Source organism: Ambystoma mexicanum, chromosome 10 (genome assembly GCF_040938575.1).
Source record: "Ambystoma mexicanum isolate Mex_15411 chromosome 10, UKY_AmexF1_1, whole genome shotgun sequence".
NCBI lineage: Eukaryota > Metazoa > Chordata > Amphibia > Caudata > Ambystomatidae > Ambystoma > Ambystoma mexicanum.
The window spans coordinates 1,420,650,902-1,420,722,990 of NC_090932.1; positions in this window are offsets into that span (position 1 = coordinate 1,420,650,902).

A 72,089-nucleotide genomic window follows, 5' to 3' on the forward strand; every position below is an offset into this window, starting at 1 on the left:
CTGGTTGAACGTCATCAATAGGGTGTAGCTGTGCCTCTCTAAGAATAGTGAGCAAGGGGTCCACGTCTGAATTCCCCTAGTAACTTAGGGTGAGACCCAAAGTTACTTGAGATATGCAAATAACAAGGGGGGTCCTGGGAGACTCTCTGCCAGACATGAGTCCTGTTTACAAGAGCCTTACCCAGAGTCTTTAGCTCACTATCTTTCCCAGAGAAGAAATATCCCAAACATATCAGTCTTTGTCCTGCCCTGGGGCAGTCCAGCACCGAAAAGCTAGGCAATTCTCCTGTAAACAAGAGTACCAACAGCAACCCCAGACACGTGTTTTGGTCTGGTTGAACCTCATCAGTAGGGTGTAGCTTTGCCTCTCTAAGAATAGTGAGCAAGGGGTCCACGTCTGGATTCCCCTAGTTACTTAGGGTGAGACCCAAAGTTACTTGAGATATGCAAATAACAAGGGGGGTCCTGGCAGACTCTCTGCCATACATTAGTCCTGGTTACGAGAGACTTACCCAGAGTCTTTAGTTCACTATTTTTCACAGAGAAGAAATATCCCAAACATATCAGTCTTTCCCCTGCCCTGGGGCAGTCCAGCACCGAAATGCTAGGCAATTCTCCTCTGAACAAGAGTACCAACAGCAACCCCAGACACGTGTTTCGGTCTGGTTGAACCTCATCAGTAGGGTGTAGCTGTGCCTCTCTAAGAATAGTGAGCAAGGGGTCCACGTCTGGATTCCCCTAGTAACTTAGGGTAAGACCCAAAGATCCTTAAATATGCAAATTAACAAGGGGGGTCCTGGGAGTCCCTCTGCCAGACATTAGTCCTGGTTACGAGAGACTTACCCAGAGTCTTTAGCTCACTATTTTTCACAGAGAAGAAATATCCTAAACATATCAGTCTTTGTCTTGCCCTGGGGCAGTCCAGCACCGAAAAGCTAGGCAATTCTCCTCTGAAAAAGAGTACCAACAAAAACCCCAGACACGTGTTTCAGTCTGGTTGGACCTCATCAGTAGGGTGGGTCTGTGCCTCTCTAAGAATAGTGAGCAAGGGGTCCACGTCTGGATTCCCCTAATAACTTAGGGTGAGACCCAAAGTTACTTAAATATGCAAATTAACAAGGGGTGTCCTGGGAGTCCCTCTGCCAGACATTAGTCCTGGTTACGAGACACTTACCCAGAGTCTTTAGCTCACTATTTTTCACAGAGAAGAAATATCCTAAACATATCAGTCTTTGTCTTGCCCTGGGGCAGTCCAGCACCGAAAAGCTAGGCAATTCTCCTCTGAAAAAGAGTACCAACAAAAACCCCAGACAAGTGTTTCAGTCTGGTTGGACCTCATCAGTAGGGTGGGTCTGTGCCTCTCTAAGAATAGTGAGCAAGGGGTCCACGTCTGGATTCCCCTAGTAATTTAGGGAGATACCCAAAGTTACTTGAGATATGCAAATAACAAGGGGGGTCCTGGTAGACTCTCTGCCAGACACGAGTCCTGGTTACAAGAGCCTTACCCAGAGTATTTAGCTCACTATCTTTCACAGAGAAGAAATATCCCAAACATATCAGTCTTTGTCCGGCCCTGGGGCAGTCCAGCACCGAAAAGCTAGGCAATTCTCCTGTAAACAAGAGTACCAACAGCAACCCCAGACACGTGTTTCGGTCTGGTTGAACCTCATCAGTAGGGTGTAGCTTTGCCTCTCTAAGAATAGTGAGCAAGAGGCCCACGTCTGGATTCCCCTAGTTACTTAGGGTGAGACCCAAAGTTACTTGAGATATGCAAATAACAAGGGGGGTCCTGGCAGACTCTCTGCCATACATTAGTCCTGGTTATGAGAGACTTACCCAGAGTCTTTAGTTCACTATTTTTCACAGAGAAGAAATATCCCAAACATATCAGTCTTTTCCCTGCCCTGGGGCAGTCCAGCACCGAAATGCTAGGCAATTCTCCTGTAAACAGGAGTACCAACAGCAAACCCAGACACGTGTTTCGGTCTGGTTGAACCTCATCAGTAGGGTGTAGCTGTGCCTCTCGAAGAATAGTGAGCAAGGGGTCCACGTCTGGATTCCCCTAGTTACTTAGGGTGAGACCCAAAGTTACTTGAGATATGCAAATAACAAGGGGGGTCCTGGGAGACTCTCTGCCAGACATGAGTCCTGGTTACAAGAGCCTTACCCAGAGTATTTAGCTCACTATCTTTCACAGAGAAGAAATATCCCAAACATATCAGTCTTTGTCCTGCCCTGGGGCAGTCCAGCACCGAAATGCTAGGCAATTCTCCTCTGAACAAGAGTACCAACAGCAACCCCCAGACACGTGTTTCGGTCTGGTTGGACCTCATCAGTAGGGTGGGTCTGTGCCTCTCTAAGAATAGTGAGCAAGGGGTCCACGTCTGGATTCCCCTAATAACTTAGGGTGAGACCCAAAGTTACTTAAATATGCAAATTAACAAGGGGTGTCCTGGGAGTCCCTCTGCCAGACATTAGTCCTGGTTACGAGAGACTTACCCAGAGTCTTTAGCTCACTATCTTTCACAGAGAAGAAATATCCCAAACATATCAGTCTTTGTCCTGCCCTGGGGCAGTCCAGCACCAAAATGCTAGGCAATTCTCCTCTGAACAAGAGTACCAACAGCAACCCCAGACACGTGTTTCGGTCTGGTTAAACCTCATCAGTAGGGTGTAGCTGTGCCTCTCTAAGAAGGGTGAGCAAGGGGTCCATGTCTGGATTCCACTAGTAATTTAGGGTGAGACCCAAAGTTACTTGAGATATGCAAATAACAAGGGGGGTCCTGGGAGGCTCTCTGCCAGACATGAGTCCTGGTTACAAGAGCCTTACCCAGAGTCTTTAGCTCACTATCTTTCACAGAGAAGAAATATCCCAAACATATCAGTCTTTGTCCTGCCCTGGGGCAGTCCGGCACCGAAATGCTAGGCAATTCTCCTCTGAACAAGAGTACCAACAGCAACCCCAGACACGTATTTCGGTCTGGTTGAACCTCATCATAGGGTATATCTGTGCCTCTCTAAGAATAGTGAGCAAAGGGTCCACGTCTGGATTTGCCTAGTAACTTAGGGTGAGACCCAAAGTTACTTGAGATATGCAAATAACAAGGGGGATCCTGGGAGACTCTCTGCCAGATATGAGTCCTGGTTACAAGAGCCTTACCCAGAGTCTTTAGCTCACTATCTTTCACAGAGAAGAAATATCCTAAACATATCAGTCTTTGTCCTGCCCTGGGGCAGTCCAGCACCGAAACGCTAGGCAATTCTCCTCTGAACAAGAGTACCAACAGCAATCCCAGACACGTGTTTCAGTCTGGTTGAACCTCATCAGTAGGGTGTAGCTGAGCTTCTCTAAGAATAGTGAGCAAGGGGTCCACGTCTGCATTCCCCTAGTAACTTAGGGTGAGACCCAAAGTTACTTGAGATATGCAAATAACAAGGGGGGTCCTGGGAGACTCTCTGCCAGACATGAGTCCTGGTTACGAGAGCCTTACCCAGAGTCTTTAGCTCACTATCTTTCACAGAGAAGACATATCACAAACATATCAGTCTTTATCCTGCCCTGGGGCAGTCCAGCACCGAAATGCTAGGCAATTCTCCTCTGAACAAGAGTACCAACAGCAACCCCAGACACGTGTTTTGGTCTGGTTGAACGTCATCAATAGGGTGTAGCTGTGCCTCTCTAAGAATAGTGAGCAAGTGGTCCACGTCTGAATTCCCCTAGTAACTTAGGGTGAGACCCAAAGTTACTTGAGATATGCAAATAACAAGGGGGGTCCTGGGAGACTCTCTGCCAGACATGAGTCCTGGTTACAAGAGCCTTACCCAGAGTCTTTAGCTCACTATCTTTCCCATAGAAGAAATATCCCAAACATATCAGTCTTTGTCCTGCCCTGGGGCAGTCCAGCACCGAAATGCTAGGCAATTCTCCTCTGAACAAAAGTACCAACAGCAACCCCAGACACGTGTTTCAGTCTGGTTGAACCTCATCAGTAGGGTGTAGATATGCCTCTCTAAGAATAGTGAGCAAGGGGTCCACGTCTGAATTCCCCTAGTAACTTAGGGAGAGACCCAAAGTTACTTGAGATATGCAAATAACAAGGGGGGTCCTGGGAGACTCTCTGCCAGACACGAGTCCTGGTTACAAGAGCCTTACCCAGAGTATTTAGCTAACTATCTTTCACAGAGAAGAAATATCCCAAACATATCAGTCTTTGTCCGGCCCTGGGGCAGTCCAGCACCGAAAAGCTAGGCAATTCTCCTGTAAACAAGAGTACCAACAGCAACCCCAGACACGTGTTTTGGTCTGGTTGAACCTCATCAGTAGGGTGTAGCTTTGCCTCTCTAAGAATAGTGAGCAAGGGGTCCACGTCTGGATTCCCCTAGTTACTTAGGGTGAGACCCAAAGTTACTTGAGATATGCAAATAACAAGGGGGGTCCTGGCAGACTCTCTGCCATACATTAGTCCTGGTTACGAGAGACTTACCCAGAGTCTTTAGTTCACTATTTTTCACAGAGAAGAAATATCCCAAACATATCAGTCTTTCCCCTGCCCTGGGGCAGTCCAGCACCGAAATGCTAGGCAATTCTCCTGTAAACAGGAGTACCAACAGCAACCCCAGACACGTGTTTCGGTCTGGTTGAACCTCATCAGTAGGGTGTAGCTGTGCCTCTCTAAGAATCGTGAGCAAGGGGTCAACGTCTGGATTCCCCTAGTTACTTAGGGTGAGACCCAAAGTTACTTGAGATATGCAACTAACAAGGGGGGTCCTGGGAGACTCTCTGCCAGACATGAGTCCTGGTTACGAGAACCTTACCCAGAGTCTTTAGCTCACTATCTTTCACAGAGAAGACATATCACAAACATATCAGTCTTTATCCTGCCCTGGGGCAGTCCAGCACCGAAATGCTAGGCAATTCTCCTCTGAACAAGAGTACCAACAGCAACCCCAGACACGTGTTTTGGTCTGGTTGAACGTCATCAATAGGGTGTAGCTGTGCCTCTCTAAGAATAGTGAGCAAGGGGTCCACGTCTGAATTCCCCTAGTAACTTAGGGTGAGACCCAAAGTTACTTGAGATATGCAAATAACAAGGGGGGTCCTGGGAGACTCTCTGCCAGACATGAGTCCTGTTTACAAGAGCCTTACCCAGAGTCTTTAGCTCACTATCTTTCCCAGAGAAGAAATATCCCAAACATATCAGTCTTTGTCCTGCCCTGGGGCAGTCCAGCACCGAAAAGCTAGGCAATTCTCCTGTAAACAAGAGTACCAACAGCAACCCCAGACACGTGTTTTGGTCTGGTTGAACCTCATCAGTAGGGTGTAGCTTTGCCTCTCTAAGAATAGTGAGCAAGGGGTCCACGTCTGGATTCCCCTAGTTACTTAGGGTGAGACCCAAAGTTACTTGAGATATGCAAATAACAAGGGGGGTCCTGGCAGACTCTCTGCCATACATTAGTCCTGGTTACGAGAGACTTACCCAGAGTCTTTAGTTCACTATTTTTCACAGAGAAGAAATATCCCAAACATATCAGTCTTTCCCCTGCCCTGGGGCAGTCCAGCACCGAAATGCTAGGCAATTCTCCTGTAAACAGGAGTACCAACAGCAACCCCAGACACGTGTTTCGGTCTGGTTGAACCTCATCAGTAGGGTGTAGCTGTGCCTCTCTAAGAATCGTGAGCAAGGGGTCCACGTCTGGATTCCCCTAGTTACTTAGGGTGAGACCCAAAGTTACTTGAGATATGCAAATAACAAGGGGGGTCCTGGGAGACTCTCTGCCAGACATGAGTCCTGGTTACAAGAGCCTTACCCAGAGTATTTAGCTCACTATCTTTCACAGAGAAGAAATATCCCAAACATATCAGTCTTTGTCCTGCCCTGGGGCAGTCCAGCACCGAAATGCTAGGCAATTCTCCTCTGAACAAGAGTACCAACAGCAACCCCAGACACGTGTTTCGGTCTGGTTGAACCTCATCAGTAGGGTGTAGCTGTGCCTCTCTAAGAATAGTGAGCAAGGGGTCCACGTCTGGATTCCCCTAGTAACTTAGGGTAAGACCCAAAGTTCCTTAAATATGCAAATTAACAAGGGGGGTCCTGGGAGTCCCTCTGCCAGACATTAGTCCTGGTTACGAGAGACTTACCCAGAGTCTTTAGCTCACTATTTTTCACAGAGAAGAAATATCCTAAACATATCAGTCTTTGTCTTGCCCTGGGGCAGTCCAGCACCGAAAAGCTAGGCAATTCTCCTCTGAAAAAGAGTACCAACAAAAACCCCAGACACGTGTTTCAGTCTGGTTGGACCTCATCAGTAGGGTGGGTCTGTGCCTCTCTAAGAATAGTGAGCAAGGGGTCCACGTCTGGATTCCCCTAATAACTTAGGGTGAGACCCAAAGTTACTTAAATATGCAAATTAACAAGGGGTGTCCTGGGAGTCCCTCTGCCTGACATTAGTCCTGGTTACGAGAGACTTACCCAGAGTCTTTAGCTCACTATCTTTCACAGAGAAGAAATATCCCAAACATATCAGTCTTTGTCCTGCCCTGGGGCAGTCCAGCACCGAAATGCTAGGCAATTCTCCTCTGAACAAGAGTACCAACAGCAACCCCAGACACGTGTTTCGGTCTGGTTGAACCTCATCAGTAGGGTGTAGCTGTGCCTCTCTTAGAAGGGTGAGCAAGGGGTCCACGTCTGGATTACACTAGTAATTTAGGGTGAGACCCAAAGTTACTTGAGATATGCAAATAACAAGGGGGGTCCTGGGAGACTCTCTGCCAGACATGAGTCCTGGTTACGAGAGCCTTACCCAGAGTCTTTAGCTCACTATCTTTCACAGAGAAGACATATCACAAACATATCAGTCTTTATCCTGCCCTGGGGCAGTCCAGCACCGAAATGCTAGGCAATTCTCCTCTGAACAAGAGTACCAACAGCAACCCCAGACACGTGTTTCGGTCTGGTTGAACGTCATCAATAGGGTGTAGCTGTGCCTCTCTAAGAATAGTGAGCAAGGGGTCCACGTCTGAATTCCCCTAGTAACTTAGGGTGAGACCCAAAGTTACTTGAGATATGCAAATAACAAGGGGGGTCCTGGGAGACTCTCTGCCAGACATGAGTCCTGGTTACAAGAGCCTTACCCAGAGTCTTTAGCTCACTATCTTTCCCAGCGAAGAAATATCCCAAACATATCAGTCTTTGTCCTGCCCTGGGGCAGTCCAGCACCGAAATGCTAGGCAATTCTCCTCTGAACAAAAGTACCAACAGCAACCCCAGACACGTGTTTCAGTCTGGTTGAACCTCATCAGTAGGGTGTAGATATGCCTCTCTAAGAATAGTGAACAAGGGGTCCACGTCTGGATTCCCCTAGTAACTTAGGGTGAGACCCAAAGTTACTTGAGATATGCAAATAACAAGGGGGGTCCTGGGAGACTCTCTGCCAGTCATGAGTCCTGGTTACAAGAGCCTTACCCAGAGTCTTTAGCTCATTATCTTTCACAGAGAAGAAATATCCCAAACATATCAGTCTTTGTCCTGCCCTGGGGCAGTCCAGCACCGAAATGCTAGGCAATTCTCCTCTGAACAAGAGTACCAAACGCAACCCCAGACACGTGTTTCGGTCTGGTTGAACCTCATCAGTAGGGTGTAGCTGTGCCTCTCTAAGAATAGTGAGCAAGGGGTCCACGTCTGGATTCCCCTAGTAACTTAGGGTAAGACCCAAAGTTACTTAAATATGCAAATTAACAAGGGGGGTCCTGGGAGGCCCTCTGCCAGACATTAGTCCTGGTTACGAGAGACTTACCCAGAGTCTTTAGCTCACTATCTTTCACAGAGAAGAAATATCCTAAACATATCAGTATTTGTCTTGCCCTGGGGCAGTCCAGCACCAAAAAGCTAGGCAATTCTCCTCTGAACAAGAGTACCAACAAAAACCCTAGACACGTGTTTCAGTCTGGTTGGACCTCATCAGTAGGGTGGGTCTGTGCCTCTCTAAGAATAGTGAGCAACGGGTCCACGTCTGGATTCCCCTAATAACTTAGGGTGAGACCCAAAGTTACTTAAATATGCAAATTAACAAGGGGGGTCCTGGGAGTCCCTCTGCCAGACATTAGTCCTGGTTACGAGAAACTTACCCAGAGTCTTTAGCTCAATATCTTTCACAGAGAAGAAATATCCCAAACATATCAGTCTTTGTCCTGCCCTGGGGCATTCCAGCACCGAAATGCTAGGCAACTCTCCTCTGAACAAGAGTACCAACAGCAACCCCAGACACGTGTTTCGGTCTGGTTGAACCTCATCAGTAGGGTGTAGCTGTGCCTCTCTAAGAATATTGAGCAAGGGGTTCACGTCTTGATTCCCCTAGTTACTTAGGGTGAGACCCAAAGTTACTTGAGATATGCAAATAACAAGGGGGGTCCTGGAAAACTCTCTGCCAGACATGAGTCCTGGTTACAAGAGCCTTACCCAGAGTCTTTAGCTCACAATCTTTCACAGAGAAGAAATATCCCAAACATATCAGTCTTTGTCCTGCCCTGGGGCAGTCCAGCACCAAAATGCTAGGCAATTCTCCTCTGAACAAGAGCACCAACAGCAACCCCAGACACGTGTTTCGGTCTGGTTGAACCTCATCAGTAGGGCGTAGCTGTGCCTCTCTAAGAAGAGTGAGCAAGGGGTCCACGTCTGGATTCTCCTAGTAACTTAGGGTGAGACCCAAAGTTACTTGAGATATGCAAATAATAAGGGGGGTCCTGGGAGACTCTCTGCCAGACATGAGTCCTGGTTACAAGAGCCTTACCCAGAGTCTTTAGCTCACTATCTTTCACAGAGAAGAAATATCCCAAACATATCAGTCTTTGTCCGCTCTGGGGCAGTCCAGCACCGAAATGCTAGGCAATTCTCCTCTGAACAAGAGTACCAACAGAAACCCCAGACACGTGTTTCGGTCTGGTTGAACCTCATCAGTAGGGTGTAGCTGTGCCTCTCTAAGAATAGTGAGCAAGGGGTCCATGTCTGGATTCCCCTAGTAACTTAGGGTAAGACCCAAAGTTACTTAAATATGCATATTAACAAGGGGGTTCTTGGGAGTCCCTCTGAAAGACATTAGTCCTGGTTACGAGAGACTTACCCAGAGTCTTTAGCTCAATATCTTTCACAGAGAAGAAATATCCTAAACATATCAGTCTTTGTCTTGTCCTGGGGCAGTCCAGCACTGAAAAGCTAGGCAATTCTCCTCTGAACAAGAGTACCAACAAAAACCCCAGACAAGTGTTTCAGTCTGGTTGGACCTCATCAGTAGGGTGGGTCTTTGCCTCTCTAAGAATAGTGAGCAAGGGGTCCACGTCTGGATTCCCCTAATAACTTAGGGTGATACCCAAAGTTACTTAAATATGCAAATTAACAAGGGGGGTCCTGGGAGTCCCTCTGCCAGACATTAGTTCTGGTTACGAGAGACTTACCCAGAGTCTTTAGCTCACTATCTTTCACAGAGAAGAAATATCCCAAACATATCAGTCTTTGTCCTGCCCTGGGGCAGTCCAGCACCGAAATGCTAGGCAATTCTTCTCTAAACAAGAGTACCAACAGCAACCCCAGACACATGTTTTGGTTGGTTGAACCTCATCAGTAGGGTGTAGCTGTGCCTCTCTAAGAATAGTGAGCAAGGGGTCCACGTCTGGATTCCCCTAGTTACTTAGGGTGAGACCCAAAGTTACTTGAGATATGCAAATAACAAGGGGGGTCCTGGGAGACTCTCTGCCAGACATGAGTCCTGGTTACAAGAGCCTTACCCAGAGTCTTTAGCTCACTATCTTTCACAGAGAAGAAATATCCCAAACATATCAGTCTTTGTCCTGCCCTGGGGCAGTCCAGCACCGAAATGCTAGGCAATTCTCCTCTGAACAAGAGTACCAAACGCAACCCCAGACACGTGTTTCGGTCGGTTGAACCTCATCGGTAGGGTGTAGCTGTGCCTCTCTAAGAATAGTGAGCAAGGGGTCCACATCTGGATTCCCCTAGTTACTTAGGGTGAGACCCAAAGTTACTTGAGATATGCAAATAACAAGGGGGGTCCTGGGAGACTCTCTGCCAGACATGAGTCCTGGTTACAAGAGCCTTACCCAGAGTCTTTAGCTCACTATCTTTCACAGAGAAGAAATATCCCAAACATATCAGTCTTTGTCCTGCCCTGGGGCAGTCCAGCACCAAAATGCTAGGCAATTCTCCTCTGAGCAAGAGTACCAACAGCAACCCCAGACACGTGTTTCGGTCTGGTTGAACCTCGTCAGTAGGGTGTAGCTGTGCCTCTCTAAGAAGAGTGAGCGAGGGGTCCACTTCTGGATTCCCCTAGTAATTTAGGGTGAGAGCCAAAGTTACTTGAGATATGAAAATAACAAGGGGGGGGGGTCCTGGGAGACTCTTTGCCAGACATGAGTCCTGGTTACAAGAGCCTTACCCAGAGTCTTTAGCTCACTATCTTTCACAGAGAAGAAATATCCCAAACATATCAGTCTTTGTCCTGCCCTGGGGCAGTCCAGCACCGAAATGCTAGGCAATTCTCCTCTGAACAAGAGTACCAAACGCAACCCCAGACACGTGTTTCGGTCTGGTTGAACCTCATCAGTAGGGTGTAGCTGTGCCTCTCTAAGAATAGTGAGCAAGGGGTCCACGTCTGGATTCCCCTAGTAACTTAGGGTAAGACCCAAAGTTACTTAAATATGCAAATTAACAAGGGGGGTCCTGGGAGGCCCTCTGCCAGACATTAGTCCTGGTTACGAGAGACTTACCCAGAGTCTTTAGCTCACTATCTTTCACAGAGAAGAAATATCCTAAACATATCAGTATTTGTCTTGCCCTGGGGCAGTCCAGCACCAAAAAGCTAGGCAATTCTCCTCTGAACAAGAGCACCAACAGCAACCCCAGACACGTGTTTCGGTCTGGTTGAACCTCATCAGTAGGGTGTAGCTGTGCCTCTCTAAGAAGAGTGAGCAAGGGGTCCACGTCTGGATTCTCCTAGTAACTTAGGGTGAGACCCAAAGTTACTTGAGATATGCAAATAATAAGGGGGGTCCTGGGAGACTCTCTGCCAGACATGAGTCCTGGTTACAAGAGCCTTACCCAGAGTCTTTAGCTCACTATCTTTCACAGAGAAGAAATATCCCAAACATATCAGTCTTTGTCCGCTCTGGGGCAGTCCAGCACCGAAATGCTAGGCAATTCTCCTCTGAACAAGAGTACCAACAGAAACCCCAGACACGTGTTTCGGTCTGGTTGAACCTCATCAGTAGGGTGTAGCTGTGCCTCTCTAAGAATAGTGAGCAAGGGGTCCATGTCTGGATTCCCCTAGTAACTTAGGGTAAGACCCAAAGTTACTTAAATATGCATATTAACAAGGGGGTTCTTGGGAGTCCCTCTGAAAGACATTAGTCCTGGTTACGAGAGACTTACCCAGAGTCTTTAGCTCAATATCTTTCACAGAGAAGAAATATCCTAAACATATCAGTCTTTGTCTTGTCCTGGGGCAGTCCAGCACTGAAAAGCTAGGCAATTCTCCTCTGAACAAGAGTACCAACAAAAACCCCAGACAAGTGTTTCAGTCTGGTTGGACCTCATCAGTAGGGTGGGTCTTTGCCTCTCTAAGAATAGTGAGCAAGGGGTCCACGTCTGGATTCCCCTAATAACTTAGGGTGATACCCAAAGTTACTTAAATATGCAAATTAACAAGGGGGGTCCTGGGAGTCCCTCTGCCAGACATTAGTTCTGGTTACGAGAGACTTACCCAGAGTCTTTAGCTCACTATCTTTCACAGAGAAGAAATATCCCAAACATATCAGTCTTTGTCCTGCCCTGGGGCAGTCCAGCACCGAAATGCTAGGCAATTCTTCTCTAAACAAGAGTACCAACAGCAACCCCAGACACATGTTTCGGTTGGTTGAACCTCATCAGTAGGGTGTAGCTGTGCCTCTCTAAGAATAGTGAGCAAGGGGTCCACGTCTGGATTCCCCTAGTTACTTAGGGTGAGACCCAAAGTTACTTGAGATATGCAAATAACAAGGGGGGTCCTGGGAGACTCTCTGCCAGACATGAGTCCTGGTTACAAGAGCCTTACCCAGAGTCTTTAGCTCACTATCTTTCACAGAGAAGAAATATCCCAAACATATCAGTCTTTGTCCTGCCCTGGGGCAGTCCAGCACCGAAATGCTAGGCAATTCTCCTCTGAACAAGAGTACCAAACGCAACCCCAGACACGTGTTTCGGTCGGTTGAACCTCATCGGTAGGGTGTAGCTGTGCCTCTCTAAGAATAGTGAGCAAGGGGTCCACATCTGGATTCCCCTAGTTACTTAGGGTGAGACCCAAAGTTACTTGAGATATGCAAATAACAAGGGGGGTCCTGGGAGACTCTCTGCCAGACATGAGTCCTGGTTACAAGAGCCTTACCCAGAGTCTTTAGCTCACTATCTTTCACAGAGAAGAAATATCCCAAACATATCAGTCTTTGTCCTGCCCTGGGGCAGTCCAGCACCAAAATGCTAGGCAATTCTCCTCTGAGCAAGAGTACCAACAGCAACCCCAGACACGTGTTTCGGTCTGGTTGAACCTCGTCAGTAGGGTGTAGCTGTGCCTCTCTAAGAAGAGTGAGCGAGGGGTCCACTTCTGGATTCCCCTAGTAATTTAGGGTGAGAGCCAAAGTTACTTGAGATATGAAAATAACAAGGGGGGGGGTCCTGGGAGACTCTTTGCCAGACATGAGTCCTGGTTACAAGAGCCTTACCCAGAGTCTTTAGCTCACTATCTTTCACAGAGAAGAAATATCCCAAACATATCAGTCTTTGTCCTGCCCTGGGGCAGTCCAGCACCGAAATGCTAGGCAATTCTCCTCTGAACAAGAGTACCAAACGCAACCCCAGACACGTGTTTCGGTCTGGTTGAACCTCATCAGTAGGGTGTAGCTGTGCCTCTCTAAGAATAGTGAGCAAGGGGTCCACGTCTGGATTCCCCTAGTAACTTAGGGTAAGACCCAAAGTTACTTAAATATGCAAATTAACAAGGGGGGTCCTGGGAGGCCCTCTGCCAGACATTAGTCCTGGTTACGAGAGACTTACCCAGAGTCTTTAGCTCACTATCTTTCACAGAGAAGAAATATCCTAAACATATCAGTATTTGTCTTGCCCTGGGGCAGTCCAGCACCAAAAAGCTAGGCAATTCTCCTCTGAACAAGAGTACCAACAAAAACCCTAGACACGTGTTTCAGTCTGGTTGGACCTCATCAGTAGGGTGGGTCTGTGCCTCTCTAAGAATAGTGAGCAACGGGTCCACGTCTGGATTCCCCTAATAACTTAGGGTGAGACCCAAAGTTACTTAAATATGCAAATTAACAAGGGGGGTCCTGGGAGTCCCTCTGCCAGACATTAGTCCTGGTTACGAGAAACTTACCCAGAGTCTTTAGCTCACTATCTTTCACAGAGAAGAAATATCCCAAACATATCAGTCTTTGTCCTGCCCTGGGGCAGTCCAGCACCGAAATGCTAGGCAACTCTCCTCTGAACAAGAGTACCAACAGCAACCCCAGACACGTGTTTCGGTCTGGTTGAACCTCATCAGTAGGGTGTAGCTGTGCCTCTCTAAGAATATTGAGCAAGGGGTTCACGTCTTGATTCCCCTAGTTACTTAGGGTGAGACCCAAAGTTACTTGAGATATGCAAATATCAAGGGGGGTCCTGGAAAACTCTCTGCCAGACATGAGTCCTGGTTACAAGAGCCTTACCCAGAGTCTTTAGCTCACAATCTTTCACAGAGAAGAAATATCCCAAACATATCAGTCTTTGTCCTGCCCTGGGGCAGTCCAGCACCAAAATGCTAGGCAATTCTCCTCTGAACAAGAGCACCAACAGCAACCCCAGACACGTGTTTCGGTCTGGTTGAACCTCATCAGTAGGGTGTAGCTGTGCCTCTCTAAGAAGAGTGAGCAAGGGGTCCACGTCTGGATTCTCCTAGTAATTTAGGGTGAGACCCAAAGTTACTTGAGATATGCAAATAACAAGGGGGGGGTCCTGGGAGACTCTTTGCCAGACATGAGTCCTGGTTACAAGAGCCTTACCCAGAGTCTTTAGCTCACTATCTTTCACAGAGAAGAAATATCCCAAACATATCAGTCTTTGTCCTGCCCGGGGGCAGTCCGGCACCAAAATGCTAGGCAATTCTCCTCTGAACAAGAGTACCAACAGCAACCCCAGACACGTGTTTCGGTCTGATTGAACCTCATCAGTAGGGTGTAGCTGTGCCTCTCTAAGAATAGTGACCAAGGGGTCCACGTCCGGATTCCCCAAGTAATTTATGGTGAGACCCAAAGTTACTTGAGATATGCAAATAACAAGGGGGGTCCTGGGAGACTCTCTGCCAGACATGAGTCCTGGTTACAAGACCTTACCCAGAGTCTTCAGCTCACTATCTTTCACAGAGAAGAAATATCCCAAACATATCAGTCTTTGTCCTGCCCTGGGGCAGTCCAGCACCGAAATGCTAGGCAATTCTCCTCTGAACAAGAGTACCAACAGCAACCCCAGACACGTGTTTCGGTCTGGTTGAACCTCATCAGTAGGGTGTAGCTGTGCCTCTCTAAGAATAGTGAGCAAGGGGTCCACGTCTGGATTCCCCTAGTAACTTAGGGAGAGACCCAAAGTTACTTGAGATATGCAAATAACAAGGGAGGTTCTGGGAGACTCTCTGCCAGAAATGAGTCCTGGTTACAAGAGCCTTACCCAGAGTCTTTAGCTCACTATCTTTCACAGAGAAGAAATATCCCAAACATATCAGTCTTTGTCCTGCCCTGGGGCAGTCCAGCACCAAAATGCTAGGCAATTCTCCTCTGAACAAGAGTACCAAACGCAACCCCAGACACATGTTTCGTTCTGGTTGAACCTCATCAGTAGGGTGTAGCTGTGCCTCTCTAAGAATAGTGAGCAAGGGGTCCACGTCTGGATTCCCCTAGTTACTTAGGGTGAGACCCAAAGTTACTTGAGTATGCAAATAACAAGGGGGTCCTGGGAGACTCTCTGCCAGACATGAGTCCTGGTTACAAGAGCCTTACCCAGAATCTTTCGCTCACTATCTTTCACAGAGAAGAAATATCCCAAACATATCAGTCTTTGTCCTGCCCTGGGGCAGTCCAGCACCGAAATGCTAGGCAATTCTCCTCTGAACAAGAGTACCAACAGCAACCCCAGACACGTGTTTCGGTCTGGTTGAACCTCATCAGTAGGGTGTAGCTGTGCCTCTCTAAGAATAGTGAGCAAGGGGTCCACGTCTGGATTCCCCTAGTAACTTAGGATAAGACCCAAAGTTACTTAAATATGCAAATTAACAAGGGGGTCCTGGGAGTCCCTCGGCCAGACATTAGTCCTGGTTACTATAGACTTACCCAGAGTCTTTAGCTCACTATCTTTCACAGAGAAGAAATATCCCAAACATATCAGTCTTTGTCCTGCCCTGGGGCAGTCCAGCACCGAAATGCTAGGCAATTCTCTTCTAAACAAGAGTACCAACAGCAACCCCATACACGTGTTTTGGTCTGGTTGAACCTCATCAGTAGGGTGTAGCTGTGCCTCTCTAAGAATAGTGAGCAAGGGGTCCACATCTGGATTCCCCTAGTTACTTAGGGTGAGACCCAAAGTTACTTGACATATGCAAATAACAAGGGGGGTCCTGGGAGACTCTTTGTCAGACATGAGTTCTGGTTACAAGAGCCTTACCCAGAGTCTTTAGCTCACTATCTCTCACAGAGAAGAAATATCCCAAACATATCAGTCTTTGTCCTGCCCTGGGGCAGTCCAGCACCAAAATGCTAGGCAATTCTCCTCTGAACAAGAATACCAACAGCAACCCCAGACACGTGTTTCGGTCTGGTTGAACCTCGTCAGTAGGGTGTAGCTGTGCCTCTCTAAGAAGAGTGAGCAAGGGGTCCACGTCTGGATTCCCCTAGTAACTTAGGGTGAGACCCAAAGTTACTTGAGATATGCAAATAACAAGGGGGGTCCTGGGAGACTCTCTGCCAGACATGAGTCCTGGTTACAAGAGCCTTACCCAGAGTCTTTAGCTCACTATCTTTCACAGAGAAGAAATATCCCAAACATATCAGTCTTTGTCCTGCCCGGGGGCAGTCCAGCACCGAAATGCTAGGCAATTCTCCTCTGAAAAAGAGTACCAAACGCAACCCCAGACACGTGTTTCGGTCGGTTGAACCTCATCGGTAGGGTGTAGCTGTGCCTCTCTAAGAATAGTGAGCAAGGGGTCCACGTCTGGATTCCCCTAGTTACTTAGGGTGAGACCCAAAGTTACTTGAGATATGCAAATAACAAGGGGGGTCCTGGGAGACTCTCTGCCAGACATGAGTCCTGGTTACAAGAGCCATACTCAGAGACTTTAGCTCACTATCTTTCACAGAGAAGAAATATCCCAAACATATCAGTCTTTGTCCTGCCCTGGGGCAGTCCAGCACCGAAATGCTAGGCAATTCTCCTCTGAACAAGAGTACCAACAGCAACCCCAGACACGTGTTTCGGTCTAGTTGAACCTCATCAGTAGGGTGTAGCTGTGCCTCTCTAAGAATAGTGAGCAAGGGGTCCTCGTCTGGATTCCCCTAGTAACTTAGGGTAAGACCAAAAGTTACTTAAATATGCAAATTAACATGGGGTGTCCTGGGAGTCCCTCTGCCAGACATTAGTCCTGGTTACGATAGACTTACCCAGAGTCTTTAGCTCACTACCTTTCACAGAGAAGAAATATCCTAAACATATCAGTATTTGTCTTGCCCTGGGGCAGTCCAGCACCGAAAAGCTAGGCAATTCTCCTCTGAACAAGAGTGCCAACAAAAACCCCAGACACGTGTTTCAGTCTGGTTGGACCTCATCAGTAGGTTGGGTCTGTGCCTCTCTAAGAATAGTGAGCAAGTGGTCCACGTCTGGATTCCCCTAATAACTTAGGGTGAGACCCAAAGTTACTTAAATATGCAAATTAACAAGGGGGGTCCTGGGAGTCCCTCTGCCAGACATTAGTCCTGGTTATGAGAGACTTACCCCAAGTCTTTACCTCACTATCTTTCACAGAGAACAAATATCCCAAACATATCAGTCTTTGTCCTGCCCTGGGGCAGTCCAGCACCGAAATGCTAGGCAATTCTCCTCTAAACAAGAGTACCAACAGCAACCCCAGACACGTGTTTCGGTCTGGTTGAACCTCATCAGTAGGGTGTAGCTGTGCCTCTAAGAATAGAGAGCAAGGGGTCCAAGTCTGGATTCCCCTACTAACGTAGGGTGAGACCCAAAGTTACTTGATATATGCAAATAACAAGGGGGGTCCTGGGAGACTCTCTGCCAGACATGAGTCCTGGTTACAAGAGCCTTACCCAGAGTCTTTAGCTCACTATCTTCAACAGAGAAGAAATATCCCAAACATATCAGTCTTTGTCCTGCCCTGGGGCGGTCCAGCACCAAAATGCTAGGCAATTCTCCTCTGAACAAGAGTACCAAACGCAACCCCAGACACATGTTTCGTTCTGGTTGAACCTCATCAGTAGGGTGTAGCTGTGCCTCTCTAAGAATAGTGAGCAAGGGGTCCACGTCTGGATTCCCCTAGTTACTTAGGGTGAGACCTAAAGTTACTTGAGATATGCAAATAACACGGGGGTCCTGGGAGACTCTCTGCCAGTCATGAGTCCTGGTTACAAGAGCCTTACCCAGCGTCTTTAGCTCACTATCTTTCACAGAGAAGAAATATCCCAAACATATCAGTCTTTGTCCTGCCCTGGGGCAGTCCAGCACTGAAATGCTAGGCAATTCTCCTCTGAACAAGAGTACAAACAGCAACCCCAGACACGTGTTTCGGTCTGGTTGAACCTCATCAGTAGGGTGTAGCTGTGTCTCTCTAAGAATAGTGAGCAAGGGGTCCATGTCTGGATTCCCCTAATAACTTAGGGTGAGACCCAAAGTTACTTAAATATGCAAATTAACAAGGGGGGTCCTGGGAGTCCCTCTGCCAGACATTAGTCCTGGTTACGAGAGACTTACCCCCAGTCTTTACCTCACTATCTTTCACAGAGAAGAAATATCCCAAACATATCAGTCTTTGTCCTGCCCTGGGGCAGTCCAGCACCGAAATGCTAGGCAATTCTCCTCTAAACAAGAGTACCAACAGCAACCCCAGACACGTGTTTCGGTCTGGTTGAACCTCATCAGTAAGGTGTAGCTGTGCCTCTCTAAGAATAGTGAGCAAGGGGTCCACATCTGGATTCCCCTAGTTACTTAGGGTGAGACCCAAAGTTACTTGAGATATGCAAATAACAAGGGGGGTCCTGGGAGACTCTCTGCCAGACATGAGTCCTGGTAACAAGAGCCTTACCCAGAGTATTTAGCTCACTATCTTTCACAGAGAAGAAATATCCCAAACATATCAGTCTTTGTCCTGCCCTGGGGCAGTCCAGCACCAAAATGCTAGGCAATTCTCCTCTGAACAAGAGTACCAACAGCAACCCCAGACACGAGTTTCGGTCTGGTTGAACCTCATCAGTAGGGTGTAGCTGTGCCTCTCTAAGAATAGTGAGCAAGGGGTCCACGTCTGGATTCCCCTAATAACTTAGGGTGAGACCCAAAGTTACTTAAATATGCAAATTAACAAGGGGGGTCCTGGGAGTCCCTCTGCCAGACATTAGTCATGGTTATGAGAGACTTACCCCCAGTCTTTACCTCACTATCTTTCACAGAGAAGAAATATCCCAAACATATCAGTCTTTGTCCTGCCCTGGGGCAGTCCAGCACCGAAATGCTAGGCAATTCTCCTCTGAACAAGAGTACCAAACGCAACCCCAGACACGTGTTTCGGTCGGTTGAACCTCATTGGTAGGGTGTAGCTGTGCCTCTCTAAAAATAGTGAGCAAGGGGTCCACGTCTGGATTCCCCTAGTTACTTAGGGTGAGACCCAAAGTTACTTGAGATATGCAAATAACAAGGGGGGTCCTGGCAGACTCTCTGCCATACATTAGTCCTGGTTACGAGAGACTTACCCAGAGTCTTTAGTTCACTATTTTTCACAGAGAAGAAATATCCCAAACATATCAGTCTTTCGCCTGCCCTGGGGCAGTCCAGCACCGAAATGCTAGGCAATTCTCCTGTAAACAGGAGTACCAACAGCAACCCCAGACACGTGTTTCGGTCTGGTTGAACCTCATCAGTAGGGTGTAGCTGTGCCTCTCTAAGAATAGTGAGCAAGGGGTCCACGTCTGGATTCCCCTAGTTACTTAGGGTGAGACCCAAAGTTACTTGAGATATGCAAATAACAAGGGGGGTCCTGGAAGACTCTCTGCCAGACATGAGTCCTGGTTACAAGAGCCTTACCCAGAGTCTTTAGCTCACTATCTTTCACAGAGAAGAAATATCCCAAACATATCAGTCTTTGTCCTGCCCTGGGGCAGTCCAGCACCGAAATGCTAGGCAATTCTCCTCTGAACAAGAGTACCAACAGCAACCCCAGACACGTGTTTCAGTCTGGTTGAACCTCATCAGTAGGGTGTAGCTGTGCCTCTCTAAGAATAGTGAGCAAGGGGTCCACGTCTGGATTCCCCTAGTAACTTAGGGTAAGACCCAAAGTTACTTAAATATGCAAATTAACAAGGGGGGTCCTCGGAGTCCCTCTGCCAGACATTAGTCCTGGTTACGAGAGACTTACCCAGAGTCTTTAGCTCACTATCTTTCACAGAGAAGAAATATCCTAAACATATCAGTCTTTGTCTTGCCCTGGGGCAGTCCAGCACCGAAAAGCTAGGCAATTCTCCTCTGAACAAGAGTACCAACAAAAACCCCAGACACGTGTTTCAGTCTGGTTGGAGCTCATCAGTAGGGTGGGTCTGTGCCTCTCTAAGAATAGTGAGCAAGGGGTCCACGTCTGGATTCCCCTAATAACTTAGGGTGAGACCCAAAGTTACTTAAATATGCAAATTAACAAGGGGTGTCCTGGGAGTCCCTCTGCCAGAAAATAGTCCTGGTTACGAGAGACTTACCCAGAGTCTTTAGCTCACTATCTTTCACAGAGAAGAAATATCCCAAACATATCAGTCTTTGTCCTGCCCTGGGGCAGTCCAGCACCAAAATGCTAGGCAATTCTCCTCTGAACAAGAGTACCAACAGCAACCCCAGACAGGTGTTTCGGTCTGGTTGAACCTCATCAGTAGGGTGTAGCTGTGCCTCTCTAAGAAGGGTGAGCAAGGGGTCCACGTCTGGATTCCACTAGTAATTTAGGGTGAGACCCAAAGTTACTTGAGATATGCAAATAACAAGGAGGGTCCTGGGAGACTCTCTGCCAGACATGAGTCCTGGTTACAAGAGCCTAACCCAGAGTCTTTAGCTCACTATCTTTCACAGAGAAGAAATATCCCAAACATATCAGTCTGTGTCCTGCCCTGGGGCAGTCCAGCACCAAAATGCTAGGCAATTCTCCTCTGAACAAGAGTACCAACAGCAACCCCAGACAGTTGTTTCGGTCTGGTTGAACCTCATCAGTAGGGTGTAGCTGTGCCTCTCTAAGAATAGTGAGCAAGGGGTCCACGTCTGGATTCCCCTAGTTACTTAGGGTGAGACCCAAAGTTACTTGAGATATGCAAATAACAAGGGGGGTCCTGGGAGACTCTCTGCCAGACATGAGTCCTGGTTACAAGAGCCTTACCCAGAGTATTTAGCTCACTATCTTTCACAGAGAAGAAATATCCCAAACATATCAGTCTTTGTCCTGCCCTGGGGCAGTCCAGCACCGAAATGCTAGGCAATTCTCCTCTGAACAAGAGTACCAACAGCAACCCCAGACACGTGTTTCGGTCTGGTTGAACCTCATCAGTAGGGTGTAGCTGTGCCTCTCTAAGAATAGTGAGCAAGGGGTCCATGTCTGGATTCCCCTAGTAACTTAGGGTAAGACCCAAAGTTACTTAAATATGCAAATTAACAAGGGGGGTCCTGGGAGTCCCTCTGCCAGACATTAGTCCTGGTTACGAGAGACTTACCCAGAGTCTTTAGCTCACTATCTTTCACAGAGAAGAAATATCCTAAACATATCAGTCTTTGTCTTGCCCAGGGGCAGTCCAGCACCGAAAAGCTAGGCAATTCTCCTCTGAACAAGAGTACCAACAAAAACCCCAGACACGTGTTTCAGTCTGGTTGGAGCTCATCAGTAGGGTGGGTCTGTGCCTCTCTAAGAATAGTGAGCAAGGGGTCCACGTCTGGATTCCCCTAATAACTTAGGGTGAGACCCAAAGTTACTTAAATATGCAAATTAACAAGGGGTGTACTGGGAGTCCCTCTGCCAGACATTAGTCCTGGTTACGAGAGACTTACCCAGAGTCTTTAGCTCACTATCTTTCACAGAGAAGAAATATCCCAAACATATCAGTCTTTGTCCTGCCCGGGGGCAGTCCGGCACCGAAATGCTAGGCAATTCTCCTCTGAACAAGAGTACCAACAGCATCCCCAGACACGTATTTCGGTCTGGTTGAACCTCATCAGTAGGGTATATCTGTGCCTCTCTAAGAATAGTGAGCAAGGGGTCCACGTCTGGATTCCCCTAGTAACTTAGGGTGAGACCCAAAGTTACTTAAATATGCAAATAACAAGGGGGGTCCTGGGAGACTCTCTGCCAGACATGAGTCCTGGTTACAAGAGCCTTACCCAGAGTCTTTAGCTCACTATCTTTCACAGAGAAGAAATATCCTGAACATATCAGTCTTTGTCCTGCCCTGGGGCAGTCCAGCACCGAAACGCTAAGCAATTCTCCTCTGAACAAGAGTACCAACAGCAACCCCAGACACGTGTTTCGGTCTGGTTGAACCTCATCAGTAGGGTGTAGCTGAGCTTCTTTAAGAATAGTGAGCAAGGGGTCCACGTCTGCATTCCCCTAGTAACTTAGGGTGAGACCCAAAGTTACTTGAGATATGCAAATAACAAGGGGGGTCCTGGGAGACTCTCTGCCATACATGAGTCCTGGTTACGAGAGCCTTACCCAGAGTCTTTAGCTCACTATCTTTCACAGAGAAGACATATCACAAACATATCAGTCTTTATCCTGCCCTGGGGCAGTCCAGCACCGAAATGCTAGTCAATTCTCCTCTGAACAAGAGTACCAACAGCAACCCCAGACACGTGTTTCGGTCTGGTTGAAAGTCATCAATAGGGTGTAGCTGTGCCTCTCTAAGAATACTGAGCAAGGGGTCCACGTCTGAATTCCCCTAGTAACTTAGGGTGAGACCCAAAGTTACTTGAGATATGCAAATAACAAGGGGGGTCCTGGGAGACTCTATGCCAGACATGAGTCCTGGTTACAAGAGCCTTACCCAGAGTCTTTAGCTCACTATCTTTCCCAGAGAAGAAATATCCCAAACATATCAGTCTTTGTCCTGCCCTGGGGCAGTCCAGCACCGAAATGCTAGGCAATTCTCCTCTGAACAAAAGTACCAACAGCAACCCCAGACACGTGTTTCAGTCTGGTTGAACCTCATCAGTAGGGTGTAGATATGCCTCTCCAAGAATAGTGAGCAAGGGGTCCACATCTGGATTCCCCTAGTAACTTAGGGTGAGACCCAAAGTTACTTGAGATATGCAAATAACAAGGGGGGTCCTGGGAGACTCTATGCCAGACATGAGTCCTGGTTACAAGAGCCTTACCCAGAGTCTTTAGCTCACTATCTTTCCCAGAGAAGAAATATCCCAAACATATCAGTCTTTGTCCTGCCCGGGGGCAGTCCGGCACCGAAATGCTAGGCAATTCTCCTCTGAACAAGAGTACCAACAGCAACCCCAGACACGTATTTCGGTCTGGTTGAACCTCATCAGTAGGGTATATCTGTGCCTCTCTAAGAATAGTGAGCAAGGGGTCCACGTCTGGATTCCCCTAGTAACTTAGGGTGAGACCCAAAGTTACTTAAATATGCAAATAACAAGGGGGGTCCTGGGAGACTCTCTGCCAGACATGAGTCCTGGTTACAAGAGCCTTACCCAGAGTCTTTAGCTCATTATCTTTCACAGAGAAGAAATATCCCAAACATATCAGTCTTTGTCCTGCCCTGGGGCAGTCCAGCACCGAAATGCTAGGCAATTCTCCTCTGAACAAGAGTACCAAACGCAACTCCAGACACGTGTTTTGGTCTGGTTGAACCTCATCAGTAGGGTGTAGCTGTGCCTCTCTAAGAATAGTGAGCAAGGGGTCCACGTCTGGATTCCCCTAGTAACTTAGGGTAAGACCCAAAGTTACTTAAATATGCAAATTAACAAGGGGGGTCCTGGGAGACCCTCTGCCAGACATTAGTCCTGGTTACGAGAAACTTACCCAGAGTCTTTAGCTCACTATCTTTCACAGAGAAGAAATATCAGAAACATATCAGTCTTTATCCTGCCCTGGGGCAGTCCAGCACCGAAATGCTAGGCAATTCTCCTCTGAACAAGAGTACCAACAGCAACCCCAGACACGTGTTTCGGTCTGGTTGAACGTCATCAATAGGGTGTAGCTGTGCCTCTCTAAGAATACTGAGCAAGGGGTCCACGTCTGAATTCCCCTAGTAACTTAGGGTGAGACCCAAAGTTACTTGAGATATGCAAATAACAAGGGGGGTCCTGGGAGACTCTCTGCCAGACATGAGTCCTGGTTACAAGAGCCTTACCCAGAGTCTTTAGCTCACTATCTTTCCCAGAGAAGAAATATCCCAAACATATCAGTCTTTGTCCTGCCCTGGGGCAGTCCAGCACCGAAATGCTAGGCAATTCTCCTCTGAACAAAAGTACCAACAGCAACCCCAGACACGTGTTTCAGTCTGGTTGAACCTCATCAGTAGGGTGTAGATATGCCTCTATAAGAATAGTGAGCAAGGGGTACACGTCTGGATTCCCCTAGTAACTTAGGGTAAGACCCAAAGTTACTTGAGATATGCAAATAACAAGGGGGGTCCTGGGAGACTCTCTGCCAGTCATGAGTCCTAGTTACAAGAGCCTTACCCAGAGTCTTTAGCTCATTATCTTTCACAGAGAAGAAATATCCCAAACATATCAGTCTTTGTCCTGCCCTGGGGCAGTCCAGCACCGAAATGCTAGGCAACTCTCCTCTGAACAAGAGTACCAACAGCAACCCCAGACACGTGTTTCGGTCTGGTTGAACCTCATCAGTAGGGTGTAGCTGTGCCTCTCTAAGAATAGTGAGCAAGGGGTCCACGTCTTGATTCCCCTAGTTACTTAGGGTGAGACCCAAAGTTACTTGAGATATGCAAATAACAAGGGGGGTCCTGGAAAACTCTCTGCCAGACATGAGTCCTGGTTACAAGAGCCTTACCCAGAGTCTTTAGCTCACAATCTTTCACAGAGAAGAAATATCCCAAACATATCAGTCTTTGTCCTGCCCTGGGGCAGTCCAGCACCAAAATGCTAGGCAATTCTCCTCTGAACAAGAGCACCAACAGCAACCCCAGACACGTGTTTCGGTCTGGTTGAACCTCATCAGTAGGGTGTAGCTGTGCCTCTCTAAGAAGAGTGAGCAAGGGGTCCACGTCTGGATTCTCCTAGTAATTTAGGGTGAGACCCAAAGTTACTTGAGATATGCAAATAATAAGGGGGGTCCTGGGAGACTCTCTGCCAGACATGAGTCCTGGTTACAAGAGCCTTACCCAGAGTCTTTAGCTCACTATCTTTCACAGAGAAGAAATATCCCAAACATATCAGTCTTTGTCCTGCCCTGGGGCAGTCCAGCACCGAAATGCTAGGCAATTCTTCTATAAACAAGAGTACCAACAGAAACCCCAGACACGTGTTTTGGTCTGGTTGAACCTCATCAGTAGGGTGTAGCTGTGCCTCTCTAAGAATAGTGAGCAAGGGGTCCATGTCTGGATTCCCCTAGTAACTTAGGGTAAGACCCAAAGTTACTTTAATATGCAAATTAACAAGGGGGTTCTTGGGAGTCCCTCTGCCAGACATTAGTCCTGGTTACGAGAGACTTACCCAGAGTCTTTAGCTCACTATCTTTCACAGAGAAGAAATATCCTAAACATATCAGTCTTTGTCTTGTCCTGGGGCAGTCCAGCACTGAAAAGCTAGGCAATTCTCCTCTGAACAAGAGTACCAACAAAAACCCCAGACACGTGTTTCAGTCTGGTTGGACCTCATCAGTAGGGTGGGTCTTTGCCTCTCTAAGAATAGTGAGCAAGGGGTCCACGTCTGGATTCCCCTAATAACTTAGGGTGATACCCAAAGTTACTTAAATATGCAAATTAACAAGGGGGGTCCTGGGAGTCCCTCTGCCAGACATTAGTTCTGGTTACGAGAGACTTACCCAGAGTCTTTAGCTCACTATCTTTCACAGAGAAGAAATATCCCAAACATATCAGTCTTTGTCCTGCCCTGGAGCAGTCCAGCACCAAAATGCTAGGCAATTCTCCTCTGAACAAGAGTACCAACAGCAACCCCAGACACGTGTTTCGGTCTGGTTGAACCTCATCAGTAGGGTGTAGCTGTGCCTCTCTAAGAATAGTGAGCAAGGGGTCCACTCTGGATTCCCCTAATAACTTAGGGTGAGACCCAAAGTTACTTAAATATGCAAATTAACAAGGGGGGTCCTGGGAGTCCCTCTGCCAGACATTAGTCCTGGTTATGAGAGACTTACCCCCAGTCTTTACCTCACTATCTTTCACAGAGAAGAAATATCCCAAACATATCAGTCTTTGTCCTGCCCTGGGGCAGTCCAGCACCGAAATGCTAGGCAATTCTCCTCTAAACAAGAGTACCAACAGCAACCCCAGACACGTGTTTCGGTCTGGTTGAACCTCATCAGTAAGGTGTAGCTGTGCCTCTCTAAGAATAGTGAGCAAGGGGTCCACATCTGGATTCCCCTAGTTACTTAGGGTGAGACCCAAAGTTACTTGAGATATGCAAATAACAAGGGGGGTCCTGGGAGACTCTCTGCCAGACATGAGTCCTGGTTACAAGAACCTTACCCAGAGTATTTAGCTCACTATCTTTCACAGAGAAGAAATATCCCAAACATATCAGTCTTTGTCCTGCCCTGGGGCAGTCCAGCACCAAAATGCTAGGCAATTCTCCTCTGAACAAGAGTACCAACAGCAACCCCAGACACGAGTTTCGGTCTGGTTGAACCTCATCAGTAGGGTGTAGCTGTGCCTCTCTAAGAATAGTGAGCAAGGGGTCCACGTCTGGATTCCCCTAATAACTTAGGGTGAGACCCAAAGTTACTTAAATATGCAAATTAACAAGGGGGGTCCTGGGAGTCCCTCTGCCAGACATTAGTCATGGTTATGAGAGACTTACCCCCAGTCTTTACCTCACTATCTTTCACAGAGAAGAAATATCCCAAACATATCAGTCTTTGTCCTGCCCTGGGGCAGTCCAGCACCGAAATGCTAGTCAATTCTCCTCTGAACAAGAGTACCAAACGCAACCCCAGACACGTGTTTCGGTCGGTTGAACCTCATTGGTAGGGTGTAGCTGTGCCTCTCTAAAAATAGTGAGCAAGGGGTCCACGTCTGGATTCCCCTAGTTACTTAGGGTGAGACCCAAAGTTACTTGAGATATGCAAATAACAAGGGGGGTCCTGGCAGACTCTCTGCCATACATTAGTCCTGGTTACGAGAGACTTACCCAGAGTCTTTAGTTCACTATTTTTCACAGAGAAGAAATATCCCAAACATATCAGTCTGTGTCCTGCCCTGGGGCAGTCCAGCACCAAAATGCTAGGCAATTCTCCTCTGAACAAGAGTACCAACAGCAACCCCAGACAGTTGTTTCGGTCTGGTTGAACCTCATCAGTAGGGTGTAGCTGTGCCTCTCTAAGAATAGTGAGCAAGGGGTCCACGTCTGGATTCCCCTAGTTACTTAGGGTGAGACCCAAAGTTACTTGAGATATGCAAATAACAAGGGGGGTCCTGGGAGACTCTCTGCCAGACATGAGTCCTGGTTACAAGAGCCTTACCCAGAGTATTTAGCTCACTATCTTTCACAGAGAAGAAATATCCCAAACATATCAGTCTTTGTCCTGCCCTGGGGCAGTCCAGCACCGAAATGCTAGGCAATTCTCCTCTGAACAAGAGTACCAACAGCAACCCCAGACACGTGTTTCGGTCTGGTTGAACCTCATCAGTAGGGTGTAGCTGTGCCTCTCTAAGAATAGTGAGCAAGGGGTCCATGTCTGGATTCCCCTAGTAACTTAGGGTAAGACCCAAAGTTACTTAAATATGCAAATTAACAAGGGGGGTCCTGGGAGTCCCTCTGCCAGACATTAGTCCTGGTTACGAGAGACTTATCCAGAGTCTTTAGCTCACTATCTTTCACAGAGAAGAAATATCCTAAACATATCAGTCTTTGTCTTGCCCAGGGGCAGTCCAGCACCGAAAAGCTAGGCAATTCTCCTCTGAACAAGAGTACCAACAAAAACCCCAGACACGTGTTTCAGTCTGGTTGGAGCTCATCAGTAGGGTGGGTCTGTGCCTCTCTAAGAATAGTGAGCAAGGGGTCCACGTCTGGATTCCCCTAATAACTTAGGGTGAGACCCAAAGTTACTTAAATATGCAAATTAACAAGGGGTGTACTGGGAGTCCCTCTGCCAGACATTAGTCCTGGTTACGAGAGACTTACCCAGAGTCTTTAGCTCACTATCTTTCACAGAGAAGAAATATCCCAAACATATCAGTCTTTGTCCTGCCCGGGGGCAGTCCGGCACCGAAATGCTAGGCAATTCTCCTCTGAACAAGAGTACCAACAGCAACCCCAGACACGTATTTCGGTCTGGTTGAACCTCATCAGTAGGGTATATCTGTGCCTCTCTAAGAATAGTGAGCAAGGGGTCCACGTCTGGATTCCCCTAGTAACTTAGGGTGAGACCCAAAGTTACTTAAATATGCAAATAACAAGGGGGGTCCTGGGAGACTCTCTGCCAGACATGAGTCCTGGTTACAAGAGCCTTACCCAGAGTCTTTAGCTCACTATCTTTCACAGAGAAGAAATATCCTGAACATATCAGTCTTTGTCCTGCCCTGGGGCAGTCCAGCACCGAAACGCTAAGCAATTCTCCTCTGAACAAGAGTACCAACAGCAACCCCAGACACGTGTTTCGGTCTGGTTGAACCTCATCAGTAGGGTGTAGCTGAGCTTCTTTAAGAATAGTGAGCAAGGGGTCCACGTCTGCATTCCCCTAGTAACTTAGGGTGAGACCCAAAGTTACTTGAGATATGCAAATAACAAGGGGGGTCCTGGGAGACTCTCTGCCAGACATGAGTCCTGGTTACGAGAGCCTTACCCAGAGTCTTTAGCTCACTATCTTTCACAGAGAAGACATATCACAAACATATCAGTCTTTATCCTGCCCTGGGGCAGTCCAGCACCGAAATGCTAGTCAATTCTCCTCTGAACAAGAGTACCAACAGCAACCCCAGACACGTGTTTCGGTCTGGTTGAAAGTCATCAATAGGGTGTAGCTGTGCCTCTCTAAGAATACTGAGCAAGGGGTCCACGTCTGAATTCCCCTAGTAACTTAGGGTGAGACCCAAAGTTACTTGAGATATGCAAATAACAAGGGGGGTCCTGGGAGACTCTATGTCAGACATGAGTCCTGGTTACAAGAGCCTTACCCAGAGTCTTTAGCTCACTATCCTTCCCAGAGAAGAAATATCCCAAACATATCAGTCTTTGTCCTGCCCTGGGGCAGTCCAGCACCGAAATGCTAGGCAATTCTCCTCTGAACAAAAGTACCAACAGCAACCCCAGACACGTGTTTCAGTCTGGTTGAACCTCATCAGTAGGGTGTAGATATGCCTCTCCAAGAATAGTGAGCAAGGGGTCCACATCTGGATTCCCCTAGTAACTTAGGGTGAGACCCAAAGTTACTTGAGATATGCAAATAACAAGGGGGGTCCTGGGAGACTCTCTGCCAGTCATGAGTCCTGGTTACAAGAGCCTTACCCAGAGTCTTTAGCTCATTATCTTTCACAGAGAAGAAATATCCCAAACATATCAGTCTTTGTCCTGCCCTGGGGCAGTCCAGCACCGAAATGCTAGGCAATTCTCCTCTGAACAAGAGTACCAAACGCAACTCCAGACACGTGTTTTGGTCTGGTTGAACCTCATCAGTAGGGTGTAGCTGTGCCTCTCTAAGAATAGTGAGCAAGGGGTCCACGTCTGGATTCCCCTAGTAACTTAGGGTAAGACCCAAAGTTACTTAAATATGCAAATTAACAAGGGGGGTCCTGGGAGACCCTCTGCCAGACATTAGTCCTGGTTACGAGAAACTTACCCAGAGTCTTTAGCTCACTATCTTTCACAGAGAAGAAATATCAGAAACATATCAGTCTTTATCCTGCCCTGGGGCAGTCCAGCACCGAAATGCTAGGCAATTCTCCTCTGAACAAGAGTACCAACAGCAACCCCAGACACGTGTTTCGGTCTGGTTGAACGTCATCAATAGGGTGTAGCTGTGCCTCTCTAAGAATACTGAGCAAGGGGTCCACGTCTGAATTCCCCTAGTAACTTAGGGTGAGACCCAAAGTTACTTGAGATATGCAAATAACAAGGGGGGTCCTGGGAGACTCTCTGCCAGACATGAGTCCTGGTTACAAGAGCCTTACCCAGAGTCTTTAGCTCACTATCTTTCCCAGAGAAGAAATATCCCAAACATATCAGTCTTTGTCCTGCCCTGGGGCAGTCCAGCACCGAAATGCTAGGCAATTCTCCTCTGAACAAAAGTACCAACAGCAACCCCAGACACGTGTTTCAGTCTGGTTGAACCTCATCAGTAGGGTGTAGATATGCCTCTCTAAGAATAGTGAGCAAGGGGTACACGTCTGGATTCCCCTAGTAACTTAGGGTAAGACCCAAAGTTACTTGAGATATGCAAATAACAAGGGGGGTCCTGGGAGACTCTCTGCCAGTCATGAGTCCTAGTTACAAGAGCCTTACCCAGAGTCTTTAGCTCATTATCTTTCACAGAGAAGAAATATCCCAAACATATCAGTCTTTGTCCTGCCCTGGGGCAGTCAAAGCACCGAAATGCTAGGCAACTCTCCTCTGAACAAGAGTACCAACAGCAACCCCAGACACGTGTTTCGGTCTGGTTGAACCTCATCAGTAGGGTGTAGCTGTGCCTCTCTAAGAATAGTGAGCAAGGGGTCCACGTCTTGATTCCCCTAGTTACTTAGGGTGAGACCCAAAGTTACTTGAGATATGCAAATAACAAGGGGGGTCCTGGAAAACTCTCTGCCAGACATGAGTCCTGGTTACAAGAGCCTTACCCAGAGTCTTTAGCTCACAATCTTTCACAGAGAAGAAATATCCCAAACATATCAGTCTTTGTCCTGCCCTGGGGCAGTCCAGCACCAAAATGCTAGGCAATTCTCCTCTGAACAAGAGCACCAACAGCAACCCCAGACACGTGTTTCGGTCTGGTTGAACCTCATCATTAGGGTGTAGCTGTGCCTCTCTAAGAAGAGTGAGCAAGGGGTCCACGTCTGGATTCTCCTAGTAATTTAGGGTGAGACCCAAAGTTACTTGAGATATGCAAATAATAAGGGGGGTCCTGGGAGACTCTCTGCCAGACATGAGTCCTGGTTACAAGAGCCTTACCCAGAGTCTTTAGCTCACTATCTTTCACAGAGAAGAAATATCCCAAACATATCAGTCTTTGTCCTGCCCTGGGGCAGTCCAGCACCGAAATGCTAGGCAATTCTTCTATAAACAAGAGTACCAACAGAAACCCCAGACACGTGTTTTGGTCTGGTTGAACCTCATCAGTAGGGTGTAGCTGTGCCTCTCTAAGAATAGTGAGCAAGGGGTCCATGTCTGGATTCCCCTAGTAACTTAGGGTAAGACCCAAAGTTACTTTAATATGCAAATTAACAAGGGGGTTCTTGGGAGTCCCTCTGCCAGACATTAGTCCTGGTTACGAGAGACTTACCCAGAGTCTTTAGCTCACTATCTTTCACAGAGAAGAAATATCCTAAACATATCAGTCTTTGTCTTGTCCTGGGGCAGTCCAGCACTGAAAAGCTAGGCAATTCTCCTCTGAACAAGAGTACCAACAAAAACCCCAGACACGTGTTTCAGTCTGGTTGGACCTCATCAGTAGGGTGGGTCTTTGCCTCTCTAAGAATAGTGAGCAAGGGGTCCACGTCTGGATTCCCCTAATAACTTAGGGTGATACCCAAAGTTACTTAAATATGCAAATTAACAAGGGGGGTCCTGGGAGTCCCTCTGCCAGACATTAGTTCTGGTTACGAGAGACTTACCCAGAGTCTTTAGCTCACTATCTTTCACAGAGAAGAAATATCCCAAACATATCAGTCTTTGTCCTGCCCTGGAGCAGTCCAGCACCAAAATGCTAGGCAATTCTCCTCTGAACAAGAGTACCAACAGCAACCCCAGACACGTGTTTCGGTCTGGTTGAACCTCATCAGTAGGGTGTAGCTGTGCCTCTCTAAGAATAGTGAGCAAGGGGTCCACTCTGGATTCCCCTAATAACTTAGGGTGAGACCCAAAGTTACTTAAATATGCAAATTAACAAGGGGGGTCCTGGGAGTCCCTCTGCCAGACATTAGTCCTGGTTATGAGAGACTTACCCCCAGTCTTTACCTCACTATCTTTCACAGAGAAGAAATATCCCAAACATATCAGTCTTTGTCCTGCCCTGGGGCAGACCAGCACCGAAATGCTAGGCAATTCTCCTCTGAACAAGAGTACCAAACGCAACCCCAGACACGTGTTTCGGTCGGTTGAACCTCATCGGTAGGGTGTAGCTGTGCCTCTCTAAGAATAGTGAGCAAGGGGTCCACATCTGGATTCCCCTAGTTACTTAGGGTGAGACCCAAAGTTACTTGAGATATGCAAATAACAAGGGGGGTCCTGGGAGACTCTCTGCCAGAAATGAGTCCTGGTTACAAGAGCCTTACCCAGAGTCTTTAGCTCACTATCTTTCACAGAGAAGAAATATCCCAAACATATCAGTCTTTGTCCTGCCCTGGGGCAGTCCAGCTCCAAAATGCTAGGCAATTCTCCTCTGAACAAGAGTACCAACAGCAACCCCAGACACGTGTTTCGGTCTGGTTGAACCTTATCAGTAGGGTGTAGCTGTGCCTCTCTAAGAATAGTGAGCAAGGGGTCCACGTCTGGATTCCCCTAATAACTTAGGGTGAGACCCAAAGTTACTTAAATATGCAAATTAACAAGGGGGGTCCTGGGAGTCCCTCTGCCAGACATTAGTCCTGGTTATGAGAGACTTACCCCCAGTCTTTACCTCACTATCTTTCACAAAGAAATATCCCAAACATATCAGTCTTTGTCCTGCCCTGGGGCAGTCCAGCACCGAAATGCTAGGCAATTCTCCTCTGAACAAGAGTACCAAACGCAACCCCAGACAAGTGTTTTGGTCGGTTGAACCTCATCGGTAGGGTGTAGCTGTGCCTCTCTAAGAATAGTGAGCAAGGGGTCCACATCTGGATTCCCCTAGTAACTTAGGGAGAGACCCAAAGTTACTTGAGATATGCAAATAACAAGGGGGGTCCTGGGAGACTCTCTGCCAGACACGAGTCCTGGTTACAAGAGCCTTACCCAGAGTATTTAGCTCACTATCTTTCACAGAGAAGAAATATCCCAAACATATCAGTCTTTGTCCGGCCCTGGGGCAGTCCAGCACCGAAAAGCTAGGCAATTCTCCTGTAAACAAGAGTACCAACAGCAACCCCAGACACGTGTTTCGGTCTGGTTGAACCTCATCAGTAGGGTGTAGCTTTGCCTCTCTAAGAATAGTGAGCAAGGGGTCCACGTCTGGATTCCCCTAGTTACTTAGGGTGAGACCCAAAGTTATTTGAGATATGCAAATAACAAGGGGGGTCCTGGCAGACTCTCTGCCATACATTAGTCCTGGTTACGAGAGACTTACCCAGAGTCTTTAGTTCACTATTTTTCACAGAGAAGAAATATCCCAAACATATCAGTCTTTCCCCTGCCCTGGGGCAGTCCAGCACCGAAATGCTAGGCAATTCTCCTGTAAACAGGAGTACCAACAGCAACCCCAGACACGTGTTTCGGTCTGGTTGAACCTCATCAGTAGGGTGTAGCTGTGCCTCTCTAAGAATAGTGAGCAAGGGGTCCACGTCTGGATTCCCCTAGTTACTTAGGGTGAGACCCAAAGTTACTTGAGATATGCAAATAACAAGGGGGGTCCTGGGAGACTCTCTGCCAGACATGAGTCCTGGTTACAAGAGCCTTACCCAGAGTATTTAGCTCACTATCTTTCACAGAGAAGAAATATCCCAAACATATCAGTCTTTGTCCTGCCCTGGGGCAGTCCAGCACCGAAATGCTAGGCAATTCTCCTCTGAACAAGAGTACCAACAGCAACCCCAGGCACGTGTTTCGGTCTGGTTGAACCTCATCAGTAGGGTGTAGCTGTGCCTCTCTAAGAATAGTGAGCAAGGGGTCCACGTCTGGATTCCCCTAGTTACTTAGGGTGAGACCCAAAGTTACTTGAGATATGCAAATAACAAGGGGGGTCCTGGGAGTCCCTCTGCCAGACATTAGTCCTGGTTACGAGAGACTTACCCAGAGTCTTTAGCTCACTATCTTTCACAGAGAAGAAATATCCTAAACATATCAGTCTTTGTCTTGCCCTGGGGCAGTCCAGCACCGAAAAGCTAGGCAATTCTCCTCTGAACAAGAGTACCAACAAAAACCCCAGACACGTGTTTCAGTCTGGTTGGACCTCATCAGTAGGGTGGGTCTGTGCCTCTCTAAGAATAGTGAGCAAGGGGTCCACGTCTGGATTACCCTAATAACTTAGGGTGAGACCCAAAGTTACTTAAATATGCAAATTAACAAGGGGTGTCCTGGGAGTCCCTCTGCCAGACATTAGTCCTGGTTACGAGAGACTTACCCAGAGTCTTTAGCTCACTATCTTTCACAGAGAAGAAATATCCCAAACATATCAGTCTTTTTCCAGCCCTGGGGCAGTCCAGCACCAAAATGCTAGGCAATTCTCCTCTGAACAAGAGTACCAGCAGCAACCCCAGACACGTGTTTCGGTCTGGTTGAACCTCATCAGTAGGGTGTAGCTGTGCCTCTCTAAGAAGGGTGAGCAAGGGGTCCACGTCTGGATTCCACTAGTAATTTAGGGTGAGACCCAAAGTTACTTGAGATATGCAAATAACAAGGGGGGTCCTGGGAGACTCTCTGCCAGACATGAGTCCTGGTTACAAGAGCCTTACCCAGAGTCTTTAGCTCACTATCTTTCACAGAGAAGAAATATCCCAAACATATCAGTCTTTGTCCTGCCCGGGGGCAGTCCTTTACCGAAATGCTAGGCAATTCTCCTCTGAACAAGAGTACAACAGCAACCCCAGACACGTATTTCGGTCTGGTTGAACCTCATCAGTAGGGTATATCTGTGCCTCTCTAAGAATAGTGAGCAAGGGGTCCACGTCTGGATTCCCCTAGTAACTTAGGGTGAGACCCAAAGTTACTTGAGATATGCAAATAACAAGGGGGGTCCTGGGAGACTCTCTGCCAGACATGAGTCCTGGTTACAAGAGCCTTACCCTGAGTCTTTAGCTCACTATCTTTCACAGAGAAGAAATATCCTGAACATATCAGTCTTTGTCCTGCCCTGGGGCAGTCCAGCACCGAAACGCTAGGCAATTCTCCTCTGAACAAGAGTACCAACAGCAACCCCAGACACGTGTTTCGGTCTGGTTGAACCTCATCAGTAGGGTGTAGCTGAGCTTCTCTAAGAATAGTGAGCAAGGGGTCCACATCTGCATTCCCCTAGTAACTTAGGGTGAGACCCAAAGTTACTTGAGATATGCAAATAACAAGGGGGGTCCTGGGAGACTCTCTGCCAGACATGAGTCCTGGTTACGAGAGCCTTACCCAGAGTCTTTAGCTCACTATCTTTCACAGAGAAGACATATCACAAACATATCAGTCTTTGTCCTGCCCTGGGGCAGTCCAGCACCGAAATGCTAGGGAATTCTCCTCTGAACAAAAGTACCAACAGCAACCCCAGACACGTGTTTCAGTCTGGTTGAACCTCATCAGTAGGGTGTAGATATGCCTCTCTAAGAATAGTGAGCAAGGGGTCCACGTCTGGATTCCCCTAGTAACTTAGGGTGAGACCCAAAGTTACTTGAGATATGCAAATAACAAGGGGGGTCCTGGGAGACTCTCTGCCAGTCATGAGTCCTGGTTACAAGAGCCTTACCCAGAGTCTTTAGCTCATTATCTTTCACAGAGAAGAAATATCCCAAACATATCAGTCTTTGTCCTGCCCTGGGGAAGTCCAGCACCGAAATGCTAGGCAATTCTCCTCTGAACAAGAGTACCAAACGCAACCCCAGACACGTGTTTCGGTCTGGTTGAACCTCATCAGTAGGGTGTAGCTGTGCCTCTCTAAGAATAGTGAGCAAGGGGTCCACGTCTGGATTCCCCTAGTAACTTAGGGTAAGACCCAAAGTTACTTAAATATGCAAATTAACAAGGGGGGTCCTGGGAGACCCTCTGCCAGACATTAGTCCTGGTTACGAGAGACTTACCCAGAGTCTTTAGTTCACTATCTTTCACAGAGAAGAAATATCCTAAACATATCAGTATTTGTCTTGCCCTGGGGCAGTCCAGCACCGAAAAGCTAGGCAATTCTCCTCTGAACAAGAGTACCAACAAAAACCCTAGACACGTGTTTCAGTCTGGTTGGACCTCATCAGTAGGGTGGGTCTGTGCCTCTCTAAGAATAGTGAGCAAGGGTTCCACGTCTGGATTCCCCTAATAACTTAGGGTGAGACCCAAAGTTACTTAAATATGCAAATTTACAAGGGGGGTCCTGGGAGTCCCTCTGCCAGACATTAGTCCTGGTTACGAGAAACTTACCCAGAGTCTTTAGCTCACTATCTTTCACAGAGAAGAAATATCCCAAACATATCAGTCTTTGTCCTGCCCTGGGGCAGTCCAGCACCGAAATGCTAGGCAACTCTCCTCTGAACAAGAGTACCAACAGCAACCCCAGACACGTGTTTCGGTCTGGTTGAACCTCATCAGTAGGGTGTAGCTGTGCCTCTCTAAGAATAGTGAGCAAGGGGTCCACGTCTTGATTCCCCTAGTTACTTAGGGTGAGACCCAAAGTTACTTGAGATATGCAAATAACAAGGGGGGTCCTGGAAAACTCTCTGCCAGACATGAGTCCTGGTTACAAGAGCCTTACCCAGAGTCTTTAGCTCACAATCTTCCACAGAGAAGAAATATCCCAAACATATCAGTCTTTGTCCTGCCCTGGGGCAGTCCAGCACCAAAATGCTAGGCAATTCTCCTCTGAACAAGAGCACCAACAGCAACCCCAGACACGTGTTTCGGTCTGGTTGAACCTCATCAGTAGGGTGTAGCTGTGCATCTCTAAGAAGAGTGAGCAAGGGGTCCATGTCTGGATTCTCCTAGTAACTTAGGGTGAGACCCAAAGTTACTTGAGATATGCAAATAATAAGGGGGGTCCTGGGAGACTCTCTGCCATACATGAGTCCTGGTTACAAGAGCCTTACCCAGAGTCTTTAGCTCACTATCTTTCACAGAGAAGAAATATCCCAAACATATCAGTCTTTGTCCTGCCCTGGGGCAGTCCAGCACCGAAATGCTAGGCAGTTCTCCTCTGAACAAGAGTACCAACAGAAACCCCAGACACGTGTTTCGGTCTGGTTGAACCTCATCAGTAGGGTGTAGCTGTGCCTCTCTAAGAATAGTGAGCAAGGGGTCCATGTCTGGATTCCCCTAGTAACTTAGGGTAAGACCCAAAGTTACTTAAATATGCAAATTAACAAGGGGGTTCTTGGGAGTCCCTCTGCCAGACATTAGTCCTGGTTATGAGAGACTTACCCAGAGTCTTTAGCTCACTATCTTTCACAGAGAAGAAATATCCTAAACATATCAGTCTTTGTCTTGTCCTGGGGCAGTCCAGCACTGAAAAGCTAGGCAATTCTCCTCTGAACAAGAGTACCAACAAAAACCTCAGACACGTGTTTCAGTCTGGTTGGACCTCATCAGTAGGGTGGGTCTTTGCCTCTCTAAGAATAGTGAGCAAGGGGTCCACGTCTGGATTCCCCTAATAACTTAGGGTGATACCCAAAGTTACTTAAATATGCAAATTAACAAGGGGGGTCCTGGGAGTCCCTCTGCCAGACATTAATTCTGGTTATGAGAGACTTACCCAGAGTCTTTAGCTCACTATCTTTCACAGAGAAGAAATATCCCAAACATATCCGTCTTTGTCCTGCCCTGGGGCAGTCCAGCACCGAAATGCTAGGCAATTCTTCTCTAAACAAGAGTACCAACAGCAACCCCAGACACATGTTTCGGTTGGTTGAACCTCATCAGTAGGGTGTAGCTGTGCCTCTCTAAGAATAGTGAGCAAGGGGTCCACGTCTGGATTCCCCTAGTTACTTAGGGTGAGACCCAAAGTTACTTGAGATATGCAAATAACAATGGGGGTCCTGGGAGACTCTCTGCCAGACATGAGTCCTGGTTACAAGAGCCTTACCCAGAGTCTTTAGCTCACTATCTTTCACAGAGAAGAAATATCCCAAACATATCAGTCTTTGTCCTGCCCTGGGGCAGTCCAGCACCGAAATGCTAGGCAATTCTCCTCTGAACAAGAGTACCAAACGCAACCCCAGACACGTGTTTCGGTCGGTTGAACCTCATCGGTAGGCTGTAGCTGTGCCTCTCTAAGAATAGTGAGCAAGGGGTCCACATCTGGATTCCCCTAGTTACTTAGGGTGAGACCCAAAGTTACTTGAGATATGCAAATAACAAGGGGGGTCCTTAGAGACTCTCTGCCAGACATGAGTCCTGGTTACAAGAGCCTTACCCAGAATCTTTAGCTCACTATCTTTCACAGAGAAGAAATATCCCAAACATATCAGTCTTTGTCCTGCCCGGGGGCAGTCCGGCACCAAAATGCTAGGCAATTCTCCTCTGAACAAGAGTACCAACAGCAACCCCAGACACGTGTTTCGGTCTGATTGAACCTCATCAGTAGGGTGTAGCTGTGCCTCTCTAAGAATAGTGACCAAGGGGTCCACGTCCGGATTCCCCTAGTAATTTATGGTGAGACCCAAAGTTACTTGAGATATGAAAATAACAAGGGGGGTCCTGGGAGACTCTCTGCCAGACATGAGTCCTGGTTACAAGACCTTACCCAGAGTCTTCAGCTCACTATCTTTCACAGAGAAGAAATATCCCAAACATATCAGTCTTTGTCCTGCCCTGGGGCAGTCCAGCACCGAAATGCTAGGCAATTCTCCTCTGAACAAGAGTACCAACAGCAACCCCAGACACCTGTTTCGGTCTGGTTGAACCTCATCAGTAGGGTGTAGCTGTGCCTCTCTAAGAATAGTGAGCAAGGGGTCCACGTCTGGATTCCCCTAGTAACTTAGGGAGAGACCCAAAGTTACTTGAGATATGCAAATAACAAGGGGTTCCTGGGAGACTCTCTGCCAGACATGAGTCCTGGTTACAAGAGCCTTACCCAGAGTCTTTCGCTCACTATCTTTCACAGAGAAGAAATATCCCAAACATATCAGTCTTTGTCCTGCCCTGGGGCAGTCCAGCACCGAAATGCTAGGCAATTCTCCTCTGAACAAGAGTACCAACAAAAACCTCAGACACGTGTTTCAGTCTGGTTGGACCTCATCAGTAGGGTGGGTCTGTGCCTCTCTAAGAATAGTGAGCAAGGGGTCCACGTCTGGATTCCCCTAATAACTTAGGGTGAGACCCAAAGTTACTTAAATATGCAAATTAACAAGGGGGGTCCTGGGAGTCCCTCTGCCAGACATTAGTCCTGGTTACGAGAGACTTACCCCGAGTCTTTACCTCACTATCTTTCACAGAGAAGAAATATCCCAAACATATCAGTCTTTGTCCTGCCCTGGGGCAGTCGAGCACCGAAATGCTAGGCAATTCTCCTCTAAACAAGAGTACCAACAGCAACCCCATACACGTGTTTTGGTCTGGTTGAACCTCATCAGTAGGGTGTAGCTGTGCCTCTCTAAGAATAGTGAGCAAGGGGTCCACGTCTGGATTCCCCTAGTTACTTAGGGTGAGACCCAAAGTTACTTGACATATGCAAATAACAAGGGGGGTCCTGGGAGACTCTTTGTCAGACATGAGTTCTGGTTACAAGAGCCTTACCCAGAGTCTTTAGCTCACTATCTTTCACAGAGAAGAAATATCCCAAACATATCAGTCTTTGTTCTGCCCTGGGGCAGTCCAGCACCAAAATGCTAGGCAATTCTCCTCTGAACAAGAGTACCAACAGCAACCCCAGACACATGTTTCGGTCTGGTTGAACCTCATCAGTAGGGTGTAGCTGTGCCTCTCTAAGAAGAGTGAGCAAGGGGTCCACGTCTGGATTCCCCTAGTAATTTAGGGTGAGACCCAAAGTTACTTGAGATATGCAAATAACAAGGGGGGTCCTGGGAGACTCTCTGCCAGACATGATTCCTGGTTACAAGAGCCTAACCCAGAGTCTTTAGCTCACTATCTTTCACAGAGAAGAAATATCCCAAACATATCAGTCTTTGTCCTGCCCGGGGGCAGTCCAGCACCGAAATGCTAGGCAATTCTCCTCTGAACAAGAGTACCAACAGCAACCCCAGACACGTGTTTCGGTCTGGTTGAACCTCATCAGTAGGGTGTAGCTGTGCCTCTCTAAGAATAGTGAGCAAGGGGTCCACGTCTGGATTCCCCTAGTAACTTAGGGTGAGACCCAAAGTTACTTGAGATATGCAAATAACAAGGGGGTCCTGGGAGACTCTCTGCCAGACATGAGTCCTGGTTACAAGAGCCTTACCCAGAGTCTTCAGCTCACTATCTTTCACAGAGAAGAAATATCCCAAACATATCAGTCGTTGTCCTGCCCTGGGGCAGGCCAGCACCGAAATGCTAGGCAATTCTCCTCTGAACAAGAGTACCAAACGCAACCCCAGACACGTGTTTCAGTCGGTTGTACCTCATCGGTAGGGTGTAGCTGTGCCTCTCTAAGAATAGTGAGCAAGGGGTCCACATCTGGATTCCCCTAGTTACTTATTGTGAGACCCAAAGTTACTTGAGATATGCAAATAACAAGGGGGGTCCTGGGAGACTCTCTGCCAGACATGAGTCCTGGTTACAAGAGCCTTACCCAGAGTCTTTAGCTCACTATCTTTCACAAAGAAGAAATATCCCAAACATATCAGTCTTTGTCCTGCCCTGGGGCAGTCCAGCACCGAAATGCTAGGCAATTCTTCTATAAACAAGAGTACCAACAGCAACCCCAGACACGTGTTTCGGTCTGGTTGAACCTCTTCAGTAGGGTGTAGCTGTGCCTCTCTAAGAAGAGTGAGCAAGGGGTCCACGTCTGGATTCCCCTAGTAATTTAGGGTGAGACCCAAAGTTACTTGAGATATGCAAATAACAAGGGGGGTCGTGGGAGACTCTCTGCCAGACATGAGTCCTGGTTACAAGAGCCTTACCCAGAGTCTTTAGCTCGCTATCTTTCACAGAGAAGAAATATCCCAAACATATCAGTCTTTGTCCTGCCCTGGGGCAGTCCAGCACCGAAATGCTAGGCAATTCTCCTCTGAACAAGAGTACCAACAGCAACCCCAGACACGTGTTTCGGTCTAGTTGAACCTCATCAGTAGGGTGTAGCTGTGCCTCTCTAAGAAGAGTGAGCAAGGGGTCCACGTCTGGATTCCCCTAGTTACTTATTGTGAGACCCAAAGTTACTTGAGATATGCAAATAACAAGGGGGGTCGTGGGAGACTCTCTGCCAGACATGAGTCCTGGTTACAAGAGCCTTACCCAGAGTCTTTAGCTCGCTATCTTTCACAGAGAAGAAATATCCCAAACATATCAGTCTTTGTCCTGCCCTGGGGCAGTCCAGCACCGAAATGCTAGGCAATTCTCCTCTGAACAAGAGTACCAACAGCAACCCCAGACACGTGTTTCGGTCTAGTTGAACCTCATCAGTAGGGTGTAGCTGTGCCTCTCTAAGAATAGTGAGCAAGGGGTCCTCGTCTGGATTCCCCTAGTAACTTAGGGTAAGACCCAAAGTTACTTAAATATGCAAGTTAACAAGGGGTGTCCTGGGAGTCCCTCTGCCAGACATTAGTCCTGGTTACAATAGACTTACCCAGAGTCTTTAGCTCACTACCTTTCACAGAGAAGAAATATCCTAAACATATCAGTATTTGTCTTGCCCTGGGGCAGTCCAGCACCGAAAAGCTAGGCAATTCTCCTCTGAACAAGAGTGCCAACAAAAACCCCAGACACGTGTTTCAGTCTGGTTGGACCTCATCAGTAGGGTGGGTCTGTGCCGCTCTAAGAATAGTGAGCAAGTGGTCCACGTCTGGATTCCCCTAATAACTTAGGGTGAGACCCAAAGTTACTTAAATATGCAAATTAACAAGGGGGTCCTGGGAGTCCCTCTGCCAGACATTAGTCCTGGTAATGAGAGACTTACCCCAAGTCTTTACCTCACTATCTTTCACAGAGAAGAAATATCCCAAACATATCAGTCTTTGTCCTGCCCTGGGGCAGTCCAGCACCGAAATGCTAGGCAATTCTCCTCTAAACAAGAGTACCAACAGCAACCCCAGACACGTGTTTCGGTCTGGTTGAACCTCATCAGTAGGGTGTAGCTGTGCCTCTCTAAGAATAGTGAGCAAGGGGTCCAAGTCTGGATTCCCCTAGTTACGTAGGGTGAGACCCAAAGTTACTTGAGATATGCAAATAACAAGGGGGGTCCTGGGAGACTCTCTGCCAGACATGAGTCCTGGTTACAAGAGCCTTACCCAGAGTCTTTAGCTCACTATCTTTCACAGAGAAGAAATATCCCAAACATATCAGTCTTTGTCCTGCCCTGGGGCAGTCCAGCACCAAAATGCTAGGCAATTCTCCTCTGAACAAGAGTACCAAACGCAACCCCAGACACATGTTTCGTTCTGGGTGAACCTCATCAGTAGGGTGTAGCTGTGCCTCTCTAAGAATAGTGAGCAAGGGGTCCACGTCTGGATTCCCCTAGTTACTTAGGGTGAGACCCAAAGTTACTTGAGATATGCAAATAACACGGGGGGTCCTGGGAGACTCTCTGCCAGACATGAGTCCTGGTTACAAGAGCCTTACCCAGCGTCTTTAGCTCACTATCTTTCACAGAGAAGAAATATCCCAAACATATCAGTCTTTGTCCTGCCCTGGGGCAATCCAGCACCAAAATGCTAGGCAATTCTCCTCTAAACAAGAGTACCAACAGCAACCCCAGACACGTGTTTCGGTCTGGTTGAACCTCATCAGTAAGGTGTAGCTGTGCCTCTCTAAGAATAGTGAGCAAGGGGTCCACATCTGGATTCCCCTAGTTACTTAGGGTAAGACCCAAAGTTACTTGAGATAAGCAAATAACAAGGGGGGTCCTGGGAGACTCTCTGCCAGACATGAGTCCTGTTTACAAGAGCCTTACCCAGAGTCTTTAGCTCACTCTCTTTCACAGAGAAGAAATATCCCAAACATATCAGTCTTTGTCCTGCCCTGGGGCAGTCCAGCACCAAAACGCTAGGCAATTCTCCTCTGAACAAGAGTACCAACAGCAACCCCAGACACGTGTTTCGGTCTGGTTGAACCTCATCAGTAGGGTGTAGCTGTGCCTCTCTAAGAATAGTGAGCAAGGGGTCCACGTCTGGATTCCCCTAGTAACTTAGGGTGAGACCCAAAGTTACTTAAATATGCAAATTAACAAGGGGGGTCCTGGGAGTCCCTCTGCCAGACATTAGTCCTGGTTATGAGAGACTTACCCCCAGTCTTTACCTCACTATCTTTCACAGAGAAGAAATATCCCAAACATATCAGTCTTTGTCCTGCCCTGGGGCAGTCCAGCACCGAAATGCTAGGCAATTCTCCTCTGAACAAGAGTACCAAACGCAACCCCAGACACGTGTTTCGGTCGGTTGAACCTCATCGGTAGGGTGTAGCTGTGCCTCTCTAAGAATAGTGAGCAAGGGGTCCACATCTGGATTCCCCTAGTTACTTAGGGTGAGACCCAAAGTTACTTGAGATATGCAAATAACAAGGGGGGTCCTGGGAGACTCTCTGCCAGACATGAGTCCTGGTTACAAGAGCCTTACCCAGAGTCTTTAGCTCACTATCTTTCACAGAGAAGAAATATCCCAAACATATCAGTCTTTGTCCTGCCCTGGGGCAGTCCAGCACCAAAATGCTAGGCAATTCTCCTCTGAACAAGAGTACCAACAGCAACCCCAGACACGTGTTTCGGTCTGGTTGAACCTCTTCAGTAGGGTGTAGCTGTGCCTCTCTAAGAAGAGTGAGCAAGGGGTCCACGTCTGGATTCCCCTAGTAATTTAGGGTGAGACCCAAAGTTACTTAGATATGCAAATAACAAGGGGGGGGTCCTGGGAGACTATCTGCCAGACATGAGTCCTGGTTACAAGAGCCTTACCAAGAGTCTTTAGCTCACTATCTTTCACAGAGAAGAAATATCCCAAACATATCAGTCTTTGTCCAGCCCGGGGGCAGTCCGGCACCAAAATGCTAGGCAATTCTCCTCTGAACAAGAGTACCAAACCCAACCCCAGACACATGTTTCATTCTGGTTGAACCTCATCAGTAGGGTGTAGCTGTGCCTCTCTAAGAATAGTGAGCAAGGGGTCCACGTCTGGATTCCCCTAGTTACTTAGGGTGAGACCCAAAGTTACTTGAGATATGCAAATAACAAGGGGGGTCCTGGGAGACTCTCTTCCAGACATGAGTCCTGGTTACAAGAGCCTTACCCAGAGTCTTTAGCTCACTATCTTTCACAGAGAAGAAATATCCCAAACATATCAGTCTTTGTCCTGCCCTGGGGCAGTCCAGCACCGAAATGCTAGGCAATTCTCCTCTGAACAAGAGTACCAACAGCAACCCCAGACACGTGTTTCGGTCTGGTTGAACCTCATCAGTAGGGTGTAGCTGTGCCTCTCTAAGAATAGTGAGCAAGGGGTCCTCGTCTGGATTCACCTAGTAACTTAGGGTAAGACCCAAAGTTACTTAAATATGCAAATTAACAAGGGGGGTCCTGGGAGTCCCTCTGCCAGACATTAGTCCTGGTTACGATAGACTTACCCAGAGTCTTTAGCTCACTACCTTTCACAGAGAAGAAATATCCTAAACATATCAGTATTTGTCTTGCCCTGGGGCAGTCCAGCACCGAAAAGCTAGGCAATTCTCCTCTGAACAAGAGTACCAACAAAAACCCCAGACACGTGTTTCAGTCTGGTTGGACCTCATCAGCAGGGTGGGTCTGTGCCTCTCTAAGAATAGTGAGCAAGTGGTCCACGTCTGGATTCCCCTAGTTACTTAGGGTGAGACCCAAAGTTACTTGACATATGCAAATAACAAGGGGGGTCTTGGGAGACTCTTTGTCAGACATGAGTTCTGGTTACAAGAGCCTTACCCAGAGTCTTTAGCTCACTATCTTTCACAGAGAAGAAATATCCCAAACATATCAGTCTTTGTTCTGCCCTGGGGCAGTCCAGCACCAAAATGCTAGGCAATTCTCCTCTGAACAAGAGTACCAACAGCAACCCCAGACACATGTTTCGGTCTGGTTGAACCTCGTCAGTAGGGTGTAGCTGTGCCTCTCTAAGAAGAGTGAGCAAGGGGTCCACGTCTGGATTCCCCTAGTAACTTAGGGTGAGACCCAAAGTTACTTGAGATATGCAAATAACAAGGGGGGTCCTGGGAGACTCTCTGCCAGACATGATTCCTGGTTACAAGAGCCTAACCCAGAGTCTTTAGCTCACTATCTTTCACAGAGAAGAAATATCCCAAACATATCAGTCTTTGTCCTGCCCAGGGGCAGTCCAGCACCGAAATGCTAGGCAATTCTCCTCTGAACAAGAGTACCAACAGCAACCCCAGACACGTGTTTCGGTCTGGTTGAACCTCATCAGTAGGGTGTAGCTGTGCCTCTCTAAGAATAGTGAGCAAGGGGTCCTCGTCTGGATTCCCCTAGTAACTTAGGGTGAGACCGAAAGTTACTTGAGATATGCAAATAACAAGGGGGTCCTGGGAGACTCTCTGCCAGACATGAGTCCTGGTTACAAGAGCCTTACCCAGAGTCTTCAGCTCACTATCTTTCACAGAGAAGAAATATCCCAAACATATCAGTCTTTGTCCTGCCCTGGGGCAGTCCAGCACCGAAATGCTAGGCAATTCTCCTCTGAACAAGAGTACCAAACGCAACCCCAGACACGTGTTTCAGTCAGTTGAACCTCATCGGTAGGGTGTAGCTGTGCCTCTCTAAGAATAGTGAGCAAGGGGTCCACATCTGGATTCCCCTAGTTACTTATTGTGAGACCCAAAGTTACTTAAGATATGCAAATAACAAGGGGGGTCCTGGGAGACTCTCTGCCAGACATGAGTCCTGATTACAAGAGCCTTACCCAGAGTCTTTAGCTCACTATCTTTCACAGAGAAGAAATATCCCAAACATATCAGTCTTTGTCCTGCCCTGGGGCAGTCCAGCACCAAAATGCTAGGCAATTCTCTCTGAACAAGAGTACCAACAGCAACCCCAGACACGTGTTTCGGTCTGGTTGAACCTCTTCAGTAGGGTGTAGCTGTGCCTCTCTAAGAAGAGTGAGCAAGGGGTCCACGTCTGGATTCCCCTAGTTACTTAGGGTGAGACCCAAAGTTACTTGAGATATGCAAATAACAAGGGGGGTCGTGGGAGACTCTCTGCCAGACATGAGTCCTGGTTACAAGAGCCTTACCCAGAGTCTTTAGCTCACTATCTTTCACAGAGAAGAAATATCCCAAACATATCAGTCTTTGTCCTGCCCTGGGGCAATCCAGCACCGAAATGCTAGGCAATTCTCCTCTGAACAAGAGTACCAACAGCAACCCCAGACACGTGTTTCGGTCTAGTTGAACCTCATCAGTAGGGTGTAGCTGTGCCTCTCTAAGAATAGTGAGCAAGGGGTCCTCGTCTGGATTCCCCTAGTAACTTAGGGTAAGACCCAAAGTTACTTAAATATGCAAATTAACAAGGGGTGTCCTGGGAGTCCCTCTGCCAGACATTAGTCCTGGTTACAATAGACTTACCCAGAGTCTTTAGCTCACTACCTTTCACAGAGAAGAAATATCCTAAACATATCAGTATTTGTCTTGCCCTGGGGCAGTCCAGCACCGAAAAGCTAGGCAATTCTCCTCTGAACAAGAGTGCCAACAAAAACCCCAGACACGTGTTTCAGTCTGGTTGGCCCTCATCAGTAGGGTGGGTCTGTGCCTCTCTAAGAATAGTGAGCAAGTGGTCCACGTCTGGATTCCCCTAATAACTTAGGGTGAGACCCAAAGTTACTTAAATATGCAAATTAACAAGGGGGGTCCTGGGAGTCCCTCTGCCAGACATTAGTCCTGGTTACAAGAGCCTTACCCAGAGTCTTTAGCTCACTATCTTTCACAGAGAAGAAATATCCCAAACATATCAGTCTTTGTCCTGCCCTGGGGCAGTCCAGCACCGAAATGCTAGGCAATTCTCCTCTAAACAAGAGTACCAACAGCAACCCCAGACACGTGTTTCGGTCTGGGTGAACCTCATCAGTAGGGTGTAGCTGTGCCTCTCTAAGAATAGTGAGCAAGGGGTCCACGTCTGGATTCCCCTAGTTACTTAGGGTGAGACCCAAAGTTACTTTAGATATGCAAATAACACGGGGGGTCCTGGGAGACTCTCTGCCAGACATGAGTCCTGGTTACAAGAGCCTTACCCAGAGTCTTTAGCTCACTATCTTTCACAGAGAAGAAATATCCCAAACATATCAGTCTTTGTCCTGCCCTGGGGCAGTCCAGCACCAAAATGCTAGGCAATTCTCCTCTGAACAAGAGTACCAAACGCAACCCCAGACACATGTTTCGTTCTGGGTGAACCTCATCAGTAGGGTGTAGCTGTGCCTCTCTAAGAATAGTGAGCAAGGGGTCCACGTCTGGATTCCCCTAGTTACTTAGGGTGAGACCCAAAGTTACTTGAGATATGCAAATAACAAGGGGGGTCGTGGGAGACTCTCTGCCAGACATGAGTCCTGGTTACAAGAGCCTTACCCAGAGTCTTTAGCTCACTATCTTTCACAGAGAAGAAATATCCCAAACATATCAGTCTTTGTCCTGCCCTGGGGCAGTCCAGCACCGAAATGCTAGGCAATTCTCCTCTGAACAAGAGTACCAACAGCAACCCCAGACACGTGTTTCGGTCTAGTTGAACCTCATCAGTAGGGTGTAGCTGTGCCTCTCTAAGAATAGTGAGCAAGGGGTCCTCGTCTGGATTCCCCTAGTAACTTAGGGTAAGACCCAAAGTTACTTAAATATGCAAATTAACAAGGGGTGTCCTGGGAGTTCTCTGCCAGACATTAGTCCTGGTTACAATAGACTTACCCAGAGTCTTTAGCTCACTACCTTTCACAGAGAAGAAATATCCCAAACATATCAGTCTTTGTCCTGCCCTGGGGCAGTCCAGCACCAAAATGCTAGGCAATTCTCCTCTGAACAAGAGTACCAAACGCAACCCCAGACACATGTTTCGTTCTGGGTGAACCTCATCAGTAGGGTGTAGCTGTGCCTCTCTAAGAATAGTGAGCAAGGGGTCCACGTCTGGATTCCCCTAATAACTTAGGGTGAGACCCAAAGTTACTTAAATATGCAAATTAACAAGGGGGGTCCTGGGAGACTCTCTGCCAGACATGAGTCCTGGTTACAAGAGCCTTACCCAGAGTCTTTAGCTCACTATCTTTCACAGAGAAGAAATATCCCAAACATATCAGTCTTTGTCCTGCCCTTGGGCAGTCCAGCACCAAAATGCTAGGCAATTCTCCTCTGAACAAGAGTACCAACAGCAACCCCAGACACGTGTTTCGGTCTGGTTGAACCTCATCAGTAGGGTGTAGCTGTGCCTCTCTAAGAATAGTGAGCAAGGGGTCCACGTCTGGATTCCCCTAATAACTTAGGGTGAGACCCAAAGTTACTTAAATATGCAAATTAACAAGGGGGGTCCTGGGAGTCCCTCTGCCAGACATTAGTCCTGGTTATGAAAGACTTACCCCCAGTCTTTACCTCACTATCTTTCACAGAGAAGAAATATCCCAAACATATCAGTCTTTGTCCTGCCCTGGGGCAGTCCAGCACCGAAATGCTAGGCAATTCTCCTCTGAACAAGAGTACCAAACGCAACCCCAGACACGTGTTTCGGTCTGTTGAACCTCATCGGTAGGGTGTAGCTGTGCCTCTCTAAGAATAGTGAGCAAGGGGTCCACATCTGGATTCCCCTAGTTACTTAGGGTGAGACCCAAAGTTACTTGAGATATGCAAATAACAAGGGGGGTCCTGGGAGACTCTCTGCCAGACATGAGTCCTGGTTACAAGAGCCTTACCCAGAGTCTTTAGCTCACTATCTTTCACAGAGAAGAAATATCCCAAACATATCAGTCTTTGTCCTGCCCTGGGGCAGTCCAGCACCAAAATGCTAGGCAATTCTCCTCTGAACAAGAGTACCAACAGCAACCCCAGACACGTGTTTTGGTCTGGTTGAACCTCTTCAGTAGAGTGTAGCTGTGCCTCTCTAAGAAGAGTGAGCAAGGGGTCCACGTCTGGATTCCCCTAGTAATTTAGGGTGAGACCCAAAGTTACTTAGATATGCAAATAACAAGGGGGGGGTCCTGGGAGACTATCTGCCAGACATGAGTCCTGGTTACAAGAGCCTTACTCAGAGTCTTTAGCTCACTATCTTTCACAGAGAAGAAATATCCCAAACATATCAGTCTTTGTCCTGCCCGGGGGCAGTCCGGCACCAAAATGCTAGGCAATTCTCCTCTGAACAAGAGTACCAAACCCAACCCCAGACACATGTTTCATTCTGGTTGAACCTCATCAGTAGGGTGTAGCTGTGCCTCTCTAAGAATAGTGAGCAAGGGGTCCACGTCTGGATTCCCCTAGTTACTTAGGGTGAGACCCAAAGTTACTTGAGATATGCAAATAACAAGGGGGGTCCTGGGAGACTCTCTGCCAGACATGAGTCCTGGTTACAAGAGCCTTACCCAGAGTCTTTAGCTCACTATCTTTCACAGAGAAGAAATATCCCAAACATATCAGTCTTTGTCCTGCCCTGGGGCAGTCCAGCACCGAAATGCTAGGCAATTCTCCTCTGAACAAGATTACCAACAGCAACCCCAGACACGTGTTTCGGTCTGGTTGAACCTCATCAGTAGGGTGTAGCTGTGCCTCTCTAAGAATAGTGAGCAAGGGGTCCACGTCTGGATTCCCCTAGTTACTTAAGGTGAGACCCAAAGTTACTTGACATATGCAAATAACAAGGGGGGTCCTGGGAGACTCTTTGTCAGACATGAGTTCTGGTTACAAGAGCCTTACCCAGAGTCTTTAGCTCACTATCTTTCACAGAGAAGAAATATCCCAAACATATCAGTCTTTGTTCTGCCCTGGGGCAGTCCAGCACCAAAATGCTAGGCAATTCTCCTCTGAACAAGAGTACCAACAGCAACCCCAGACACATGTTTCGGTCTGGTTGAACCTCGTCAGTAGGGTGTAGCTGTGCCTCTCTAAGAAGAGTGAGCAAGGGGTCCACGCCTGGATTCCCCTAGTAACTTAGGGTGAGACCCAAAGTTACTTGAGATATGCAAATAACAAGGGGGGTCCTGGGAGACTCTCTGCCAGACATGATTCCTGGTTACAAGAGCCTAACCCAGAGTCTTTAGCTCACTATCTTTCACAGAGAAGAAATATCCCAAACATATCAGTCTTTGTCCTGCCCGGGGGCAGTCCAGCACCGAAATGCTACGCAATTCTCCTCTGAACAAGAGTACCAACAGCAACCCCAGACACGTGTTTCGGTCTGGTTGAACCTCATCAGTAGGGTGTAGCTGTGCCTCTCTAAGAATAGTGAGCAAGGGGTCCACGTCTGGATTCCCCTAGTAACTTAGGGTGAGACCCAAAGTTACTTGAGATATGCAAATAACAAGGGGGGTCCTGGGAGACTCTCTGCCAGACATGAGTCCTGGTTACAAGAGCCTTACCCAGAGTCTTCAGCTCACTATCTTTCACAGAGAAGAAATATCCCAAACATATCAGTCTTTGTCCTGCCCTGGGGCAGTCCAGCACCGAAATGCTAGGCAATTCTCCTCTGAACAAGAGTACCAAACGCAACCCCAGACACGTGTTTCAGTCGGTTGAACCTCATCGGTAGGGTGTAGCTGTGCCTCTCTAAGAATAGTGAGCAAGGGGTCCACATCTGGATTCCCCTAGTTACTTATTGTGAGACCCAAAGTTACTTAAATATGCAAATTAACAAGGGGGGTCCTGGGAGTCCCTCTGCCAGACATTAGTCCTGGTTATGAGAGACTTACCCCAAGTCTTTACCTCACTATCTTTCACAGAGAAGAAATATCCCAAACATATCAGTCTTTGTCCTGCCCTGGGGCAGCCCAGCACCGAAATGCTAGGCAATTCTCCTCTAAACAAGAGTACCAACAGCAACCCCAGACACGTGTTTCGGTCTGGTTGAACCTCTTCAGTAGGGTGTAGCTGTGCCTCTCTAAGAAGAGTGAGCAAGGGGTCCACGTCTGGATTCCCCTAGTAATTTAGGGTGAGACCCAAAGTTACTTGAGATATGCAAATAACAAGGGGGGGTCCTGGGAGACTATCTGCCAGACATGAGTCCTGGTTACAAGAGCCTTACCCAGAGTCTTTAGCTCACTATCTTTCACAGAGAAGAAATATCCCAAACATATCAGTCTTTGTCCTGCCCGGGGGCCGTCCGGCACCAAAATGCTAGGCAATTCTCCTCTGAACAAGAGTACCAAACGCAACCCCAGACACGTGTTTCAGTCGGTTGAACCTCATCGGTAGGGTGTAGCTGTGCCTCTCTAAGAATAGTGAGCAAGGGGTCCACATCTGGATTCCCCTAGTTACTTATTGTGAGACCCAAAGTTACTTAAATATGCAAATTAACAAGGGGGGTCCTGGGAGTCCCTCTGCCAGACATTAGTCCTGGTTATGAGAGACTTACCCCAAGTCTTTACCTCACTATCTTTCACAGAGAAGAAATATCCCAAACATATCAGTCTTTGTCCTGCCCTGGGGCAGCCCAGCACCGAAATGCTAGGCAATTCTCCTCTAAACAAGAGTACCAACAGCAACCCCAGACACATGTTTCATTCTGGTTGAACCTCATCAGTAGGGTGTAGCTGTGCCTCTCTAAGAATAGTGAGCAAGGGGTCTACGTCTGGATTCCCCTAGTTACTTAGGGTGAGACCCAAAGTTACTTGAGATATGCAAATAACAAGGGGGGTCGTGGGAGACTCTCTGCCAGACATGAGTCCTGGTTACAAGAGCCTTACCCAGAGTCTTTAGCTCACTATCTTTCACAGAGAAGAAATATCCCAAACATATCAGTCTTTGTCCTGCCCTGGGGCAGTCCAGCACCGAAATGCTAGGCAATTCTCCTCTGAACAAGAGTACCAACAGCAACCCCAGACACGTGTTTCGGTCTAGTTGAACCTCATCAGTAGGGTGTAGCTGTGCCTCTCTAAGAATAGTGAGCAAGGGGTCCTCGTCTGGATTCCCCTAGTAACTTAGGGTAAGACCCAAAGTTACTTAAATATGCAAATTAACAAGGGGTGTCCTGGGAGTCCCTCTGCCAGACATTAGTCCTGGTTACGATAGACTTACCCAGAGTCTTTAGCTCACAACCTTTCACAGAGAAGAAATATCCTAAACAGATCAGTATTTGTCTTGCCCTGGGGCAGTCCAGCACCGAAAAGCTAGGCAATTCTCCTCTGAACAAGAGTGCCAACAAAAACCCCAGACACGTGTTTCAGTCTGGTTGGACCTCATCAGTAGGGTGGGTCTGTGCCTCTCTAAGAATAGTGAGCAAGTGGTCCACGTCTGGATTCCCCTAATAACTTAGGGTGAGACCCAAAGTTACTTAAATATGCAAATTAACAAGGGGGTCCTGGGAGTCCCTCTGCCAGACATTAGTCCTGGTTATGAGAGACTTACCCCAAGTCTTTACCTCACTATCTTTCACAGAGAAGAAATATCCCAAACATATCAGTCTTTGTCCTGCCCTGGGGCAGCCCAGCACCGAAATGCTAGGCAATTCTCCTCTAAACAAGAGTACCAACAGCAACCCCAGACACGTGTTTCGGTCTGGTTGAACCTCATCAGTAGGGTGTAGCTATGCCTCTCTAAGAATAGTGAGCAAGGGGTCCAAGTCTGGATTCCCCTAGTTACGTAGGGTGAGACCCAAAGTTACTTGAGATATGCAAATAACAAGGGGGGTCCTGGGAGACTCTCTGCCAGACATGAGTCCTGGTTACAAGAGCCTTACCCAGAGTCTTTAGCTCACTATCTTTCACAGAGAAGTAATATCCCAAACATATCAGTCTTTGTCCTGCCCTGGGGCAGTCCAGCACCAAAATGCTAGGCAATTCTCCTCTGAACAAGAGTACCAAACGCAACCCCAGACACATGTTTCGTTCTGGGTGAACCTCATCAGTAGGGTGTAGCTGTGCCTCTCTAAGAATAGTGAGCAAGGGGTCCACGTCTGGATTCCCATAGTTACTTAGGGTGAGACCCAAAGTTACTTGAGATATGCAAATAACACAGGGGGTCCTGGGAGACTCTCTGCCAGACATGAGTCCTGGTTACAAGAGCCTTACCCAGCGTCTTTAGCTCACTATCTTTCACAGAGAAGAAATATCCCAAACATATCAGTCTTTGTCCTGCCCTGGGGCAATCCAGCACCAAAATGCTAGGCAATTCTCCTCTAAACAAGAGTACCAACAGCAACCCCAGACACGTGTTTCGGTCTGGTTGAACCTCATCAGTAAGGTGTAGCTGTGCCTCTCTAAGAATAGTGAGCAAGGGGTCCACATCTGGATTCCCCTAGTTACTTAGGGTGAGACCCAAAGTTACTTGAGATATGCAAATAACAAGGGGGGTCCTGGGAGACTCTCTGCCAGACATGAGTCCTGGTTACAAGAGCCTTACCCAGAGTCTTTAGCTCACTATCTTTCACAGAGAAGAAATATCCCAAACATATCAGTCTTTGTCCTGCCCTGGGGCAGTCCAGCACCAAAACGCTAGGCAATTCTCCTCTGAACAAGAGTACCAACAGCAACCCCAGACACGTGTTTCGGTCTGGTTGAACCTCATCAGTAGGGTGTAGCTGTGCCTCTCTAAGAATAGTGAGCAAGGGGTCTACGTCTGGATTCCCCTAATAACTTAGGGTGAGACCCAAAGTTACTTAAATATGCAAATTAACAAGGGGGGTCCTGGGAGTCCCTCTGCCAGACATTAGTCCTGGTTATGAGAGACTTACCCCCAGTCTTTACCTCACTATCTTTCACAGAGAAGAAATATCCCAAACATATCAGTCTTTGTCCTGCCCTGGGGCAGTCCAGCACCGAAATGCTAGGCAATTCTTCTCTGAACAAGAGTACCAAACGCAACCCCAGACACGTGTTTCGGTCGGTTGAACCTCATCGGTAGGGTGTAGCTGTGCCTCTGTAAGAATAGTGAGCAAGGGGTCCACATCTGGATTCCCTTAGTTACTTAGGGTGAGACCCAAAGTTACTTGAGATATGCAAATAACAAGGGGGGTCCTGGGAGACTCTCTGCCAGACATGAGTCCTTGTTACAAGAGCCTTACCCAGAGTCTTTAGCTCACTATCTTTCACAGAGAAGAAATATCCCAAACATATCAGTCTTTGTCCTGCCCTGGGGCAGTCCAGCACCAAAATGCTAGGCAATTCTCCTCTGAACAAGAGTACCAACAGCAACTCCAGACACGTGTTTCGGTCTGGTTGAACCTCATCAGTAGGGTGTAGCTGTGCCTCTCTAAGAATAGTGAGCAAGGGGTCCACGTCTGGATTCCCCTAATAACTTAGGGTGAGACCCAAAGTTACTTAAATATGCAAATTAACAAGGGGGGTCCTGGGAGTCCCTCTGCCAGACATTAGTCCTGGTTATGAGAGACTTACCCCCAGTCTTTACCTCACTATCTTTCACAGAGAAGAAATATCCCAAACATATCAGTCTTTGTCCTGCCCTGGGGCAGTCCAGCACCAAAATGCTAGGCAATTCTCCTCTGAACAAGAGTACCAACAGCAACCCCAGACACGTGTTTCGGTCGGTTGAACCTCATCGGTAGGGTGTAGCTGTGCCTCTCTAAGAATAGTGAGCAAGGGGTCCACATCTGGATTCCCCTAGTTACTTAGGGTGAGACCCAAAGTTACTTGAGATATGCAAATAACAAGGGGGGTCCTGGGAGACTCTCTGCCAGACATGAGTCCTGGTTACAAGAGCCTTACCCAGAGTCTTTAGCTCACTATCTTTCACAGAGAAGAAATATCCCAAACATATCAGTCTTTTTCCTGCCCCGGGGCAGTCCAGCACCAAAATGCTAGGCAATTCTCCTCTGAACAAGAGTACCAACAGCAACCCCAGACACGTGTTTCGGTCTGGTTGAACCTCTTCAGTAGGGTGTAGCTGTGCCTCTCTAAGAAGAGTGAGCAAGGGGTCCACGTCTGGATTCCCCTAGTAATTTAGGGTGAGACCCAAAGTTACTTAGATATGCAAATAACAAGTGGGGGGTCCTGGGAGACTATCTGCCAGACATGAGTCCTGGTTACAAGAGCCTTACCCAGAGTCTTTAGCTCACTATCTTTCACAGAGAAGAAATATCCCAAACATATCAGTCTTTGTCCTGCCCGGGGGCAGTCCGGCACCAAAATGCTAGGCAATTCTCCTCTGAACAAGAGTACCAAACCCAACCCCAGACACATGTTTCATTCTGGTTGAACCTCATCAGTAGGGTGTAGCTGTGCCTCTCTAAGAACAGTGAGCAAGGGGTCCACGTCTGGATTCCCCTAGTTACTTAGGGTGAGACCCAAAGTTACTTGAGATATGCAAATAACAAGGGGGGTCCTGGGAGACTCTCTGCCAGACATGAGTCCTGGTTACAAGAGCCTTACCCAGAGTCTTTAGCTCACTATCTTTCACAGAGAAGAAATATCCCAAACATATCAGTCTTTGTCCTGCCCTGGGGCAGTCCAGCACCGAAATGCTAGGCAATTCTCCTCTGAACAAGAGTACCAACAGCAACCCCAGACACGTGTTTCGGTCTGGTTGAACCTCATCAGTAGGGTGTAGCTGTGCCTCTCTAAGAATAGTGAGCAAGGGGTCCTCGTCTGGATTCACCTAGTAACTTAGGGTAAGACCCAAAGTTACTTAAATATGCAAATTAACAAGGGGGGTCCTGGGAGTCCCTCTGCCAGACATTAGTCCTGGTTACGATAGACTTACCCAGAGTCTTTAGCTCACTACCTTTCACAGAGAAGAAATATCCGAAACATATCAGTATTTGTCTTGCCCTGGGGCAGTCCAGCACCGAAAAGCTAGGCAATTCTCCTCTGAACAAGAGTACCAACAGCAACCCCAGACACGTGTTTCGGTCTGGTTGAACCTCATCAGTAGGGTGTAGCTGTGCCTCTCTAAGAATAGTGAGCAAGGGGTCCACGTTTGGATTCCCCTAGTTACTTACGGTGAGACCCAAAGTTACTTGAGATATGCAAATAACACGGGGGGTCCTGGGAGACTCTCTGCCAGACATGAGTCCTGGTTACAAGAGCCTTACCCAGCGTCTTTAGCTCACTATCTTTCACAGAGAAGAAATATCCCAAACATATCCGTCTTTGTCCTGCCCTGGGGCAGTCCAGCACCGAAATGCTAGGCAATTCTCCTCTGAACAAGAGTACCAACAGCAACCCCAGACACGTGTTTCGGTCTGGTTGAACCTCATCAGTAGGGTGTAGCTGTGCCTCTCTAAGAATAGTGAGCAAGTGGTCCACGTCTGCATTCCCCTAGTAACTTAGGGTGAGACCCAAAGTTACTTGAGATATGCAAATAACAAGGGGGCTCCTGGGAGACTCTCTGCCAGAAATGAGTCCTAGTTATAAGAGCCTTACCCAGAGTCTTTAGCTCACTATCTTTCACAGAGAAGAAATATCCCAAACATATCAGTCATTGTCCTGCCCTGGGGCAGTCCAGCACCGAAATGCTAGGCAATTCTCCTCTAAACAAGAGAACCAACAGCAAACCCAGACACGTGTTTCGGTCTGGGGTTGAACCTCATCAGTAGGCTGTAGCTGTGCCTCTCTAAGAATAGTGAGCAAGGGGTCCACGTCTGGATTCCCGTAGTTACTTAGGGTGAGACCCAAAGTTACTTGAGATATGCAAATAACAAGGGGGGTCTTGGGAGACTCTCTGCCAGACATGAGTCCTGGTTACAAGAGCCTTACCCAGAGTCTTTAGCTCACTATCTTTCACAGAGAAGAAATATCCCAAACATATCAGTCTTTGTCCTGCCCTGGGGCAGTCCAGCACCGAAATGCTAGGCAATTCTCCTCTGAACAAGAGTACCAACTGCAACCCCAGACACGTGTTTCGGTCTGGTTGAACCTCATCAGTAGGGTGTAGCTGTGCCTCTCTAAGAAGAGTGAGCAAGGGGTCCACGTCTGGATTCCCCTAGTAACTTAGGGTGAGGACCAAAGTTACTTGAGATATGCAAATAACAAGGGGGGTCCTGGGAGACTCTCTGCCAGACATGAGTCCTGGTTACAAGAGCCTTACCCAGAGTCTTTAGCTCACTATCTTTCACAGAGAAGAAATATCCCAAATATATCAGTCTTTGTCCTGCCCACCTAAATGCTAGGCAATTCTCCTCTGAACAAGAGTACCAACAGCATCCCCAGACACGTGTTTCGGTCTGGTTGAACCTCATCAGTAGGGTGTAGCTGTGCCTCTCTAAGAATAGTTAGCAAGGGTCCACGTCTGGATTCCCCTAGTAACTTAGGGTGAGACCCAAAGTTACTTGAGATATGCAAATAACAAGGGGGGTCCTGGGAGACTCTCTGCCAGACATGAGTCCTGGTTACAAAAGCCTTACCCAGAGTCTTCAGCTCACTATCTTTCACAGAGAAGAAATGTCCCAAACATATCAGTCTTTGTCCTGCCCTGGGGCAGTCCAGCACCGAAGTGCTAGGCAATTCTCCTCTGAACAAGAGTATCAACAGCAACCCCAGACACGTGTTTCGTTCTGGTTTAACCAAATCAGTAGGGTGTAGCTGTGCCTCTCTAAGAATAGTGAGCAAGGGATCCACGTCTGGATTCCCCTAGTTACTTAGGGTGAGACCCAAAGTTACTTGAGATATGCAAATAACAAGGGGGGTCTTGGGAGACTCTCTGCCAGACATGAGTCCTGGTTACAAGAGCCTTACCTAGAGTCTTTAGCTCACTATCTTTCACAGAGAAGAAGTAACCCAAACATATCAGTCTTTGTCCTGCCATGGGGCAGTATAGCACCGAAATGCTAGGCAATTCTCCTATGAACAAGAGTACCAACAGCAACCCCAGAGACGTGTTTCGGTCTGGTTGAACCTCATCAGTAGGGTGTAGCTGTGCCTCTCTAAGAATAGTGAGCAAGGGGTCCATGTCTGGATTCCCTATAGTTATTTAGGGTAAGACCCAAAGTTACTTAAATATGCAAATTAACAAGGGGGTTCTTGGGAGTCCCTCTGCCAGACATTAGTCCTGGTTACGAGAGACTTACCCAGAGTCTTTAGATCACTATCTTTCACAGAGAAGAAATATCCTAAACATATCAGTCTTTGTCTTACCCTGGGGCAGTCCAGCACCGAAAAGCTAGGCAATTCTCCTCTGAACAAGAGTACCAACAAAAACCCCAGACACGTGTTTCAGTCTGGTTGGACCTCATCAGTAGGGTGGGTCTGTGCCTCTCTAAGAATAGTGAAAGATTTCTTCTCTGTGAAAGATAGTGAGCTAAAGACTCTGGGTAAGGCTCTTTTAACCAGGACTCATGTCTGGCAGAGAGTCTCCCAGGACCCCCCTTGTTAATTTGCATATTTAAGTAACTTTGGGTCTCAACCTAAATTACTAGGGGAATACAGACATGGACCCCTTGCTCACTATTCTTTGAGAGGCACTCATCCACCCTACTGATGAGGTCCAACCAGACTGAAATATGTGTCTGGGGTTTCTGTTGGTACTCTTGTTCAGAGGAGAATTGCCTAGCATTTCAGTGCTGGACTGCCCCAGGGCAGGACAAAGACTGATATGTTTATAATATTTCTTCTCTGTGAAAGATAGTGAGCTAAAGACTCTGGGTAAGTCTCTCGTAACCTGGACTAATGTCTGGCATACGGACTCCCAGGACCCCCCTTGTTAATTTGCATATTTAAGTAACTTTGGGTCTCACCCTATGTTACTAGGGGAATCCAGACGTGCACCCCTTGCTCACTATTCTTAGAGAGGCACACATCCACCCTACTGATGAGGTCCAACCAGGCCTAAACATGTGTCTGGGGTTTCTGTTGGTACTCTTGTTCAGAGGAGAATTGCCTAGCATTTCGGTGCTGGACTGCCCCAGGGCAAGACAAAGACAGATATGTTTAGGATATTTCTTCTCTGTGAAAGATAGTGAGCTAACGACTCTGGGTAAGTCTCTCGTAACCAGGACTAATGTCTGGCAGAGGGTCTCCCAGGACCCCCCCTTGTTAATTGGCATATTTAAGTAACTTTGGGTCTCACCCTAAGTTACTAGGGGAATCCAGACGTGGACCCCTTGCTCACTATTCTTAGAGAGGCACAGATCCACCTTACTGATGAGGTCCAACCAGACCGAAACATGTGTCTGGGGTTTCTGTTGGTACTCTTGTTCAGAGGAGAATTGCCTAGCATTTCGGTGCTGGACTGCCCCAGGGCAGGACAAAGATTGATATGTTTAGGATATTTCTTCTCTGTGAAAGATAGTGAGCTAATCTCGTAACCAGAACCCCCTTTGTTAATTTGCATATTTAAGTAACTTTGGGTCTCACTCTAAATTACTAGGGGAATCCAAACGTGGATCCCTTGCTCACTATTTTTAGAGAGGCACAGATCCACCCTATTGATGAGGTCCAACCAGCCCAAAACACGTGTCTGGGGTTTCTTTTGGTACTCTTGTTCAGAAGAGAATTGCCTAGCATTTCGGTGCTGGACTGCCCCAGGGCAGGACAAAGACTGATATGTTTAGGATATTTCTTCTCTGTGAAAGATAGTGAGCTAACGACTCTGGGTAAGTCTCTCGTAACCAGGACTAATGTCTGGCAGAGGGACTGCCAGGACCCCTCTTGTTAATTTGCATATTTAAGTAACTTTGGGTCTCACCCTAAGTTACTAGGGGAATCCAGACGTGGACCCCTTGCTCACTATTCTTAGAGAGGCACAGATCCACCCTACTGATGAGGTCCAACCAGACCAAAACATGTGTCTGGGGTTTCTGTTGGTACTCTTGTTCAGAGGAGAATTGCCTAGCATTTCGGTGCTGGACTGCCCCAGGGCAGGACAAAGATTGATATGTTTAGGATATTTCTTCTCTGTGAAAGATAGTGAGCTAATCTCGTAACCAGGACTAATGGCTGGCAGAGGGACTCCCAGGACCCCCCTTGTTAATTTGCATATTTAAGTAATTTTGGGTCTCACCCTAAATTACTAGGGGAATCCAGACGTGGACCCCTCTCTCACTATTCTTAGAGAGGCACAGATCCAAACTATTGATGAGGCCAACCAGCCCAAAACACGTGTCTGGGGTTTCTTTTGGTACTCTTGTTCAGAGGAGAATTGCCTAGCATTTCGGTGCTGGACTGCCCCAGGGCAGGACAAAGACTGACATATTTAGGATATTTCTTCTCTGTGAAAGAGAGTGAGCTAACGACTCTGGGTAAGTCTCTCGTAACCAGGACTAATGTCTGGCAGAGGGACTCCCAGGACCCACCTTGTTAATTTGGATATTTAAGTAACTTTGGGTCTGACCCTGAGTTACTAGGGGAATCCAGACGTGGACCCCTTGCTCACTATTCTTAGAGAGGCACAGATCCACCATACTGATGAGGTCCAACCAGATCGAAACACGTGTCTGGGGTTGCTGTTGGTACTCTTGTTCAGAGGAGAATTGCCTAGCGTTTCGGTGCTGGACTGCCCCAGGGCAGGACAAAGATTGATATGTTTAGGATATTTCTTCTCTGTGAAAGATAGTGAGCTAATCTCGTAACCAGGACTAATGGCTGGCAGAGGGACTCCCAGGACCCCCCTTGTTAATTTGGATATTTAAGTAACTTTGGGTCTCACCCTAAGTTACTAGGGGAATCCAGACGTGGACCCCTTGCTCACTATTCTTAAAGAGGCACAGATCCACCCTACTGATGAGGTCCAACCAGATCGAAACACGTATCTGGGGTTGCTGTTGGTACTCTTTTTCAGAGGAGAATTGCGTAGCATTTCGGTGCTGGACTGCCCCAGGGCAGGACAAAGACTGATATGTTTAGGATATTTCTTCTCTGTGAAAAATAGTGAGCTAACGACTCTGGGTAAGTCTCTCGTAACCAGGACTAATGTCTGGCAGAGGGACTCCGAGGACCCCTCTTGTTAATTTGCATATTTAAGTAACTTTGAGTCTCACCCTAAGTTACTAGGGGAATCCAGACGTGGACCCCTTGCTCACTATTCTTAGAGAGGCACAGATCCACCCTACTGATGAGGTACAAACAGACCGAAACATGTGTCTGGGGTTTCTGTTGGTACTCTTGTTCAGAGGAGAATTGCCTAGCATTTCGGTGCTGGACTGCCCCAGGGAAGGACAAAGATTGATATGTTTAGGATATTTCTTCTCTGTGAAAGATAGTGAGCTAATCTCGTAACCAGGACTAATGGCTGGCAGAGGGACTCCCAGGACCCCCCTTGTTAATTTGCATATTTAAGTAACTTTGGGTCTCACCCTAAATTACTAGGGGAATCCAGACGTGGACCCCTTGCTCACTATTCTTAGAGAGGCACAGATCCACCCTATTGATGAGGTCCATCCAGCCCAAAACACGTGTCTGGGGTTTCTTTTGGTACTCTTGTTCAGAGGAGAATTGCCTAGCATGTCGGTGCTGGACTGCCCCAGGGCAGGACAAAGACTGATATGTTTAGGATATTTCTTCTCTGTGAAAGATAGTGAGCTAACGACTCTGGGTAAGTCTCTTGTAACCAGGACTAATGTCTGGCAGAGGGACTCCCAGGACCCCCTTGTTAATTTGGATATTTAAGTAACTTTGGGTCTCACCCTAAGTTACTAGGGGAATCCAGACGTGGATCCCTTGCTCACTTTTCTTAGAGAGGCACAGATCCACCCTACTGATGAGGTCCAACCAGATCGAAACACGTGTCTGGGGTTGCTGTTGGTACTCTTGTTCAGAGGAGAATTGCCTAGCATTTCGGTGCTGGACTGCCCCAGGGCAGGACAAAGACTGATATGTTTAGGATATTTCTTCTCTGTGAAAGATAGTGAGCTAACGACTCTGGGTAAGTCTCTCGTAACCAGGAATAATGTCTGGCAGAGGGACTCCCAGGACCCCTCTTGTTAATTTGCATATTTAAGTAACTTTGGGTCTGACCCTAAGTTACTAGGGGAATCCAGACGTGGACCCCTTGCTCACTATTCTTAGAGAGGCACAGATCCACCCTACTGATGAGGTCCAACCAGACCGAAACACGTGTCTGGGGTTTCTGTTGGTACTCTTGTTGAGAGGAGAATTGCCTAGCATTTCGGTTCTGGACTGCCCCAGGGCAGGACAAAGACTATTATGTTTAGGATATTTCTTCTCTGTGAAAGATAGTGAGCTAAAGACTCTGGGTAAGTCTCTCATAACCAGGACTAATGTCTGGCAGAGGGACTCCGAGGACCCCCCCTTGTTAATTTGCATATTTAAGTAACTTTGGGTCTCACCCTATGTTACTAGGGGAATCCAGACATGGACCTTTTGCTCACTATTCTTAGAGAGGCACAGATCCACCCTACTGATGAGGTCCAACCAGCCTGAAACATGTGTCTGGGGTTTCTGTTGGTACTCTTGTTCGAGGAGAATTGCCTAGCATTACGGTGCTGGACTGCCCCAGGGCAGGACAAAGACTGATATGTTTAGGATATTTCTTCTCTGTGAAAGAAAGTGAGCTAAAGACTCTGGGTAAGTCTCTCGTAACCAGGACTAATGTCTGGCAGAGGGACTCCCAGGACCCCCCTTTTTAATTTCCAATGATTATGCAACCAAACACAGCAACTGTGCAAAACACACAGTAATGTTGTTTGAAACATAGTACTTGGATTGTACTAATTATGAGGGTCTAAAAATACATGAAAATATAAGATTGTGTACAATGCATGGGGTGATACTGTGATAGTTGTGTTGTCAATAATGAAGGTAGTGTACTCAGGGGAGAGCTTGCTGAGGGGCTTGTTGGTTCCTCCCAGGAGGATCTCCATTTTGTCTCCATTAAGACATAGCACATTTGCTGCCATCCACGTCTGGATGGCTGTGTAGATGTTAGTAAGGGCTTCTGAATCATGGTCATAGGATCCTGTGAGTGGAAGAAGGACTTGTGTATTGTCAGCATAATTTGTGTAATCTATGCCATGATGATCCAAGTTATTGAAGAGGGCGAAGGTGAAGATGTTGTATAGTGTTGGTGCTGTGCATGAGCCTAGCCGAACTCCACAATGGATGGTGATGGGGGCAGCACACGCAGAGTCTGAGAAGACCCTCATGTGTCTTCCTATGAGGAAGTCTTCCATTTGATACGAGATTACAATAGGTGAAACATCATTCAACAATTGATATGTAGAAAGGGTAGATTCTTTGTGGGGGGAGTACAAAGCATTGTATTTCAATGAGTGTGTTCATTCTTAAAGACGACACCTGGGGATGAGTCATTGAAGAAAATATGGTGCATATGTTAGATCCACAGCAATCTGAGGGCCATTGTACGTTTCCGTGAATGTTGACTTGGACAGGAATAATATGAATGTACATGCATGTAAAAGTTACAACAGAATTGTGTCTTTATTCCCATTCTTCTTCTCCTGGTTTGGTATTTCAAAGCTAGCATTTGTTATGCTTTAACAGTGAGTAAATCCACCATTGTAAAAGGCTTTTACGCCTCCCATTAATGTCACACCCTATTTTGGTACAATCGTATGGTGGAGGGGAAGGGCTCAATTGCTTGGGGTCCCTATGGATCTTGCTGGCTTTAATCACCAGCATGAAGCTGCAGGACTTCATAGTGATCCATTATTTAATGCTGCCTGTCAATCACACATTGCAGGCAGCCTTTACCATTACAATTAAACTTTGTGACAGGCAGCATTACATTCTGTTGCATGGAGGATTGCAAAAGTGCAGGGCAAAAGGCGCACTACGTGCGTGATCCTGTCAATAGTGTAACATGACAACAAGGTGAGGGTCCTTGCTGACGCGACACAATTGGTGAGTGACCTGCTTTTAACCTTGCATGATGATCCAGGGCTAGGTGAAATTAAAGGTCACATTGAGTGTGTGCTGTTTACTTTGAGGACCCATGGTTTATAGGAACAATTTCTGCATTTCGTCCCTAAGGATGAGGGGAGGAGGTCTCAAAGTCACAACATGAAATACTAGGAGCAGATAACGTAAACATTTGCAAGAATACTTTGCTGCTGCACATGCAACATCAATTGACATGAGAATGGAAGCAGAAGAAAGAATACCAACCAGCCCAAATTTTGCCCAATTCACCAGATAGGCAATCTCACGGATGAGGGTGGCATCTATGGGCAGTGCATCACTGATACATGTTGAAATATGTGTGAGCTTTATGGGACCAGCCCACTGTTTGGATAATTTGAGGCACGCCCTCCTCAGTGACTCAGGCATTTTGAATACAAATGGGTCACCAAAAGCAACATAGAGGCCTTCAGCTGCACAGACGTTTGATGCCTATCTCTGTGACGATCGGAAGGGGGTGATGACCCATTACCCTATTGGTAAAACAAGCAGTCCATCAGGCCAGCATCATTGTGTGAGTTGCTGTTACATCATTAAGCTTTTCGGCAACCAGTGTACAATTGAAGTGAGGTTTTAGTATAGCCAACTCTAACTGCAGGAAAAGTATTGCACTGCACATGTTGAAATGAATAGTCACTTAATTAAGGATATTTCAGCTTTGTACCTAATTCTCTCCAGTCAGACCTGGATTTTTTGACTTTCTCACGCATTGTGTTGTGCCTACCAAATTATCTTTTAACTGTTTTTATGTTAATGCAGACATTCCATCTCAGCAGCCAAAAGAGAAAAGACACTATTTTTACTCCTTTTGTCCTTACAAAAAAGAAACGCAAATACATGTTTTTATTATTTGTCCTGTTTATAGAGCACTAGCTGGGGTACCCAGCGTTGCTCATGTCATGATCGAGCGGTGTCTAATGTGCCCTGGGGGATGTTGCTCTTGTCTTCATGTCAGCAAGTCTTGCTTCAGTTTGCTCTGGTGTCTCATGTTCCCCGGGGGATGTTGCTCTTGTGCTCATGTCAGCAAGTCTTGCTTCAGTATTCTCTGGCATCTCATTTGCCCTGGAGAAGGTTGCTCTTGTTCTGTAGTTGGCAAGTCATGCTGCTGTTTGATGTTGTATTTCAGAAGCTCTTGATATTGATTTTCACTTTGCATCGGATGAAGCTTTTCCAAGTGGTGTTCGTGTTGTGTGCTGCATGTTTCAGTCACTTAATGGCTTCAGCACATTTGAGAACATTTCCAAGAAAGTTTGATTGATTGTGCTCTCTTCTTGTGAATGAACTTAAGTAAACTGTATCCTTGCCATTTCCCATATTTGGAGTGGCTAGAGGAATCCATGCAAATATTGGTAGGCGTGGGCTCAACAGTGTGGATTTATATAGCTGGACAAACATACACACAGACATACATTCAGCTTTATATATCAAGATGAAGGAAATTCACAATAATGATTATACTAAAAAGTTGCAAAATAGGATTTATTAGAGGCCCAACTAATTTTGAAATCATGTCAATTTATTGGGATTATGTGGCACCTAAAGACATTCTTCAAACAGGCACTTTAGGCAAGAAAGTGTTTTATTTTGATGCATTGGACTGCGTTATAATTGTATATATTATGAAAGAATAATATATTGTATTTTATTATGGGATCTGTATTTTACTGCAACACATTGAACTATTTTGTACTAAGTATGATGAAAGTAACTGCAAAAGACTATGGAAAGACATCTACCCAAAGCCAACACACCATCTCGGAGGGTGATGATGATGATGTATTTCCCATGTCAGCCACTGTTGTGTGTGTGGGGTTGGGAAACGCGTAGCTTTAGTAGTCGCTGTGACTGAGATGCCCTGACCAGTTGCTATCTTATACATTTGGTTCCAATGACTAAACTGCGAGTAATGTTTTTGAACCCTTTTTACACACTTGTCAAAAATGTTTATCTGCTCCCACGGAGTGCTGCTACCCCTAAAGATTGTCAGGTTTTTCAAAGGGTGCAACTGCCCATTAATATTCTATTTTACGGTGAAGCTACACATTAATGTTCTCTGGTGTTTTCATCCACTTGGACCGCAGGTTCTCCCCGTGAACTTTTGGGTTTTTTAGAGTGCACAACAACCCCCTAAGGTTTACAGGTTTCCCCACTCCCCATTGTTCAGTTTCTCAGACAATTTGTCTTGATTAACTCCATCGAAAGCTTGAGAGAGGTCAATAAAAGCCAATGCAAGACTCAGTGCTCCTTCTGTCACCCTAGCTTTAAGGATACTTAACAGCAGAATGGTGGCTGTGGTTCCAATGTTCTTTGTAAAGCTGGTCTGAAATGGGTCAAAGCCAGGTGAAGGAGTGACCCAAAGTTTGAATGTATCGAATAAAAACGAGCCAAAATTCTTCCTTACGCAATCCAGCAAGGCTATCTATCGGCCGGTAGTTACGTGGGTCCACCTTGTCCCCTTTGTTAAAGATGGGCACAATATTAGCTGTCTTCCATGACAGATGGATCGTTTTTGAGATGGAGCAGGTTTTGAAAATTTCTGAAATCAAAAGTGCCCAGGCATCGACAGTGGCCTTGAGATTGAAATTTGACAACCCCGTGCCCTTTCGTATTGTGCTTTTGCTTCAGACCTGGAGCTCTGGATGGTTTCAGTTTGCTGATTTTGTCTGCGATGCACTTTTTATCTAGCTCAATGTCCCAATCATCTAGAGTGTGTAGCGTTCTCCTATATGTGGTTGGCAATTAGCTGTACAAATTTGAAAAGTGTGATGTCCAGGTTTTCTCATTCACACTGCTTAAGTGGCAATCTTGAGTTGCACGCCACCCCCGTCGATGTTAAAGACCAGAATGCTTTAGATTGTTTTCCACTCAATGTTCTCTGCATAGTTTCTGAATCATTTTGATACAAGATAAGTCTGTAACCTTTCAGCCAGTTTTTATATGTTTTTTTTAGCTGCTATTGCTTCCTTGATGTTATACTTTTAGGGTAGACTCTTGGCTTTCCTAATAGACTTACGAAGTTCGTTTCTTCAAGCTTTCAAAAGTTGATTGTTGGTTTGATGGTATCCTTTGTTCTTTAGAGCCCCTCTTGAAGAGCTCTTATATGGTGCTAAAAGAGGGCTATAATCAAGTTTAGCCATGTCTGCAACATTATTAGACCTTGCTCTGGCCTGGAGATATTCATTGGTGATCACCTCGATTGACCGGATCTTTAGACATACTCGGCTTCCCTCATTGTACGGTTCCACGCTAGCCATCATGTATTTATTCAGAGGGTTTGGCTACTTCCAACTTGCCTTCAGGAGGTTATGGTCGATTTTCCATGTCCGTGTAATCTAAAAATTCGAGACCCTTGCCAAAAGGTCACGAGAGATGTATATGTGGTCTAACATTGCTTTGAATCCTCAGCACTCCCATGTTCCAATTGGAGAAGAACCACACTTCGAGAGGCTGTGTAGATTGTGCATATCGTTCGCGTCCATGCAAATGGTCCAAAGTTTCCCTCTTGCCTCAGAAAACGAGTGAGAGGGTCGTGTCACAAGATCTGAATGTACGGAAGCATTCAGATCACCACATATTATAATGTGGTCCACTTGGTGCGCATCTCGGGAAACAGAGCTCCTATTTTTGAAATTATTTGATTTGAAGCTGGGTCTTTAGGGTTCCAATAAAGATTAATCAGTAGGAACTTTTCCGTCTTCTTCAGGTCGTTTGAAGTCAGCTCATTTGTCCATAAGATTATTACGGCCAGTATATGTGGGTCACACAAGAATTTTTTTTTTTCTCCAGGTGGAACGCCCTACTTGTTTTAATGGCTATGATCAGTCCCACTTTTGGTCTTCCCCGAGGTGCTTTGATAGCCTGAGAAAAGGCCAAGTCCCACCCATCGATAGTGGGTTTGTTTATGGTCCAGGTTTCTTGCAAACACAAGACATCAAAACTACCCAGGTTGAAATCAGAGGTACTTGTGAGATGTGCGAAGCCTCACGTATTCCAAGATCCAATGTTTATTTCGGTGTGCATCTGATTTGGTTTGACCTGTAGTGATGCTTCTTGAAAATGATGTGGCTGTTGATTTGATTACTAACATTGTTTCGGCCTAGCCAAGAGTTCCGGCAGGCAATACCAATTTGTGGGATTCTTTCCAATGTCCGCTTTCCTGGTCGTATGTTTAGGTTTTTCTTGTCTTATTGTTATGCTGCAGTTTTTTTTGCGGGCCATGAGGGACCCGTTCTTTTTCAAATGACAAGTCAAATTCAATTTTGGAGGTATTTATCGGAAGGGGCTTGCTGTTAAGAAAGTTAGATGGAGCTCCAGCAGATCACACCTCCTGGTGACCGGATCCTCGATCAGCTCGTACTGACTTCTCAGCTCTTGAGATGTTAACCTTGTCTCTAGGAGGACTGGAAAGGCCCACGTCGTCACTATGATACAAGAGGCAAGGTATGTTTAGGTCACCAGGATTAGGTAACCAAAGACTTTGTGATTGCTAAAAATGTGAGGCAAGGTTGTTTTCTTGCTCCAACCTTATGCAATATTTTCATTAAAGATGTTGTCTCTTGTTTCCAATGTAATGACAGGGGCCCATCAAAAGTGGGCACTGAATCAGTACCAATCTTGCCTTATGCAGCTAATGTGTTAATTCCCTCTCAAACAGAGAATGGTCTGAGGCTACAAATGAAGGATTTTGAGGAATTCTACAACTAAAACATTTAACTATTAATGGGGCAAAAACTAAGATTATGATCGTAGGAAAACATGAAATAATCCACTCTAAGATAGTCTTTAAATGCAGGTTCCGTTAATCTTAAAGCCACCTTTGATTTGGTTGCTAGAATGATGTTATGGGAGACGATGAGGATTCAAGGTATGGACCCAGAGTTGATTGAGCTAATTAGGGCCGTGCACTATGATACAAGAGGCAAGGTTTGTTTAGGTCACCAGGGTCAGGTAACCAAAGACTTTGTGATTGCTAAAAGTGTGAGGCAAAGTTGTGTTCGTGCCCCAACCTTATGCAATATTTTCATTAATCATGTTGTCTCTTGTTTCCAATGTAATGACAGGGGCCCATCAAAAATGGGCACTGGATCAGTACCAATCTTGCTTATGAAGCTGATTTGTTAATTCCCTCTCAAACAGAGAATGGTCTGAGGCTATGAATGAAGGGTTTTGAAGAATTCTACCACCGAAACCTTTAACTATTAACGGGGAAAAAACTAAAATGATGATCATAGGCAAGCATACAATAATCCACTCTAAGATAGTTTTAGGCGATGCCGCCCTGGAAAAAGTTAAATCATTTGATGACTTGGGGATCAGATTTGCCTGTAATAGATCATGGAAGCCTCATGTGGAAACATGTACACTAATTGTAAAACAGGCAGCAGGAGGGACAGGTAGCAGAAGGGATATTCCGTTTTTCATGCCTCTTTGATAGTTGCTTTGTTGGTGCCCTGCTGGAAGCCTATCCAGCCAAGGCTGGCGGTGAACTTTGGGGTCATGCAAATTAATTCATATTACGGAGATCTGAGAACATATTTCTGCAATCATTATCGTAATCTGGTTTAGATCAATTAGGACAGGATAGAGAGCTGTAGGCTGCACACATCTTTGGCACTATGCAACAAACATTACAAAGGGAGACTGAGCTATCTGAATGCAGAGTACTGGGGGAGTATGGACATTAAACTGTTAAAAAAACAGTCAAAATCAGTAGGCTTGCTCATTATCTTCAATTTAGCAACTACATGGAAATGTATCTGGATACAATCTAAAAAATCCCAATATAAGGAATTGTTATATTTGTTTTTGGCAGAGAAGGTGAGGAAGTGAAAGGGATCTCATGTGAGTGACAACAGTACATTTCCTGTTTGTATGTCCACATTAGTCTCCCTATAGGAAAACATTTCTGAAACCTATGCTAAAAAAGACTGGATCAGGTGTAATCATAAAGTAATGAAGTGGGCCTCTTGCTCAGATAATGAGGAGTTTGTGGTCGTAGTGGCTCATTTCATTTGGCAAGCATGGATGATCTGGATGAGAAATGGCCAGGAAGCAGTTGCATGTTGGGATGACTCTTCCTCAGATATGCCTGGGTTCTTAAAATGTATCCCTTTTTAATATGTGTGTGTTTTATGAAAACATATTTTATTTGGTTTTTACATTTGAATTCTTTTTTTGTAAAAACTAATGTTGGTTGAACAAATGAATGTATTCATTAATTGATCATCATCATAAGCTTTGTTCAGATATCATTAATCCATCATAGCAGCGCATCAAAAAAGAAATGCAAACAACACAGATAACACTTAGAAAAAAAGTCAAAACCAACATCAATTTACACATTTCATCATGACCTCATCGCCAAGCGATCTCTAAATATTTAGCAATTACTCAAACAACTTCTGGAGTCATAGACACTTTAAAAAAGAATGTAGCAGGCTTTATTTTATTGAAATGTCCATCGATAACAATGAATGGTGCTAACAATATCAATATTAAATCATAATAAATAAGGCATGCATATATAAAAAAAAAAACGTTTCCTTAAAATGTTTACAGAAGGGTCAACACTCGTATTTGAAATATCCCATCTTACAAAAAAACTAGCAGGTAAAATATGTACTCAGAGTTTGGTAAACAATACACACTTTCTGGAACGGTTTATCAGTTTTAGATATTGTTCACAGCTGCAAGTATGTTTTAGGCATACATATTCTATTGGCATTGAGCCCCAATTTGAACCAGAGAGAAAATGGCATAGATACCATACCTCATAAATTGTCTTGATACAACCATAGTTCTCACAGTCTTCCTTTCATAAGAATGACATGCCACGGTCATTTAATAATGTTTTTTTATAAACTGTAGCCATTCCAGCATGGCACTTCTATTTGGTTATTAAGTTCCACACTCTTATATGGAATTGTAATTATTTCCTTATGTTAATCCTAAACCTAAATAGTGCCATCCTTGACCAAACTGTATATTGTGTAAAAGCCCATCTTCTAAGTACAGTGGAATAGTTGGTGTGCTACTTGATAAAGACAACACACACTTTAGGAAGTTTTTCTTTCCAACTTCAGTGGGCCATAGTGCTACATTCCCCCATAAAGATTCATTCTAAATAGAAAACCTCAGTATGATTGTGGGAAATGTACTTTGCATTCTCACTGTATTTCTAAAAAAACAGATGTCATTTCAATCAGAACCAAACATTCATTTTTGAGATGTGCGTGCAGTGTAAGACTGATAGCACGTGTGTGCATCCTAAATGCAGTTGTTTTTAAAATAAAATCCTCTTGAATTGTGCCCAAAATTGTTTACACAGATATTGTCAATAGTGAGCTAACGTTTGAAATGTCATGCACCTTAGTTTAGTGAAGAAATGCTTGATAAATGTGAGATATGTGAAAGCCACAGGTGACTATAAAGAATGTTTGAATGAGAGGAAGCTTAGTGTTTCACTTCCATTCCCATATCAAATGCGGCTAATCCAAATTCTATGCACCCCTCACTCTTGACTTCACGTAGTAGAGAACCAAGGGGGCAGGTGTTACTCCTGCTCCTGTATTGATTCTGGTCCAGGCGAGCCTCCGTGTGCTGCCGTGTGTCTGAGCCATGCCCCATCACCAATATGGATCCAAGCTTAACCTGCCAGGGCCAAAGCCTATGGGGGCAACGGACACGGGTTTTGCTCCCGCTCCTGTATTGATTCTGGCCCAGGAGGGCCTCCATATGCTGATGTGGGTTTAGGCCACACCCCCATCTCCAACAAGCATCCAAGCATAACTCGCAAGAGCCAAAGCCTGCTAGGACAGAAGGGCTGCGACCATGAACTGTATGCACTGCAGCTCGATATCCACCTGGGAAAGGTGGCTGACCGGACCTTTACTAAGGTGAGGAAAACTGTATTCTGTGCCCTGTGTCCATTGACTTGTGATTCACTCCATCTGCTAAATGCACCCTCCTACTCATTCAATCTTGCCCAATCTTGTCCAGTAACTCGTGCGATAACTTGTGGGATAACTGCAGCCAACGTCAACATGGAGGCATCAGGGTCCCACCCCTCCCTACAACGAAGCCCTGTGGCATCTACCCATTTGAAGAGAAAGATATTGACAGCGAGATGCAAATTGCCGTGCCTGACCCAGATCCAGACTCAATACTTAGTAGCCTAAAGTGAAGCAGCCGTGTATGATTAAAGGTAGGCAAAAATGTTAATTAAGGAAATCAATACATTTCTTCACAGTAGCTAGGGCACCATGGAGAACTAGGGGTCTGAAGTCAATGATACTGCAAAAAAGGCTGAGGTCACTTCATCCAACCGCAGTGACTGCAAAGGGCCCGGTAATAGTCCACCAGGGGGATCAGCTGATAATTCTAACAACCCTGGCGATTATGATTCAACCGGTAGGAGCAGCAGAATGCTTCCCGAGGACCAGATCACTTCCTCATTTGGGTGTAATCCAAGTAAGGATGATATGAAGAGTCACAAGCCTATTGATTCCACTTTTAGAGCTACAGCTCTCACTAACTTTACTGCAAACAAGTC